Genomic DNA, 64,433 nt, shown 5'->3' on the forward strand with positions numbered 1-64,433 from the left:
TGTGCCTATGAAAGTACAATTATTGGGTAGCTAGGCCTGGATTCACAGCAAGTAAAATATTGTAGATATCAGCTTATAAGCTGGACTTGATAAAAGACTGTTTATCTTCTTGAATAAACATTAATTAGGTAGTTTCTCACAACGCAACTGTTGCCTACTAATGCATAAATAACTAATCAGCATTAAATGAAATTTTAGCTAACTTATCATATTAGAAGATAAAAAATAATAGAACCAGTTTTTATAATATAATATTATAATAGGTAACATTTTTTGGCAATGGGATTCAATTATCTTTAGCGGAAAAAGTGACTTTATAAAAAGCATTTTATAGCATTTTATATTTTTAAATAATCGGAAATCTCTCCATTCCCATATGACTAACTTTTTATCTATCTAAAATTATTTTTCATTGTGTGCATGCTTTTAGAGTTCTTCTTTCCCTGAATTTTGAACAACTTCAGATAGACTGCGAAAAGGTCATCTGAAAGGCCTACACTTGGAAGCCAAGAGTTTGCCGTCTGGTTTTGTCAAACCCTTGCAGATACATATTAATGCCAACAAATTATACTAACACATTCTATTCATAGCTGGTCCCCTTCCAGGGTAAACTTTGACCAAACATTTCCATTACATGTTCTTTCAAAGTAAGCTTCCCTCCCAAAAAAAAAAAAGGAAAAAAAGAGCGGAGAAAGAAACCAAAACCCCTTTATATTTCCCTATACCGATACATTCATACTTATGCATGTAGAAAAAAACATAAACAAGCTCTTTGATTTATTTGTTGATATTTTGTGTAACATGTTGTTGTTGCTTTGTCTTCTACCCTACTGCCCCGGAGGCTATACAAGAGGCGCCAACTTGCTGGATCGCTTATTTATGCATGCGACGAAAAGCTGCTAGCTCTTGGTTCGGACCAAGAAAACAGCAGCAGCAGCTCCAGCTTTCTAAATTTCAGTTTCAAAAGCGCCTGTGGTGTTCGACAACAAATGATCTAAATAATTACCTCATGGACAAGAGCATTTCTCCACATGAACTGATTGTCCAAATATTTTCATTTCAATTCGACAGCGCCGAGAATAAATAAATAAATAATGCGAAAGGCAAACGCAAAGGCTGGCTTCTATAGTACTTATGTACAAATGTATTGCTGTGCTTGTTTTTATTGTAGTGACTGATTGACTAGATAATTGCTTGGCACTTGGCATCCAATTGCCCTAACAAGTGAGCAGCTTGTTCTCTAAATAAGTTGTGCAATTGAAAAACTGGTATTCCTGCAGCTGTCATGGCAATCAATGCACTTACCAATTAAGTACCAACCAAGTATGTGCAGGCATTCAAGAAACACTCAATTTAAATACTACGTATGGATTTACAATTGCTTTCTACCGTCTACATTGTTCAGATACGGACAAGCGAGTCGGCGAAATTTATTGACATGAGATGTGAATTTCAAAAAAGCTTGTACAAAAAATGAAAACAAATATCCAAACACTAGAGGCAAGAGACAGCGAAAAGAACTCGGGCGCAGCATGTTGACGCCCACTTTAAGTGGCACAATTATGAGGCGACAACACGCGGGCGAACATCACTCGAAGAACTCGAGATGGAGAAGAAGATGGAGATGGGCCATGTAGCTAGTTAATTATAGAATACATCATGCGAGAAATTTGTTGCATGCACCATTAGCAACAAAATGTCCATCAGCGATGAGCAGCATAAACGTTGTTTCCATAGTTTTTCATTTCCTTTCACTGCAGAGTCTGGGGAGTCTGACAATTTCGTCAAAATATTGCCGCCAATAAAAATAAGCCGCTCGGTGGGCCAACACTGAAATGCGCTTTTTGTCACAATCAGTCAGTCAATCTGTCAGTCAGTCAGTCAGTCAGTCATTCAGTCACTTCACCAATACAATTCGGAGCGTGTGACAAATAAATCGTTAGCTGGCGACTAATTTCCGTTTCGAATCAAAGTCAAATCGATGGTGCGCGAATGCAAAAAAGTCGCCAAAGTCGCGCCAAAGCCGCACAAACGAATCATTTCATTTGAATTCGAATTCGAATGGAATGGCAGCGAAACCATTTCTGTGTCGAGCTCATCGTTGCGCTTTGTAATTAGACCAAAAAAAGTACATACTATATGTATGTGTTTGCGCTTTTCTTTCATTTGTTGAATGGCCGCAATTAGCAATTGAACTCGAACTCTGTGTGGCCTGCCGGATCTCTGGCATTTGTTGGCATCCCTTTCATACATAAATAAACGGGTATGTTCATACTATATACACTTTATATATATCGGAGTGCGTATTTATTTCTGTTCTAACTCATTTTGGGCCAACATTTTTATCGCCTTTGATCTTGTGACCCAATTTCCACTACAAATTGCATTTGGCTTCAATGAATTATAACGTCCATGCCCCATTGGAATTGCCTCAGTGTTTGGCGCCTCCGAACATTTGTTAAGTGGCCGGCCCTGCACTGGATTCGGTTCGAGTTGTTCTTCCGATTTGACACCAGCCCTCTAATACTTGTAGGGCCTGCTTCATCATTTCTCATGTGATTATTAATGGCTCGATTAGGCTTTTCGTTTAATTGCTTTCCGCATTATTAGTCCAACCGAATGAATAAGCAGCAAGAAAAACTGATCTGACGACGCAAATACTATCTATACTAGTATATATTAAATGAAATTTGGACAAATGGTAATGAAATTGAAAACTAAAGTATACTAACAAGGCATTTGTCGATAGAAGAAAATCTCACTTTCATAAAATGATTAAACAAATAAAAAATGTAAAAAGCAAAACTATTAATTTGTTCACCTTTCAATGCTATAGCTTTTTTTAGTGCTGTGTCATTAAACTGAAGACTTGCAAGAAAAGATTTAAATAAAATTCAATAGCATTAGTATCCAACAATTTACTGAACACAGCTTATTTGCAATTTTTTACAGTTGCCTAATCTAAAAAGTCCTATACCAAATCCATATTGGAGAACCTTTTTAAGACACACTGTTGCCAAAGCTTAACTGCTGAGTTCACGCCCTTTTGATGCAAATAAACCGCCTATTGTGAAGACTCATGTTGATAATCATAATCCACTAATGCGGCAATTACATAAAAGCTTCAAATTCCACTGGCCTAAAGCGTTCGAAATCCGAGATCACTTTACATGCAAAGCACGAGGAGCCCATTACAGCAATTAATCGAGTAAAACATACAGCAACAGCGTTTTGCGTAATGTTTTGGAATTTAACAATAATTTACAATATTCGGCACGCATGGCGGCTCCTCATAGGCAGAAGTGCATTTAATTAATTAAATTGCAGTAAACATTAATGCCACTACACACAGCAGACACAGAAAGTATTCATAATCTAGATAAACGCTAACAAATATTTTCCAAATGACCAGAGCCGAACAAACAAGAAAATACAACAACAACAAAAAGCAACAAAAAACAAAACAAAATGCAAAGCCCGAAAAGCTGTTTGCACAACTGAGGCCTCGAAAAATAAGCCGTCAACGGGTGGCAGACATTCATGGAGGCATGTTGGGGCAGAGGCGCTGGCACGTTCGACACGCCCATCTGTACTAGCTGTTGGTGTTGTTGTTGTCGATATGGTGTTGCAATACAAATATGGAAAAAATAATTTGTATAATTACAATGCTTTGATAAAGCGAGACAGCCCAAAAATAATGAAAAAGACATCGCGGCAAAGGCGTCGATGGTGATGCTCCACCCAGACCCACGACCCACTCCCACTCCCCATTCCCACTCCCACTCCCACTTAATTGCCACCAGCCGCGCTTGCCACTGCGGGCGGCACGCACAGTGCGACGCCGACCAACATCGGGTGAAACGTCGACGTCGCCACGTCGCGTACTGAGGCGCCACTCGCCGCTGTGAGTTGACATTCCGGTGATGAGTCTCTCCATGTTGGAATCCGCACAATGCCCGGCGCGCACTTACGCCGATTACCCTTTCCACGGTCGCTGTGGCCGTCAGCATTATGGCTTATCATCAAAGGAAATCAAACTGTCAGCCAATTTATAGTATAGTTGTGCGCATCGTTCGTATATTCGTGCATACACATACTACTGCGCTGCGCTCGTACAGTTACTATATATCGAGATATGTACGGAGATAGACACGCATATGGTTGAGAAGCGAACACAGCAGCAGCAGCAGCAATACCAAGAACAGCCAGGCTGTCAGTCAAAGTTCACTCAAATACATACATACTTGTATTTCAATTAATTGAAGCCCTTGGCGCTCCAGCGCTCAGTTCTACGAGTATTTGCCATTTGCATTGTGTGTGATCCAATGGCTTCAATTGGAGCAGTAGATGTGGCATGTTAAAGGTCCAACACACCCACACAGCCAACACGACATCTGAAAACTTAATATACTTGTACTCCATTGAGGTACTAATGTTGGCATACACGAACTTATCCTTGCGTGCTTTATTCTCTTGCAGGTCCACTCTCGGAGGTTCTAACAGCCGTAGGCTCTGAAGTATCTCTGCCCTGTGACCTCGTCTCCGGCACAGGACTACTCGACAAGGTGCAGTTGGTCATCTGGTATCGCCAAGGCAACGTAAAGCCCATATATACGTAAGTTTTTTCAAATTTTGGAAAAAAAACTTTATAAGTGAAGCCAACATAAGAGACCAAGTTTTGTTTCAAAATACTTATTACAATAGAAACTATACTATTTTGTTAGTTTCTATTTTGGCTTATGATACATACAAGTATTTGTTGATTAAAACCCAAAAACGTAATATCAAAAGAGCACCATTTATAAATGTTGAAAATTTAAGTAATTTGGTATTTCGATTGAAGCGTTTTGAAATACATATTATGGACTTTTGGGGATAACAATGTTTCAAGATATATATACACTATATAACGGCTTATACTTTATAGGGTCTGCCACAAACCCTTCTACCTGTTACATTTTTCACTTTTCCCGAACCATGGTATAAAAAAATATGAAAAGCGCTTTTTAGGTTGGGATGCACCTAATATACTTGTATTAAACTCGCAGGCAACACGCTGCCAAAATTTTAAACTTGTTATACTCGTAAATATACTACTAGACCAAGTTGGAAAATATTTGTCAACTTCTGTTGTCAATATTATTTATGTACTTAGAGCTGGAAATAAACGATGTATAAATACTTTATTCAACCCAAAAATCAAAACCCACTTTTGACCCCGGAATAGTTGGAAAGTAATAATAAATTCAAGTGTGTTAATTCTGTACTCTACAAGTAGAACTAGTTCATTAAGCTGATGGTTTTGAGGCTCATTGCAAGTGGTAGCTGAAAGCCTGAAAGCCAACGCAACTGAAGCCCCTTCTATGCCGCTGTTGCCTTCATCCGGATTCTCCGAGCTAAACGCCAATTATGAAGACCTGACAACATACGCATCGCTGACAATGTCGACAAAATACGTAGTCGTAGATGCCGAGTAGGTCTAGGTGTGTGTGTGTGTGCTCATTATAAATTCTATTAACGTAAGGCATTTATGTTGAATTTGACGATATCAACATTACTTACAAACGCTCACGGACGGAGAAGGTAGAGAATACATGCATGTATTTGCTGGAAAAGGTGAGGAGTACAATATTTTCGAAAAGTAAAAAATAAAAATTGTGCCAAGACCCAAACAAATTTTAACAAGCTTCGAAGCAAGAAATACACAGGCACAGTAAGTAAGTAAGTCAGTATGCCAAAGTACAGGAAATATGAAAAGATGGGGGCACAATGTGTGTGTGTGTGTGAGTGTGGATGCATTCATGTGTGAGTGTGTACGAGCATGTTGTTAGCGAAAATATTCGAATACACAGGGCACAGGCAACTGATTGGCAAGGTGTGTAGCAAGTTGCAGAGCGACTGAGATACTCGTACAAGCACAAATTCTCGATTGAAGTTCCCTCAATGGGGAAAGTCACATCAAACGAGTGGGAATTTCCATGGAATGGTGACAGACATGCAGTAGACCAGAAATTGATTTTCCAATTGGTTTAGTCAAGTGCCAAACTTGTCAATCCCTTCTCAGCTTTCCTTGCCAGCTCTTATTTTGAACGTGTGCGTGCAATGCTGCCAGTTGTTGTTGTTGTTGTTGCTGCTGCTGCTGCTACCGTGACATAAGCCTTAAAATCGATTATGCCAAGTCAAAATGTCAATGTTTAATGTGCTGCTATTGATTTACAATATGGCCTGCGGCTGCCCTGCAATTGCAGTTCGGGAATGTGATCGACGCGACGCCCTCATGCCTCATGCCATTTACGAGTACGGGGATGTACAATGAGCGTGCGCACGGCCGTGGTTTTTATGGACGCATAAACTTTACGGGCACAACTCCGTTTGCCACCTACACCTCCTGCTCGACAATTTAACCCACAACAGAACACATTCCCCGCTATCAGCCGTGGCATGAAAATCGTTTTGTTGGCATCGTTTTTCAGCCCGCACATTTTATTGTTTTCCATCAATTTTAATTTGCTTTTTCTACACTTCATAAATTTTGTTGGTGCTGTTGTGGGTTTTCGATGCTATTCTAGGGCGCTTTTACGGCTGCGTGCTGGAAATTTCAATATGCTAGATGCACAGACAACTCCTCGGTTCAAGCCCCAGGCCAAGAGATTAATTGCATGAGAAATTTGTTTCACAATTGGGCGACGCTGCATTTTCGGGGATCAGGTATGCAGCTCCAACAAACCAACATTCAAAATATTCTCAATTGCCACTTTGACGGCCTTTCCAAATTTGCTGCCTACTGTGCGCATTTATTTCTGGTATTGTTTCGAGCGCATTTCTGGCTTCTGAGCATAATTTAATTATTTGAAAATCCATTAACAAATATCCATCCATCATACCCCACTTCTACTTACTATACTTGTTCTTCATCTGCAGTCTCCATCGTTGGCGGCTCCAGAGTGCATTTGAATGTGTTCCCGGTCAAATGCTGTGATAAATCACCAGAGAGAGTGCCGGGCACAAAAAGCTGCCTTTTGTGATGTGTGATAATCGATGGATATGGCCTTGCATGGCATTGATATTAATATGGATGGCTTCAGTTCGTCCAAACTCAGCTTTCTGCTCATAACGTTATTATTGTCCTGCCTGCTGGCAATTCGGCCTCACTTGCACTTCCCATGAATACAGTACTGCAGCAGAGATATGCCTTAGTGTTGCTTTCTTATAATTAGAAAGTAAATAAAGTTCAAGTTTCAGAGCTCCAGACAAAACCGTCGCATTAATTGCAGTATCACAGCTTTGTCAATGTTTTGTTCAGGTAAGGGCGTAAGGACATCCTGCTCAATAATTTGATAAATTGCCTTTTCTTAACCTTGTTATCATGACAACTAGACGACGTTTGTAAAACCCAAATAAACAGAGTGTCCAAACATTTTGACTCATGAGTTAGTCGGACAGTGTATCAAATGGTATTCGAATCAATTTCAAAGAATCTGCATAAATAAAATATGAATTGTGTATTATATATTATATCTCGATTTCTAAAACTAATACTGAGTTTTACTTTAAAAATATTGAAAAAATTATTTATTTACCAATTAGTTCAAGTTTTGTGAAATTACCAAATATAAGAACATATATATACTTGTGTATATGTTGTCTCGAATTAATCAGCCTTAGATTGCTTATCTCTGAAAAACAAATGTCTTTGCTTTAAATATGCCCTTTCATCTTCATCCATATTCAAATGCCATCCATTCACATTGAAACGGCCCTGGGTGTTGGCGGTTTTAACCATAAATATGGCTGTGGTCTTCGTAAAATCTCCGAGTCACATAAAAAACGACAACCACACCACACCGATAAAAAGCGCACAGATTTAACAACTTTATTGAAAAACGTAAAATGCCGCCGTCTGGTTTTTAATTTTATTTTAATTCTTTGCGCTTTAAACCTACTTAACTGTGGTTTGGCTAACAGCAACAAAGAGGAAATTTAATGCACTCAGGAAATAAAGTAAAGTAAAATGAAAATACACATACACAGATGCATAATGGTGTAATGTGCATGGACGAAATGAAATCGGCTTAAAAAGGAAACAACGAGCGCTAAATTGATCAATTAATTAATTGAAGCGAACTATAAAATGGGAAACGCTACCGCCTCTTCGCCCCACCACCCCCAAATCCCCAACGCTTCAACGCCCCAACGCCCCAACGCCCGACCAGCGAACGAATTAACATAAACAGCAAACTTTATTTTTCGTTGGCGCTGGAAAAACAAAATAGCAACTACAACAGCAACAACCACAGAAACAAAGCGGAATGGGAGCGCGGCTGAACACAAAAAGGGCCACGCGAATTTGGAAAAACAAATTTAAAATGTACAAGAGTCATCAAATTAAATGTCACAGAAGCACACACACACACACACACACATAGTCGAACAGGCACAAAGGTATTAAAATAAAAAATCAAACCCATGTGCAGCTTGACAAAGGAATGAAAGAAAAAATGCAGATTAAAGAAGCAAGAGAAAAGCTGTAAATTAAATGAAAACATTTAAGATACAAAAAAGTGAAAGAAGAAAACAAAAGCGCCCGGGAAAATAAAAACTGAAATGTATCTAAAAAGAAGAGCCAAACGTTCTGACTTGTGAGGGGTGAGTGGGGAGGAAAATTTCATTTTCAACTTGCTGATGAAACGAACGTTTATGTTGTTCATCAATTTTCTATAAGAAACTTATGAAGGAACTTATCCGAACAACCACAATCTAACACTTTATCCAAAGTATATCAATATTGGATAATTACTTATATAATTACAGGGTCAGTAGTAATGAGAAGTCTATATTCAAAGGCATCAATAAATCATTTAGATTTTGCGGAATACATTTTTTTTTTTTTTTTAATTTTTAAACAAATAAAGCAACAATATATTTTCACGGAAATGTTAATCTTGTCACGGGCCCATCTCTAGCTCTTCCCGAGCGCAGCCACCAACTGCAATTTGATTATTTACGATTTGTTGTTGTTGAGGTTGTTGTTGTTGGTATGGCTATGGGCGTTAACATTTAATGCTGCATTTTGTCAAAATGCATAGAAAATGCTATAAACAAAAAACGTTTGGTAATAACAATAAAAAGTTGCGTGTATTTTTTCTATGTCCTCCATTATGTGATTCTATGAATATGTATGTAGTTTGCTGTTCTTTGTTTGTTTTATTTAGATGTTGGTGGTGGAAAAAGTTAATTAGACATTCTATTTGTATGACAATTGAGTGAAATTTGAGTGAATTTTGCTGGAAACATTTCAGCTTTCAGCTTTTCAATCGCGTTTTATACGCGATTTGACACAAATTTTACTTTTTGTTTCTGTTGACTTGATGGCTACAAAATGAAATTGATCGATAAGGGAGAAAAAATCTATTCTTGTGAAAAAGTGGATGCCGTGATTGTTGAAACGTGAAAAAAAAAAAAATTCATGAGCTCAACTGAACATTTCAACATTTCAAGCATTAACAAACCAAAGTAATAGTTTTTTTCATATTTTTTTTTTGAAATTATTATATTTTCGCGGACAATAATCGAATACAATTCCTACAGTCCTCCAGTTATAAAAGGACTTGGCAGTTTCAGATATAAAGTATATATTAAGCAATTAAGCTCCAAGCACAATTACAAGTAAATGGGGCCACACTCAACTAATCGATTCAGCAGGCCAACGAGGACTAAATTAGGCACTTACTCCTATTAATAATGCCAACAACAAAAGAAATGAAAGTCAATTACCAAATTAACATGAAGGCACTTGTGTCTGTCGAAATTTGTTTATTATGAAACCATTTGTGTATCTAGATAGTCGTACAACAAATTGATTTGGGGCTGCGCGACAAAGTGGCTTGTCCCAGCAGTGTGAGGTTATCCTTGCACTTGCTATGTAGTAGAGTATATCCCACATCTCTGATGGATAAGTGTGTACTTACAATTTAAATAAATTGAATTTCTCCTGTCTGCCCCTCCTGCAGATTCGATGCGCGCAATCGTCCAATGCATCAGGCCATACCCTGGGCCGATGAGAGCGTCTTTAACAAGAAGGCACACTTCTACTACGACACAAAGCCGCCGGCTTTGCGCATCAAGAACATACAAACCTCAGATGCTGGCCTCTACAAATGTCGCGTTGATTTCCATAAATCACCGACCCGGAATTGGCGAATTAATGTGACAGTTTTGGGTGAGTATAATGCTCAGCTAGCTAGAGCAAACAAAACAATGTCCTATAACCGTCCTCATCGTCTCTCTCTCTCTCTTTCTATTGTTCAGTGCCGCCCACCATGCTCACAATCTTGGATCACAACGGGGCGGCCATACGCGACCAAACCGCCGGCCCCTATCTCGAGGGTGACAGCATTAACTTGACCTGCCTGTCCAGTGGTGGTATTCCCCCTCCTCGTGTTTCTTGGTGGCGCGAGCACGCTCTTGTGGATGACTCGTTCCAGGTGCTGCCCGACGGTTCGGTGCGCAATGTACTCCATCTAAAGAATATCCAGCGCAAGGACTTGCTAACGGTGAGTGTCCTGAACCGTTGCTATTGCCTAACTTTTCAGAGGCCCTTACTCAAATAATGCATCCATCCACTTGGTGCGCATATCCAGAATGAGAAGATACTATATGAAGTTCTTAAGCCCTATTTACGACTGCAGTGCATTCAACAAAGTTTTCGGGTCGCACAATACTCCGCTGAGTGGGCCAGATAAGGTGGTGGGGGCCTGCACAGGCATTTAAAGGCCGCTTTACGTTGCCCATTTATTTCTGTTAGCCACAAAAGCATCGCCATTAATGACAGCGCGCGGTGTGGCCCGAAATGGTCCACAATGGCTAATAGAAATCAAAGTGGCCGGACAGCAAATGTGCTCTGAATGAAGCTTCATGGGGGCTACCGCAAGCTACATTTTCCACTGGCATGGCCCGCATCGAGAATTGTTCAATGGCCATTTGAGCCGGTTAGCAGAGCTCTGCAGTGCTCTGCTCTCCCCTTTGAGCTGGGGCCGGGGAGCGGGCGATTCTAAGCCGATTGCGCGCGGTTTGTGTAATGAACAATATTGTTAGACCGCTAATCCAGGCATTCACTCTGGAACCTGCATCTGCGAGCCCTTTCAACCGCTGCCCGCTCGGTGTACAAATTGTCTCCCATTGTGCCACGTGGAAGTCGCATTGTATTTGTGCGATGCTGAGCTCAAATCATCTGCTTTGTGAATGCTCCTCAGCACGCCACCATATTGAGGCACACACACACACACACACATCCACAAAAGGGGGCACGTGTAATACCAAAAATTATTACTTCAGAACAGAAGCTCTGTATGTGTCACATTGAATTTGTTTGGTTTATTCAGTGTTTCACCTTTGACATTTCATATCCGTAAAAGGCGAACAAATAAGAAGAGGTATTCTCAAATGAAGTGCCCCATCTGGGGGTCTTGTAAGACTGTAATATTCTATAGAACACCAACAGAAACACAAATGCCACTTACTATAGTCTAAAATGTTCTTGAACGGGTGGGAATAAATAAATAATTGGTTAGCAGCACAAAATCTTGGCCCCTACAATGCTGTATATTCGCTGATTGATGATGAAGCATAACTCTATAATTCACATTTAATTCTTCGCCACCATTGTACACATTATCGGCAAATCCAAGGAATAGCTTTAAGTGAAACTACTTTGAATCAAGCTCGTCAAATGCTGTTTTCAAGAGTGCTTTGCATAAGTTGAAGTTATAGACAATTCTCTTGGAATTATATAATAAAGCTGCCCAGGGATGTCCACATTTGTGCAAAGTCATTAATTTCCATTATATTGCATAGTATTAATTCCCAGTAATTAACTAACTAACAGCAAATATGTACTTCAATTAATCGAGATATCTATAATAATTCAGTCGTAGATTTCAGTCCTTACGATTGACCCCGGCGGGTGAGCTGCCACCATTTACAAGTCTACTCGTTTGTCAAAAAAAAAAAGAGGCAGCTATAATTATATGATTAACAGCTGCACACAACGAACTCAATTTGAATTTGAAAGCCCCTAATGCGTAAACAAAGTAGAGTAGACAACTAAAAACCGTTATGCTTCGACTAATAAAAACAAAGAGACAAGAAAAAACGTTGTTGCACTATCCATAAACACCTCTGGACAGCCCGCTGGGAGAACACGCGCCTAGGCGGGCGGTCGCTTGGTCGGTCGGTCGGTCGGAACAAGCGAATGTATCCATAACAAATATTGTGTAACCGAATGAAATTTATGACCTAATTTCCCAGCCAAACGACACTTTGACACACTGTCGTGAGCATAGATGTGAACGCGTTGCTTGTCGCTGCCGTCGCGGGCCGTTTTAAATTCCCCCGAGTTATGCAAATATTTTTATTAGCCATCGTTACAATTTTCGTGCCCCAATAAAATGTCAAATTCGAACCAAATATGGCCAAAAGTATCGCATTACCTCCAGACCCGGCTGCCACAGCTAGAGTTCGAGAATTTATGATATACTCGTACATGCATCGTCGGCACTCGAGGTGGCCATCGTCATTAAAATCGTCGCCGCTTTTTTTTTCTGCTATTATTATTTGTCGGCTTTGACCTCTGAACTGTTCGTCTATTGAATGCTCATAGAAATAACGGACCTTTGCACATAATTGATTAGCTTTTGTTTGGCAATGTGCGTGCCCGTTTGCGTATCTCCACTTGTGTGTTTTTCTGTGTATCTGTGTGTGTGTGTGTGTGTGTGTGTGTATGCGTGCGTGTTATGCGAACATTTCTAACGATTAAAATTAAATGTTCACCTTTGAGCATACCCGTATTTGTCCATGTTGATTTATGATCGGGCGCATACTCGTATGTATAGTATGTATGGGAGTGCCTCCCACAATTCCTGTGCTCATTATCGATAATATTTATTCTAGAGAAATTAGTTGGCCAATTAATACAATGCAAATAAATCATCTTGTTCTTCCTTCTACAGCTGTACACCTGCCAGGCCACCAATGGGCATGTTGTGGCCGCCCTGACTAAGAAAGTTGTGCTGGATCTGAACCGTAAGTGTGCGACCTAATCTTTCTAATCTTTCTATGCATGCGACGTTCTGTTGCAACTACTTATTTTCCAAAAGAAGTACATACTATACAAAAAACTGAGCTAGCTTAATATCAGAACAGAAAATCAGAACAATGTCTTTTTATCTGAGTAGATATATTGCAAGTGAATAGTGAAACTTACAGGTTTATTTCCATTTTCACTTTTAAACATGTTTCTGGGAAAGAAAATGACTGAGAACAGTTCAAGGACGCGTAGGTGCCCACCTACGAAAAGTTAAAACTCTGCCTAAAAGTTAATGTAATTAAAGTTTTGTCTCTCAAAACAAACATATGTACATATGTATAGTATGTGCTCATGCATTTATGGCAAGGGAGCCGCTTTGCTGCTGATATGCTAATCGTATTGCCCGTTGGGCGAGGTCAGCGTATAATAAAAATACTGCGAGCGTCGTAAAAATTCAGAAAACGTTGACAGCCGCCATTTAATGTTGATACAATTTAATTCCATTTCAATTTATTCTACTGCTAGCAACAAGCACAATTTAAACCTTAATTGTTCATATAAACAGCGTAGTTTAAAATAAAACATCGTATATACGAGTTTGTATAATGCCATAGCAAAGTGGAATACGTTAAATACCGGACATATACAATGAAATATCTATTAATAAATAGAAAATACCATCGTTACTTCCAATCCAATTCTATAGTGCCGCCGCTAAGTCTGCTGCTGCAGGGACTTAATCATGCCGTGGTCGCGGGCACTCGAACTCATGTGACGTGCACAGCAATTGGGGCACGACCACCGCCGCACATAGTTTGGTCTAAGGCTGGCCAAGTGCTGAAGGGAGCCTCTCAGTCGGTAAGTCAGCATCGCACAATCTAAAAGCAACAGCGTCCAAACCAGCACCTTTCACTGCAGACCTCGTCCGATGGCAATACCACAATTTCCGAGCTGATGCTCATTCCAGTTCCCGAGGACAACGAACGTCAAGTGGTCTGCTCGATCTCGCTGAATGCGGGCATCACGTCGCAGCAACTGCAAGAGGGCCACACAACTGTCATGACAACGCTGGGCAACGGCAACACTGGCCTGTATCTCAAGGATTCGCGAGTGCTGAATGTGACGCGTAAGTAGAAGCAGCAGCCGGCTAGGCGCTGGCGATGTTGACGAAAGAGCCAACTCGATAATGGACTGTCATTTGCAGACGCGCCCATTGTCAATCTGAATCTGGGCGCTCCACTGGATCCCAACAATTTGCTGAAGGGCTCCGATGTTTATCTCGAGTGCGATGTGCGCGCCAATCCGGCCATCACGCGTGTCGAGTGGTACCACAATGTGAGTAGCAGTCACCACTTGCCAGTTGTTCATTTCTCTCAACCGTCACATCCTTCCTTTCCTCCCATCCAGGACAAGCAGCTGCACTCATCGCGCGGCATCATCATATCCAACCAGACGCTGGTCCTGCAAGGCATCTCGAAATCGTCGCATGGTCAGTACTTCTGTCGAGCCAGCAATCTGCAGGGTAGCGTGTCCAGCAACGAAGTCTACCTGGATGTTAAATGTAAGTGCAAACTCAAACAAATTAAACAAATTGTTCTACTATAGCAACAATAATAAAGTCAACTAGGAAGAGGAGGGAGACTTCAGCTAATAGAAAGCCTTAGCTTTAATAGTAAGCTTCTGAATTATTCTTATCTTTAAATAAGATATTTTCAATTTTCCGGGCTGTGATGTCAATCTGTGCAGCATAATTGTTGAGCAAGAATTTAAATTATTATTTTGAATAATCTATCTACACTAATTACATTTAGTTTATATCAGACAGTTGAATATAAGTAGAAGCATATACAAATTTGTTTATGTTGTTGTTATGGATATTTCACTGTAATTACTTTAACCGTATTTTCTCACTGGTCTCAACTGCTTCACTCATCCTCACAGATCCGCCTGTTTGCAAATCGGACTCGACAATTATACGCGCCGCCCTCAAACAGACCATCAACATCACGTGCGAGGTGGATGCGAATCCTTTGGACAATCTAAATTACAAGTGGCACTTCAACAACTCGCTCGAGAGCCTCATCGAGCTACCGGCAGTGGTGCAGGGCGTGGCGCCCGTCACACTGCCTCTAGCATCCGCCGGATATTACCAGCGCAGCAAGCGGAAGCACACACATGGCGCTGGTGTGGGTGTCCAACGCCTGCTACATGGCCGCCATGGACGCATTGCCAGCATCGACATGGACACTGTGCGCTTCGAGGACGAAGAGGACGATGCATTCGACGAAGGCTTGGACTACCACGGATCCGACTATGGACTGCTATCGGAAGTACCGTACACACAAATGGTCTACTCGAACATGGTGCATAAGAACCACGTGGAGAATAAGCAACCAGCCCGCAAGCAGCAGCAGCCGAACGACAGTGGAGCCAGCGCTCATCACACCGTTGGCGGCACGCAGTACCAGCAGCAGGCAGACCGGAAGCGGCTTGCAGCGTTGCATAAGCAACAACATCATCGCGTTGCCGTGCCCACGACTACGGCGGCGCCACCGCTATACAACGTCTACAGCTACCACGTGGAAAGCTACGAGAGCTTCGGGGCTATTTCCTGCATCGCAAACAGTCCGATGGGCCAGAGCCAGCCTTGCTGGTATCACATACAGCCTGCAGGTAAGCAACGCACTTCGCAGTAAGAACTGCGCGCTGGAGCTCCACTTTAAACCAGTTCGATATTAAGTTCGAATGCATTTGCAAACAAATACTCCGCCTATAGGAGATAATCGTACTACCAGAAAAGGCATCAGCACAGCTTGGGCCCCGCCACATTTAAAAATCCAATAGAGACCTGTAAGATCTCACAAATGTGGTAATATTTTGAGCAAGTTAAGAAACAAATAATAACTGATAAGTAGTGAACAACTTGTAAATCAAAAGAACGCAAGAATTGCAAGCTCTGCAAAAATATTAGAAATTCATAAATCAAGTTCAATCAAATTAAAATATATATATATGTAGGATTGCAAACCTTCAGTCTCATTATAGAAATATTTCAGTATAAAAAATAAAAAAGGGCTAACAAATTTAAATATATTATATTACAAGTATAAAATTATAATTTCAACATTTTTGTATACCCTACAAATACTTCGAACTATAAATGTTCAATCGGAAACAACGGAATGATATCAGTTCTAATTGCCAAAATTTAACGATTGATTTGCTCTGCAGTGTTACTTAGAGGAAGTCTACATAAAGTTACATAGGCCAATCCTAAATATTGTAATGCCTTTAGTTAAGTTACGGAAATTCACATTTTCTAAATATTTGTCGCGACTAGAGCTATTGTTATCCTGTGACTGTTGCTTGTCCATTTCTAAGCATGTTGTGATGTTGAATTTTGTTGTGTTACAACAGATGAGGCCGCTAAGAAGACTAGCCATTTGTGATATATATTTATATTTACATATTTTCAATTAACAAGCATTCTTAATTAATTTGATGAACAATTTGACTATGGTAGATCATTATGGAATAAGCCAAAAGTAAAAGAACAGAAGACAAGCCTTGCAGATCGACACACCTTAGCTGGCAGGACGAAATTGTCGAGCTAGATCGTACTAATCGCTTATCACTGAATTGTTTCAGTTCTCCGACTGGTTGTTTGCATAGTCGGCCAGCGCACAAGTCAGTTAGTTAACGATAAAAAAATTTAATTAATTTTCCATCGAGTGGAGAAAATTCCAACGCACACAGCAGCAACATGTTTACTCGATTCGGGTTGAAGCTGCCGCGGGCGGGCGGTTGGCAGGAGACGGGTTCACAGGTTGGCCGGTTGGCCGGTTGGCATACAAGGTGGTCTTTTCGGTCAGTGGGCAGTAGATAATTATTGGCAAACGATGCGCCAGCGCCCGACGCACGTGACGACCACGAAGCGCGGTTCGAGATGCGTTCTGTGTAAAATGGCAAACATTTCGCAATCGTGTGAGTGGGTCTGTGTACACTTATTTACATTTGGCCATGGATATTGCAGCGCTGTGGCAATTTTACGCGTCATGATTGTTTGTTTCAGCAAACGCAGCAGCCAAGCTGCCCGCTTTCATGTCCATTTCCATGTCCATGTCCATTACTGCAAGCCACTCGCGACGCTATCGCTCTAGGGACAATAAAAGCTGCGTCTACCATGTCACCGTGTAGTTGTTGCAGTTGTCGTGTCGTTGTTGTTGTAAACTACTGTGTTGCCGATAATCTGATAATCAAACGCAATAAATTGCAACAGACATCGCGCATAAGTATTTGCCCAACGTAATGCATTTTCCGTTAAATACCTCACAGCTGTGCGGCAACCAAACGGACCGTGAATGTTGCAGCCAGCCGGGATATTGCCAGGATGAGCATTTCGAGTGTTCTTGCCAAAGCAAATTATCCAGCGATGGGTGGGAAATTTAAATGTTCTGCACTGATCCCACCAGCGGAGTTTTTGCTTAGGTTGCATTTTTAGATAAAGCATATATGTACTATTATATAAATATTTTGAATTAAAGAACATTTAACTTCAATGCCCTTATAAAAGACTAGAGTATACCCCTGTTTTCAATTCTTATTATTTGACATAGATTTTATCCAACTCTTACGTAAATTTTTAAAAATACCCTCTCTTCGGAACTCAAAGTTTTAAATATTTGATCAATATTAGATAAGTGTCCTTAGAATACATAATTAACAAGCAATTACAATTATCTACGTTATAAATAGTTTTTGATTTTTTACGACTAATGAAAAATAATGACAATTATTTAAAAAAAATTTAAAAAGGTATTTGTTTAAATTGGGTTATAATATTGGCCTTGATTTGCATGATTTCATTACAGATTTGCCAGAGCCAGTGAAAAATTGCTCGGCCTATAATGCGACCGCCAACTCGCTGCAGATACAATGCATTCCTGGCTATGATGGCGGCATACCACAGCATTTTCACGTCCAAGTCTACGATGAACTGAACCGTCAGATATTGTACAATGCATCCTATAAATATGCCGAATTTACCGTGAAGCGCCTGCCCAGTGACTCGGTATTCGTCATACGCGTGACTGCCGTCAATGCTCAAGGTCCGAGCAAAGTGGCTTATCGGTTGCGTGGTCGAACGCTTTCGGCACCGCTGCTGCGAACAGGTAGGTGGCAAACAATTTGAATTGTTTGCGTAAATAAAAATGGGAACACCATGGGCAGCATTGAATCTGAGGCCTTGGTTATTGTTTCTCTCTGCCCTTTTGTGTAGTTGTTGCTTTTTGCACCGATTTTGTATTCAATTATTCACAATTTCCATTCTTTCTCTCTCCCTTCCTCAATCCGCTGGCATTTTTCCAATTCCACAGCCTCCTCGACGGCCGTACTAGTGCAATTGACGCCGCTGCTGGGCGCCCTTGTCGGAGTCATTGCCACCCTCTTTTTGGTGGCCATTTGCGTTGTGATCTTTATCAAATTCCGAACGAAGCGCAGTCGGCGTCATGCCAGTGGCGAGGCTACGACCACAGAGGCGGACAAGGGGAGTGCGGAACCGCTATCGCGCAACATGGGCAGCCATTCAAGCCTGGAGGACAAAAACCCGGATGTGGTGCCGCAGGAAACAAACAGCGAGGATGAATTCCACCTGGAGGAGAAGGCTTTTGACCGCTTGAATATGGAATCGCAGAGGATTTTATATACACCGCCGTCACGCATTAGCACCGCATCACCGCCTCCGGCCTCCCTCTCGCCCACATTTGGCAAGCAGGTGAGCATTGGTTGTTGCTGTTGTTGTTCTGGTTTTTGGGGCTTTTCATATGGCCATCGAGTTTTTATAACAGCTCGCTTGTAGCTTGTAGATTAGAGCACACAATAGTGTGGCAATCGACAAAAAACTGTTGCATACTTTCGAGTGCCCACACATAAAATTTAATTCGTGCAATCGAATCAAAATACAATAATAAATGGTAATTGTACTTATTTGCTTTATATTCCTTATGCTGTGCATGCCTTGTGCATACACTTCTAAGTTATTCTGAACAAAATCCTGAATTGACCCCCCTTTGTGTTAGGGTGCTTCTAATATCTTGAAAACAAAGCGGCTCGAATCAAGTAAATATACACGAAGATATTAGAAGTTGTGAGTAATTCAACCTTAATCAATCAAATAATTTACACACGTGCATATTGAAACAACTTAGTGAAATGAAGCCTTCAATCGAAAGCGTCAAAAAGCCTACCTTATTCACCAATTATTATATTGAATAAATGATTGCCATTTGAAGATAAATGCTCATAGCTTGTCTATTGCTAATAAACATGACGCCGTCGCCAGCTATGGAACGCACCTTGACAATTTATTCATAAAATAGCGCACATTTGCGAATCGTCAAGGGCTCAAAGGCAAAAGTGCCAAGTGATGTTTGAAGTCACATTACTGGCGCGTACAATTTGCGCTAAAGACGAGTCAGCATTTCTAGGCACCGATTTATGCATATCTGCCAAATATGTTGTTGTGTCTGCGTTGACGCTGTCAAGCCAGACGAAGGCGCTAAGTAGGATAAGAATGGTGAGGGTTACGAGGTTCGATGAGGGCGATGACAACTTGCACAATGGCACATCGATCGCTTTGATGAGATGTGCGCCAGACATGCACACGTAACGCTGTTTCGTGTAGCTGCTAATGGCAATTTAAAAGGCAACTGATTGCCGAAGTTAAGATACCTGCATGCACCCTGACAAGTCAAATGAACTAAAACGCAGAAATTTTTGTCGTTAAGCTATTCCATCTACTCTTATTCATAAAAGTTGTGAGCTTAAACGATGGTTAAATCAAGCATGAAGCATTACTACTCAAGGTTTTCGGGCTTAAAGCAACCTAACTGTTGGTATATGGGTTAAACATTAAGTTGTTTAAGGGCTTCAGATTCCATATTAGACTTTAAGCAACAACTCAACTACGCACTTATATGGAGACTCTTCCGAAACTCACATAACCTAGAAACATATAAAGAACGAAAAAGGAACATAAAAAGTTCGCATTTTTTCAATCGACCATTCAGGCTTTTCTGTGAATCTTCTTAAATTGTTAGAAGACTGTAAACATTATGTTTAGAAACAAAACAGGCCAATTAGTGTTAGTTTTGAGTACATTTAAATGAGACATATAGTGGACCGAGAAATTCAACAGAATAATTATTGTTTGGGGCTTCAACATTCGAACATAGTTACCATTGGACAACACTGCGTATGATGAATACGCTTAAATGAGCCTGTACGTCATTTTTTGGGCTTATTCGGGTGGTCAAAAGGCCAAATATGTAATAAATAGTTAAACCAATGTATTTTGGCTAATGAGCCGTGCTTACTTGCCAGCAAGGCATAATATATTGACACTTTCACAAATTGATTTCGGCATTCTTGTGGCCCGCAAGGCTGTTGTGGCTATGCTGTGGCTGCATATCATTGACTATATGATATGGGCCTAACAAATTAACAGAATGTGCTTGTGTGGTTGCGTATCTGTATCTGCTGTCGGTGCCACAATTTAGTCGAATGACCGACGGCCTGCAGGCCAACAGGACACATGCTGCGTCAAAGTCAAGTGGCCATGTTAAATAATATAATGGCTGCAAGCAAAAACCAAAGCATACTTTTGGGCGGCACATAAAAAAGTTATGGGCAAGTGAAAAAAGCAGTTCCACTTACCTTGCAAAATTTTAGGCCAATTAGCCATACTCTTGAGTGAGCGTAAATAAATTACACAAATTAGTTAGTTTTCTCGACCATTTTTTCAGCTTCTTCTTCTACTGCTGCTGCCTTGTCGAAAAGTTAACATTTTACGCTTGGACACACAGAATCGCAATTTGGCAGCAAGGCGAAATTTGTTTTCATGTTTGTTGTTTGTCGGATCGTCCTACCGTCCGCCCGTTCAACTATCCATCTGACCCCTGCGCTTTAGTTTGCCTTGCTCCAAGGTTGTAGTTGTTTGTTGGAGGAGAGGCGGCCTATGCAAATGTTAGTGTTCGACAATGTTAAAAAATTTATAGTTGTTCTCCGGTCATAAAATTGTTCAAACAAAGAGCACCACAACATTTTGATGAGTTAAATTTTGTTAAATTTGCTTTTGTTATTTAGTTGGTCAACATCAACTGGATCTGAGTCTGAATCTGTTTCCAGCTCCACTTATGGCCTGTCCAGCCCTGCATTGCCCGGACGTCCTCAACTGTACAGCATCTAACAAGCTCATTAAGCTGAAATGTTTTTGTTGGTGTTGTTATTGTTGATGTTTTTGGCACAGCAAATATGCCGCAATTGTTTGCTTAACAAGTTAAAAATACTGGACTAAAGTTTTGAGCAGTAAATATAGCAACAATAATAGAGCAGCAGCCACAACAATACCCGTACAGTGATCCATCCTAGTAATATGTTGCACACAACCACTATTTGTTAGTTGAGCACATTTTTTTCCCAATTTTAATTGAGTGTAAGAAGTTCTTTGTGTAATTGCATCTTAAATAAACGACGCACAGAAATATTTGGTCTAGCTAACAATAAGAGACTGAAGTGTATGTGTTCCGCCTTCTTGGTACAACACCTATTTAGGAATGCTCTTTAAAGCACTTGATGTTTTTTGAGGCTGCATTTTGTCTGTTTCTGCTTGGATTTCTAAACTTCTTTTTTTTACATACAAGTATATACAATTAAACTAGTTTTCTACTACCAATATAGCAGCTTAAGCTAGTTGAAAGTTAGGGAATACAAAAGTTGTCTATAGTAAGCATCTATAGGACGCACTTACATCTATGTATATACAATATGTACAATGTTTTTCATGAAAAATGAAATTATATTTTATGATATATATTTTATACAAGGGATCTTGTGGGGAGATCCTTTGGATGGCACTTCTTCAGTCTTCTCTTCTTAGGTTCGGACAGGAGCCGCCTCGTTAGTGCCCGCTGTGCTCTAAGAGGGTGCAAAAAAAGTTTAACGAATTTAAATATGCAGGAAAATTAATGGAAGTTGCACTTTGCATTTTAATTATTCATATTATTCATCCATGCCCCCTCCCTACCCTTCTCTCTTTGCAGTATGGCGAGCTGTCGCTGACCACAAACCCAGCTTTTAGCCTGTACAACACGCCACAGCGCGCTCCCGCTGCCCAACGACCCGTGTACACGGCACCACCCCCGCTGCTGTCAACGAGGACGCCACCCAACATTTACACACGCATACCGGGCCGAGGCAGCATTAACGGTGGTGGCGGCGTCACCACCGCCGCTGCCTACTTGCCCGCCTACGAGACTCGCACGTCGCCCACCTCGCCGTACGGCTCGACTACGACCTGCACTATGCCACTTCTGGGTGGCCAATCAAACGGATCGCTGCAAACTAACAGCAGCGCCGGTGGTAGTTGTGGTATCGGTGGTTTGGCCGGTGCTAGCCACACATTGCCGCATCCAGGTAGCCTGCACTTGGGCGGCATATCGGCGGCTTTAACCAGTTCAGTGACATCGGGGAACATTACGATTGGGGCTGCACAGTCGCTGCTGACCTCGCCACGCGCCCAAACCGCCTACAGCACCATGAGCGGTATGGGTAATGCCACCTCGACCGCCCTAACATCGCAGTCGCCCTTGCTGGCCGTGGGCAGCGCACTGCTCGGCGCTGGAGGCGGCGGTAATTACGAAACGGTGAGCTCCTGAGAGTTACCCAAAGAGGACATTAAATGTCAGATCGTTTGCATTGGCGGGAGTAGTACGTGCACCACATCGGGCGCGGAGCGCACTACAATCGTTTAGGCGCTCGAAGCGTCGAGCCACAGTCCCATCCTGTATAATAGTAGTTAAGCTTTCGCTGCGTTTCGTCCTCCCCTGTTTTGTGTAGCCTTCAGGACTAAGCCCAACATTTCGGAATTCCCATTTGATTTGCACGAAGCGAAGCGAACAAATTTATAAGACTTCCAATTGCAGAACGGATATTATATCCAGTAGATATTTAGTTGAATCAGAGAGATATAGAAAAAATATAGAGGGGGAGTTGCGCATGTCTGTTTAGCGACTAACCAAACCACAAAGATCAAAGCATTTATAGTTTACCAAACTGAACTAGATGACGGATAAATCGACGTAGACTGCTTAAAGGTTGGACAACGCCTGTCTGTCACGGGCAACCTGGAGCCCAAGACCTGCAAGTACAGTGGTGCAAAAGTTGCTGGAAGATGTGAATGTGAAAAATGTGAAGCAAATTGACTTTTTCATTGCGAAGTCCAGCTTAGCCCCGCGAATCTACAAAAAAATATACATACTTTAAAATAAAAATATATATAGATATATAGTATACTATATACACTACTTGAAATACTTTGTGCGAAAATATTTCAGTGAAATTAATGAGCTACGCTTGTGAGATCATAAATACAGTTAGTTTAAATAATACAATACCTACAATAATTAAACGAATGAAGTTTACGGCAACTAAAACACACAAATCTAGCTTAAGCTAAACTTGTAAATATTATGTAGGCTAAGCTAATGGAATTTAAAAACAAGTACGTTTAATTTAAGCCACTAAACTAATATAGCATTAATAACTGAATTAGTTAGTCACATTGAATCTACGAAAAGACTATCCCTCGATAAAAAACAAATCCTGAGTATATTACAGCCCAAATATATGGTATAAATATACATATATGTATACATATACAACATATAGCACAATATTAACTGAAAATACATAAATCATAATGAAATGCGCAAATCAACATAAACGATACATGTATGTACATATATAAGTATACTATTTGATATATAGAGAAAAGGTATTTTGTTAAATGTGAAGAATTTTATGTGCATCTGTTGTCAAACTTTATCGAATTATATCTACATACTCATACATACATATGTGTAACTAAAGCGCGTTCAAAAATTGCCACCTGCCCAGTTTGAAATTCAACTCTTGGACACGCCCATACAAAGACACGTCTCCTTCTACACAACCCCCTTTACAAGCTCTAACTAATTGATTGGAAATTGTTGAAATTGTTTATTTTGGAAATGAACCGTTCAGAACAAAAATTCATGCAAGTGCTTCTTCAAAAACTAAATCAAATTAAATTGTGACTAAAATTGTAAATTAACCTTCAATTTTGTTTTGTATAATTAGACTATTTATTTGCGTTTAATTATTAACATTAATGTTTCTTGAATTTTAGTAATACTATTTCATGCAATTAAAACGGCATTTAAACTTTCAAATTTCTGTCAATTATATTAATTTGTAAGTACGAAAACATTCGTATTTATTTGAAAATAATTTAGGGGAATAATAAACAAAATAATATTACAAGTTTCTTACGTGTAATAAGAACTAAAGCTTAAAAAATAATATTGAAAAAGTAAAAAAAAAAAACGAAAGTATGTGCAAAAAATAAATAAACGGAAAATATACAAAAAATTCGTTGTTTTATAAATTTCTCATTTATACGTAAATCACTAAATCACCTTTCAACTAATGACTTTGACATTGGCCATGCAGTTTCAAGTTAATTAAAAGTTGTGTCCGATAACAAATTCTTCGACTAATTTGCTTCGACTCTGCGACAAAACTCTCCGACTTGAAAAACTCCCACAATGCAAACGATTTTATTACTGGACAGACGAGTTGTTGGTTGTTGACCATCAAATTTAATGCCGGGCCAAGGCTGATCAGAAAACATATTTATACTTTTCACACTTAGCTGTAAAGAACTAGTCAATCGTTTATCAAATTACTCATCAACGTAATGAGATGACGAATACTGGTTAATGTCCTCAAAATTCGATAAAAAGTTGTTCAGAAATTTACAATTTTGATGAAAAATGTCTTAAAAACCAAACGAGCCCTTTTAAATTATAAATTATTTTTAGCAAAGTGCTTTGTGTTTGATGTCATTTGGGGTCATCAAGGATAATTACAAAAGCAAAGAAGTTTCTTCGTTTATTTCGATGTTCTTTCCCCATGTGATTTATCAAGCATAGTTTTTCATTATAATTATTTTTTGTTCATAACCTAAAATTGTGTTCATGGCATTTGAACAGTTGTCGATAATACTTAGTTGGCTCGGACTTGAACAACGGCTGAGAAAGCATAATTGCTTTCTAGTGCGAGTATATACATAGTTACTCGTGTATGGGCTTACAAGGCGGAAGAGTGTTTAAGGATTGGGGCCGCGCTTTGTTCATTGCTCACACGACTGTTGTGGGGTCGGCGCTAATGACAATCTCCACCCAACTACAAACACATATTTGCGACATGAGTTTGACTACACACACTCGTATTTGTCCTTTTTGGCAGGACACGCAATACACTTTTGGAATTAATTAACGAAACACAAGCTTCGCTGTCCGCACAAATCTAAAAACAACGCATTTATGTCTGCGTAAGTGCTTGTGTTTGTGAGTGGGTTCGACTTGGGGTGTAGGGGTGAGGGTGGGCGTGGGCGTGGGTGCGGGTGAGTGGGGGAGTGAGTTTGTTTGTCAGTGACGCCTGTCTCGACGAATCCTGTGGCGAAACTTGTCACAGACTAATTTCGTGTCTCAGCTCATAAATTGATATTAATGAGCAGGCATATTTTTCGCGTTTCAAATTTGCTTTGCCATGCTCGCTTCATGATTGTTGTATTTGTATTTGTTGTCGTTGTTGCTGTTGTTGTTGTTTCTGGTGCTGTTGTGGTTCGTTCTACTGTTGTTGTAGGTCTGCCGAGTGTTTGACTCTGACAGTTACAAAGTGCCCCGAAGTATTCGTAATTTGAGCATGCAGATGGAAAGCATGCGTCCTGCGGTTATTTAACATGAACATGAGTCGCCATTCCCATTGCAAACAAATCTATATACTCGTACATACACACATATGCATGAGTATGTGGGTCCTGCCAGGAGACTAGCCCCACCACCGCTGGGAGCTCAATCACATTTCGTTCTCGTGTACAGCAAATTGAATGAGAAACTCGTGTTTTCATATTTTATTTGCTTGCAGTGGGCATGGCATGTCTAAAAGGTAAGACCATATGAACGCATACAAATATTAAATATGAATAAAGGAGCCTACGCTCACATACTAAGCTCGCAGCCTCAGCTCCTCCTACTGTTAAATGGTATTGTGTGGATTTCAGTTTCCCGGAATTGTTCGTCTATTTTCAGCATTTCATATGAAAATGGTAAACGAATTGAAGTACTACTATGTAGTACTAAAGAAATATTTAACAAAATGCTATAAAATTTTTTAAAGTAAATTACCGAGCAATAAGAAAACAATTCTAAGCCAACGAAAAGTGTAAGTGAATTTCAACTGATAGTGAAAAGTATTATTGACAAAACAAATAAAACAAGAACGGAATGCTAAAGTCGAGCAGGCTCAACTCTTAAATACCCTGTACCACCCCACCAAAAAAATATTATTTAAAAAATTTAGTTAATTAATTAAATTAAGTATAAAATATTCCATACATGCATACATACATTTACATTTACATCAGAATCGTGTCTATTCGTGTTGGTGTACTTGTACATACAGGGTGCGCCATCTTTTGTGTCGGTATGTAAACATTGAATATCTTTGAAAATAAACAACCGATTTTCAAGTATGAGATATTTTTATTTAATTTGGTTCTGTACAATTTCTTGAACTGAGGTTTTCAACACTGGTCTACTCAAGTCAATCGGTTCACTAATGACAAAGTTATTCAATATTTACATACCGACATAAAAGATGACGCACCCTGTATGTATGAATGTGTCCATTGATTATATGGCTATAACTCTTGGGTGTGGATCAGAAAAAATGAACAAACTCGTCCTTTCTCGGGCTCAGAAGAATCTAGATACCAAGTTTGGTTATTCTAGCTCTTATACTTTCTGAGATCCTTGCGTTCATACAGACAGACAGACAGACAAACAGACGGACAGACGGACATGGCTATATCGACTAGGCTTGTCATGCTGATCAAGAATATATATACTTTGTGGGGTCTGCCACGCCTCCTTCTGTGTGTTCCATGTACACTCGCACAAAACTTATATACCCTTGTACCCTTTGGCGTAGAGGGTATAAAAACCAATAAACCAAAATGGTAAATAACACTATCTCTTATGCACACACAATTTATTAGAACGATAAATATAAAGTATAAACTTATGCGATCAAAGAAAACTCGTTTGAAATGAAAACAAATAGTATGCAAACAGGAACTATCATCATATTTAGGTATACGTATAAAAAACAGAAACTCTGATAATAATTTTATTGATTTATGCTCAGCAAGGTCGGACTGAAGCTTTCAATCTAATAGTCACTGTCATCTGTAGGCTCTTCGATATTCATTTCAAATTCGTCCTTACCAGTTGATTTCGATTTTTGCTGCTCCACAGAAATGTCTTTCTGTTTAGTGGGTTGTTCATCGTCTGGCTCTTCAAATAAATTCTCGAATCGCATTTTTTTGGCCCTCCTTTTGCGTGGCTTGGGCTGAGGTGATTTCCAATTGGCCGCCTCATAGCCATCTACTTCAATACTGGGCCTGTCGTCCAGCTTCTTCTTGCGGCCCCTGCCTCTCTTTCGTGGACGCTTTCCACCTACTTCTCCAGCAGCATCGTCCTCATTCCCTTCCTCCTCCATTTCATCAGTGTCCCCCTTTCTGCGGCCCTTTTTCTTTTTCTCCGGTGGTGGAACCACAAAGTTAATTATAGCTTTGGTGCGTTCCAACATTTCCTGGCGCAAAATATACTGCTTTTCGCGCAGTTTCTTCTCTTCCAGTTGTCGTTGCCGGTCGGCTTCCTCCTCCTGCTCCTGCTGTTCACGATATCGTTGCTCCTGCTCCTGCAAACGTATGACATCCAATTGTAGAAGATCCCGTACTCGACTCAGATGTGCTGGCACAGCCTCCAACAGTTGTCTACAGTTCTTTGCCTGGACTGCGGCCAAACGGCCCATAAGTCCTTGACTGCCCTTGATAGCGACCACATACTCAAAGAATCTTTGGATCAATTAAATGAATAACTATCAGAAAATAAATAAGCTGGATGCTTACCGCTGCGCCACCTCCACTTGATGCTCGGCACTCTCCAGTTCCTCGAGCAGTGGCCGCTTCTTTCCAAAAATAGCCACGCTCTCTAGTGAGATGACCAGCCCCAAGTTGAAGAGAATTCCTTCATCGAAGGGCGCCAAATGACGGGCTCGCAGCAGTGCCATCTTGGCCTCATTGTAGCGCTTGCCATGTAATAGCGTATATGCCAGATGTTGAAGCAGCTTAACGTTATTGGCCAGCCCCAAGTGCTCCAGACAGTGCCTGTAGGTTTGGCAAGCCTGTGGATACTGCCCGAGCTGGAGAGCCACATGCGCCAGGTTTACGGCGGCATCCGTGCAAAGATTAGAGCTTTCGACAACTTGTTTAAAAATAGTTCCACCCTCGGTGAGCATCCCGCGACTACTTAAAGCAGCGCCAATGCCATTGGCCGCCCATATATTGCACGGATTCTTCTCGAAGGCCTAGCAAGAGCTCTCAACATAACTCTCTAGAAACTATTTATGTACACAGAGCTGCTTACCCTTTTAAAGAACTCCAGAGATTTTTCCTGATTTCGCTTAGCCACCATCTGGTCTCCGCTGGCCTCCGCCTTCTGTATATTGTGTAGACAGACGTTCCCGACTGCAATCAGCGTATAAGAATCGGTAACACTATGCGAATGGCGCAGTATCGCATTGTAGTTGTGCATGCCCAGCGCCACATGACCCTGTTTCACATAATGATTGCCCAGATAAGTTCTGAAACGGGTCAATGGTTAGGCAATATAATTTCATGTTAGCGAAATAGTTGGCTCTAATCAGTTAAAAGAGGATTATCTATCATAGCGCTAGTGCATAAGTGTACTATATATGAGAAGAACCCTAATCACATTTGTGTAGGCCTCCTAGAAAATAATTGTTTTATAAATATTATTTTATAATTGCTTTAAATACTTTATATCAAGTAGGTCTGCCTATGGCCGATCTGTATTAAAGCCGCTTTTCTTTTTACTAAAAAATAGTCTAGTTGCTGGTTTGTCACAAACACTTTTCTTAACCGAATTCCAAACTCTTTTAGTTTGTTCTAATCACCTGTTATTATATTGGCAATATATTGAAATTAATAAGGAAAAGAAAAATGACTTTGTCTTGAATAAGGAACGTCTAAGAAACGTTTTACTGATTCCAATTGTTTAGTTTTGATGTTTGTAGTATCAAACTGGATTTCACACTGGAATTGTTACACTTAGCAGCAATTAGGTTTAAATTATTTTCTATTGAACTTTAAACAAATAGAGTTTTGGAAAAATTCGGACAAAAACGGGTCACGCAAGAATCTCAGAAACGATAAAAGCTAGAATAACCAAAGTTGGCATCCAGATTCTAGGTCCGAGAAAGGACGAGTTTATTTTATTTTTTGGAATTTCGCCGGACTGTTGGTTTTGAAATCAGTTTGAAAATAGAAACTAATTAAGATCGCTGTTACCTCGCTGCCAGATTCGCTTCGTCCACCTTGAGTGCGTCCTTGAAGTATTCGGTGGCGGTCACTAGTTGGTTCTGGCTGTAAGCCATGACACCAAGCCGCAGATAGCTGTCAATATAGGTAGGATATTCGACAATGAGATCCTTGTAGCTCTTCTCGGCTAGTTCAAAGTTACGGAGCTGTTCCTGGGCACGCGCCAAATTGAATCGAATCGTTAGCGCATTCGATTCGGGACCAGCACGTGCCAAGGCCTCATCCAATAGGGGGATAGCACGTTCTGCGTGATCGTCGTACATGTGCAATGCTGCCATGTTGTTCAGCCACTCCACGGGCATAACAGAAGGGTCGCCGGGCCGCGTCTCGTACACCCGCTTGGCCTGCTCAAAGGCATGCAACGCTGGCTCCCAAAGGGCCTTACGCTCATAGAGGAAGGCCAGACTCAACCAGCTTTCGTAGTCGTCGTCTGAGCACAGTACCACCTGCTTAAATAAATCAATGGCCGTGTCCAGCTTGGACCGCGCCTTGTCATTGCGATACAGTGTGCCCAGGATGCGCATGGCTAGCAAGTAATTTGGCAGGACCTTCAGCACAGCTTGGAGACACGGTTCGGCCTAAGCAAAAAAATGTCAAACGTAGGAATAGTGGGAATTTGCATTTACCTTGTCGAGCTGCTTGCGATGCAAATACATTTGGGCCAGACCCAGTTGTGGGAGCACGAAAGTGGGCGAAGCTATCCTGACAGCTTGCAAGTAAAATTCAAAGGCCTGATCATAATTGCCCTCAGCATGATAGCTGCGCGCGATCTGGAAGGAGGCACGCGTCTGGATCTCCTTGTTGTCGCTGTTCTGGAATGCGTTGCCCGCCAGGATCCGCAGCTTTTCGAAGTTCCGCGTGTAGAAGAAATGATGGGCCAGATGAACGAGCACTTGTGGGTTCCGTGTGTTAAGCTCATAGGCGACACTCAACATGCTTATGCCCTCGCGATTGGACTCAACGGTTCCCTCATTGAGCTTCAGCAGCGCGAGTCCCAACAGAGCGTTGGCACATCGGCTATTGTACTCCAGGGCCAGCTCAAAGCAGCGACGGGCACGCTGCACATCGTGCAATCGCAGAAAGCAATGGGCCATTCCGACGCGCACATCGCCAGGACCTCGGGGCTGGAAGCGCAACACGCTCTTGAAGTAACCCAAGGCGGCACGATAGTCCCGACGGTTGAAGGCCACGCAGGCGCGGCCAATCAGCGAGGGCACATTGTAGGCACATTGCTGAAGTACCCCAATAAAGATGTTGTCCGCCTCCTGAGCCCGTCCGGCTGTCAGAAGCAATGCGAAGCCATGACTAACCAGATGATGCCGGTCAGTCGACCGCATGTCATCAACTACGTTAAATAGATTGGTTGCCTTGGCCTGCAGAACGGCGCGTCGATTGGAAACCTCATGGTAGGCGAGGCGCGTGTAGTAAGCGGCCAGTAGGCTATACGTGCGTATGAGGTCCTCCTGGTAGCCAGGATAACTCTTGTTGCAGCGCGAAATCGCATGCTCCAGCACTCTTACAAAGTTCTCGTACTGCTGCAGGTTATAGTAAGCCAACTGCGAAGGGAAGAGAGGCGCTGACTGTAAGAGAGAGAAGCTGCCGTGTTTTAATCGAGCCTACCGCCTTCTGTATCCATATGCGCAAATACATGCGATTAACGCTCAGCATAGAGAGCGTTTCGTCCACATCGCCAATAATATCGCTGGCCTCGCACAGCTAAGCAAATTGGTGAATAAATAACAAACTCGAAACATTGCTTTCTTTACTTACGTTATTTGAGGACTTCGACGACGTCATGACCTCGAATGCAAAAATAGCTTCCTGTCCAATTTATTTTGACAGTAATACCCGTATGTCTATTCAAACAGCAGTGCTGGAAAACAACCTACAGACCGTTCGATAAGCATATATCGTTATAATTTAAAAGCCTCTATAAGCCTTTGGCATATGCGAAACAGAGGTTTTATTCTAAAAACACATATGAACTCTGCCTATTTATCTGAACGCCGGAATGTTTGCAAAATATTGTATTTGCGGTCAGAACGCATACTGATTTTAACCAACAATGAAAAATGCAATTATTTGAAGGAAACACTTTTCCAATGGAGTTGGCTCCCAAAATTTACATTTCCGTTCCTCGATTACTGGGCTTCCAACATGATATCGGATGTTATTTTATTGGGCGACAATAAAAAGCAAATTAAGGTATTCAAAAATGAAAAGGTTGCTATATACATGAGTTATTTTGTTTTTATCATTTTAGGATAAAATCGTCTTTATACATGTATATTAAATATTGTTTAAAGCGATCTGAAAACTATTATTATATGCATGTAACGCCTCCAAATCAAATTATATGTGTTTGTGAACATAAGCACTATAATCGTGTGACGAATGATTTTTGTAAATACATACATACATATCTTCGCATGTATATTATGTATATGAATATTACATATTGATGACGCAAATTACAATGATTTCTATTAACGTAATTATACTCCGTGCTTCCACTTTGTGGTTGGTTTTCGTGATGATTGAAGCATTTTGCTGGTCACCATTGCAGGCGCACGTGAACATATGGCCGTGAAGCCGAAAACAACAACAAAATGCGATACAATGCCATGATATAGAAAACGAAAATGAAATTCATTTATAATGAAACCTCGTCACATTACCTTTGGGACCCCATACCCAAGCACCCATGGTTATTGTCGAGTTTTCTTTGGCATCGTCAAACATAAACAAGCATTATTATTATTTATTTTATTGTTATTATTATATGTTGCGCTCAAATTACGCTCAAACCAAACAGAAAGGGCATTAAAAATAAACATTGAAGAAGTAAACACATAAACAAGTACATATGTGCATACGTATGTATATATGTAGATAGGTACGCACATATGTATGTACAGAACAATGCTAATCCATTTGATATGGCAGATTACTGTCCACAATAACAAGTACTCCAGCAGCAGTGAATACATCCGCATTCAAACCAAGACAACTCCACAACAGAATTCAGAACTTGTTTTGACAATAATTCGACTATAAATGCGTTCGACTGTCCATGGACCAGCATCAGTCAACGCACTCCCATCTTTGAGAACGTTCGTCGCAAAGTAAAACCAAAACCACCAAAATCAAAATGAAAGTAAGTCAGTCCGTCGTCAAATTGTGATAATAATCGTTGAAACTATCCCCAACCTAGTTCCTCGTCTGCATCTGCTTGGCTCTTTGCGTGGCCGCTGCCCAGGCTCATGTTGTGGCTCCTGTTGCCTATGCCGCTGCCCCGGCCCTGACCTACGCAGCCGCTGCACCTGTTGCGACATACGCCGCTGCCTTGCCACGTGCCTATTCCGCATACTCAACCTACGCCGCTCCCTCCGTCTACTCTGCCTCATATGTGGCACCATCGGTTTACTCCGCATACGCTGCCCCCGTTGCCACCTATGCCGCTGCACCCGCTGTTGTGTCCACACTATTGAAGAAGTAAATCGAACTGGATGTATCCACCTGAAACTGTAAATATTGCGACATAGTGACAATGTTATAATATTTGTGATTTGTGATTTGATTGGCAAGAAAAAAAAACTGGGGCCTTGAAACCGTTTAAATAAACTAAGCGAACACTCAACAAAATTTCAGAATTTTATTCAACTCGACTTTCTGGTTAAATGAATTATAGAAACCCGCTTCGAAATCATACATTGATACATATGTATGATAGCGACCGATTTCGGTGCCAAAAAAATCAATTTCTTCTACGAATGGGAGCCCCCAGCAATCTTTAGCACCTTCCATCTACCTGATATATACTTTCAATATACCATAACAGAAGGGTGCTTATCAGCATGCCTTCGTTTGCCCGTTCGCATGAACATCAAGAAATTTCAAGCCATAGTAAATGCAAGGAATTTTCTTACGATATTGTAACAAAAGTGTGTGTTTATTGGTTGCTAATGATAGCTTGCTTATAAAGTGATTTCAAGTTGAAATTAAAATAATCCCTATTGGGAACACCTTACATATTTCGCTAGTAAGCTTGCCTGACACTTCTTAAAGTGTGCTTAAGTGAAGAAATTCAAATCAAGATACATGTAGATGCTGCTGAGTATAAAGACAAGGTTGGTCGACCTGAGCAAAAGAAAGAGTTTGCTGATCCGCCAGTTTAATTAAAAGCATTATAATGTTTCTTAGAATTTTGTAAAACAGTAGTAACCACTAAAAGCAAAACGAGCATGCAGTCTAGCTTAATTCAATTCACTATATGTACAGTCTTTGGACTTTTGTTTGCTTCTCCAACAAGCCGTTAATAACATGCAAATGAATTATCACAGGACCCGGGCACAACACGAGCACGTGTTTGTGCCGCACACATAAGCCGAACCAGCAGTCACATAATCCCCCATAAATGCTCCGTAAACTTTGCATATGTTTATGCACACGCACAGATACGCACTTTCTGGATAACAGCGCTTTACTCGAGTGTCACGCCAGCCAACTAATCACCTAAGTAAATTTATTGATTTTATTTACCTCGCCCAAACTTTCTTAAATATGTATTTATCGAATCGCTATTACGGTCGATCGAGCAAGGAGAAGCCTCTTTAGAATACATTGTTCCTTTTTTTATACCCTGCAGCCGTAGGGTAAAAAGGGTATATTAGGTTTGTGCAAAGTATGTAACATGCAGAAGGAAGCATCTCCGTCCCCATAAAGTATATATATTCTGAATCAGCAATCGATCTAGACATGTCCGTCCGTCTGTCTGTCCGTCTGTCCGTCTGTCTGGATGATGAACGCAAGGATCTCAGAAACTATAAAAGCTAGAATAACCAAAGTTAATATCCAGACTCTTCTATGAAAGGACGAGTTTATTTTATTTTTCTTGAATTTTGCTTTGCACAAAATCTTCTCAAAACTCAAAAGCTATGAGACTAAACATCATATCAGTGCTGTGGGTCTATAGGGGGCCATATTAGTGTTACTTTTACATTGTTGCGCCAAAATATGTCGAATAAAGAAGTGGAGGTGGGGAGGGCGATAATATCCATTTGTGGCAGGCACATTTATTTCCCATTTTGTATGCCACTAAAAGATTAAATAAAATATAAATTGATTAAAGGAACAATTGGGGATTAAGGTCAACCGACACTATTCTTTTTGTCAAATCGCCTACAATGACATACATATTTTATTCACATATTTAACTAATTTAACCTTAATTTCTTTAGCATTAGTAATGGATGCATAATCATTTATTTAGTTCATTCGTCATAACACGCCACGAAGGTGGCATAAATATTTAATTAAACAATTTCCAACAACATTCCAAATATGTTGCCATGCAAAACAAATAAATTATTTAGCAGCTTATCTAAAATATCACAAGACAATATGCCGCAATTTACAATGAATTATATTTCAGTGAGGTACTGCGTGCCTTTAAAATTTATGCAACAATAAACTTAAATTATTTCAAAAATGCATTGCATTCAAAATTGTGGTGAACTCGGCCTAATTTCTCAGTAAATGAAATATTCAAATATTTTTGCTCTATTCTATATTTTGGAAATAACAAAATAGTAGTAACTAGTACTAGTAATAGAAGTACATTTAATTGTTAGATAGAAAACAAAATCTGTTAAAGATACTGTAGTGCGCTTGCCTCGCGCAGCATAACCGCTTTTCAATTCTTTTTTTTTTTGAGCCCAGAAGTAGGCAAAGGAGTTATTTTGGTTCTCTTCTGTTTGGTTGTTCCTATTTCGTAGGATTTATCGCCCTCTGGTGGATAGTGAAAGTGGTAACGTCATCAAGAATTTCTTTTGGTATGACACTCGTTGTCAAAGGACGGAAGAAAGGAGGAATTCCCGCAAACAAAGGTTTCCTTTCTTCGATGTTGGTCAAGCTCTTCCTTTTTGGTTTCGACCCCTGAAGTGAACAGTTGTGCGCGCTTAGCTCGATTATAAGTGGAAAAGTTTAACTTATATCAGATTATTTAAAAGTAATATTGTGGTGAACGTGGCCCAGAGATATAATTATTTATTCGGTCACTGTCCAAGCGCCGTATTTACCAGTAAGTGGTCTGTGTCTTGCCTGCAAATTTTACAAGAGCGAGCGAATGAAGCAATAGAAGCCCACCCGGAACCGAGGGAATTAGTTCACATAATTTGTGGTGCTGTTCCAGTTAGGAATTGGCACCACAAGTGCAAAATCAAGCACAAGTGCAGTTTCAAGCACAATTGCTATTTTGTTCGAGGTATTAGAACAAGTGCAGCCTACCCCCCGAAAAGCTCTGCACCGACTCCGTCCCCCTGATGAAATAGGCGACAGTTCACCGTCGGCCTTTATATACGACAGTCGCCGCGTGCCGTTCAATTTTTAGTTTCGGTCGTAGTGTGCCGAGTCAGCTGCTTATGAGATTTCACCCAGTGGAGTCATTGACCTCGGGCCACCGAAAAGGGAATTAATAACTTGCGTCAAACGGGCCAGCCACGGGTCTACGTGGAAGATTCGGCTTGAAGCTGAAGCTGCGACAAAATTTGGCTAAGGGTCCGTCCCCTAACCTTAAAAAGGGCGCAGACGACACCCATTTCATATATAGTTATATATTCTTTTATTTTATGGTTTGGATTTTTTTTTCTGTGAAGTCATTATTCTTTTTTTTTGTTATAGTGCATATATTGCGATACAAATTAGTGAAATATTACATATGTATATGCAGAAGCCAAAATATGAGCTAGCGCAAGGCAAAAGTGAAAAGAAGTTTTAACACCACCAATATAGTGGAAAAAAAAAAAAAAAATGTACAGCAATTTGCTTTGACGCCGCCGCCTCTCTCGCGAATTATTGTTCTGCTTTTCAGCTGGCCGCCGCTCACAAAAGATCTTTTGGACGTGGATCCACCAGCTGTGAATGTGAGTACTCGCTTTACTTATTTACTCCGCCTCTCTGAGAGAGCTTTTTTTTTCCTTTTTGTTGTTTGTGTTTGAGGGCGAATGCGCGGGTGCTGCAAACCGGCAAACAATATATATATATGAATTATTATTACGATAAATATATTGTTTGTCATATGTTCGCTGCATACGGCAGGCCACTTGCTGTCTATAGTAATTACAAAAAAATTTTTAATTAAAAGAATTTAATTTTGAATATGGAAAAGTTCCTTTAAATTAGTTAAAGTTGCCAGTCATATTATTTTGCCCTGATGCTGCACCTATACCTTTGAATTTTTAAATTGTTAACCATAATTTTTATTATTTTATAAATTTTATTATTTGCCTTTACATTATATACATCTTTATATGAATTTGTACAATTGATAAGCAAGGTTGAAATTGTTTTTATTGTATGGTTAACCACCACGAATAGTTATCTAAATGAATTTTATTCAAAATTTAAATTAAATGAATAGTTACACCATGATGTTTTAACGTGTCGTAATTTGTTAGAAGCCATGACGAGAGGTGGGTTTTTGACGTAGGTTCTGGTAATATTAGGGATCACCGGTTTCGGCCTGCGGCCAAAGGTGATCATGGTAGGGTGGGCACCGAACCTGCTGACGCAACACCAGCAGCACAGCAGAGACCAGAGGTAGAACCCTTTACAACGACAATTTAGTTTTTCCGTACTCGCTTTCTTTTCCGTTCTAATACTTTCCTCCAGACATACCAAAAAACAAAATATCAGTAAAAAAAAAAAAAAAAAGTAAATAAAAGCACGCGAATTTTAATGGCATTAAATATTAGCGATCGAGCAGGTAGCACTGCGGCCATAAAGAAGAACCACCCCCATATTGCCGACGACCGCCGTAGCCGGAACAAGCGCGTGCTCCGCTTAGCCGCTACACCCACCATCAGCTCGGCCCAGAGTAGTAGCGATATACGTTGCATGCTACAGTAATTAATAATATATTAATGTTATTTTGGCGCCCAACTCAAGGGCCAATTTTGGTCACGATTTTGGCCAAATCGTTACCTCGTTGGTTCCATTCTCTTAAGTGATAGGTCAGTAACATCAGACCACCTTTTTTGGTTATCTTGGTTGAATATTTTAGTCCTTCCCTTGTCCTAGTGATTGAAGAAATTAGCATATTGTTCACAATTGTTGAAATAGCTAAAAATATATCAATTATCTTATGTGTTTAGACAAGACTCGCTGGATATGTCATAGCTTCAGATAGCAATGACTCCGCTGTCTAATACTGCTTAAGCCATTTAATCCTTGTGCTGCTGCAAAACTGGGGAGCCAATGTTGTCTATTGGTTTTACGTGGAGTACTGAGCTACGGCCATTCCATTGGCGCAAGCAGTTGAACAGCTTCACCCTTCGGTTGCATGATGGAAGTTACTTCACTTTCAATATTAAGTGCGTCGCCTAGGCAACCAATCCCCTCCCAACTTTTTCTTTTAATTTCATTTCTGAGCTTCAGTTTGGAATCGCAACGGTCAGGTGATCGAATTGTTGTCTTTTGCCTTTTCAATCCAAAGACGTGCTTAAACAAACTAGCTTTCTACCAGGATCCGGCTAAGCTAAAGTATACATTGCTAGGCGTGTGTAGGATAGGGTGGAAAACTACCCCACATAGGCAGCATAGTGTTACTGTTTAGTTGACCCTCCTCCTTTATTTTTCCTTTTATTTACCTTTCATAAATTGTCGTTCAAAGAAAACACATAAAGGTTCTAACATACCTAATAAATGCAAACCAATCGCATGGCTTCAAATATCTTCTGTGCAAATTTTGGAATATTTTTATTTTGAATCGATTTGAATAGCTATTAATTAGTATCGTATATTTTATTCGTTATATAGAACAAATTAAAAAGAAAATGCCTTTAGCGCGCAGTCCAGAAAGTTTGCTTTTGGTTGACAATATTAACCAAAACTGCTTCATTTGTTCTGAAGTAATTGCTCATCAGACTCAGCTTCTGAATACAAATTGTGGCCATACTTTTCATAAGGCTTGTTTTAATACAGAAGTAGGCTCAGCAGGAATTTGTCCCGTGTGTAGGCAGTCTCTGAATCCAACCGAGGCCAGTTCGCTAAGTAACCTTACTACGGACCGTAATACACCTTCTTGTTCAAAGCAACATCAAACTAGGTCTCAAACTAGAAAACAACAACACACGTCCCAAAACATGGCTAATCCAGCTCTTCACCCAAATTTGAATATAGAAGTGTCAGGAAATCAGTCCGAAAATGTTTCCGTTGATCGTCGTGTATTATCAGAAACAATTGCTGAAGCTGTTACGGCTGCGATGGCACAACACTCTCAACAGTTAACCCAGGCTATTGTTTCTGGCTTTCAAAGCTTGTCCGCTGCCACGGCTAACTCCAGCCCTCATGTACAAATGACGACATTGCCAGCGGTAGAACAGCGACCATTTCAACCACTGTTGGGTCTGTCTCAATCACAAGAGCATGGACAGACACGACCCGCACTTGGGAGTGAACGAACAGCAACTCATAGTGCAGTAAACTTTGATTTACGTCCAGATCGTATCAGTCAGATCATGGCAAATTGGAAGATTCGGTTTTCAAATAAAGCATCAATGACGATAGACGATTTTATATACCGAGTTGAAGCCTTGACGAATCAGACATTAGATGGTAACCTTGAATTGACTGCTCGATACGCAAGTAATCTCTTTGAAGGCAACGCTAGCGAATGGTTTTGGCGTTACCATAAAAGTGTTTCGCTAGTTCGTTGGCATGATTTGTGCATCGCCTTACGTGGCCAGTTTAGGGATAATAGAACTGACCGCGATATACGTGCTGAGATTGAGCAACGCAAGCAGCGTCATAATGAGTCATTTGATGATTTTTATAATGTTATTGCTGCGTTGGCAGACAAACTGTCACATCCAATTGAAGAGTTTACACTGTTAGAAATAATTCGTGCAAATTTACTCCCCGAAATTCAGCACGAGATTCTGTATGAATCTGCCTCGACAATAGCAGCTTTGAGACAACTTGTACGCAAGCGCGAAATTTTTATAAAAACTCTTCCCAAGGCTCAAACGGTCACGCAACGATTTTTGCCTCGTCGGCAAGTGAGTGCTTTAGATGTAGAAGCAGATTCGCAAATAGCTTCAGATATGTCGGAGGTAGAAGATTATGAAGTGTTGGCACTAGAAGCGTCCTGCTGGAATTGTGGTAGCCAGGGACACAGGTATCAAGAATGCGTGGCTGAACGGCGTGTATTTTGTTACGGTTGTGGCAAAGCCGATACTTACAAGCCCAGTTGTCGAAAGTGCAATTCGCACCTATCAAAAAACCAGCGGTCGCGTGCACCATTGACAAGTGCACGCAAACAATTTGCTTCGATAGCAACCAACACCGAGTAGAACAAATAGTTGATTTGAAGCACCAATCTATTCACAGGAATTCAGATTTTGATGCTTCCCGTTTCGATACAAATTACCCGAATATGTATATTTCTCGTTCTCGTCAAAGAAGAATCGCCTTTAATAAACGTCGAAAATCAGAAATGAAGTTAATTTTAGCCACTATCATCGGCAAGAACCACGACATCCGTCCTTATGCACAGGTAACCATTTTCAACAAAAACGTAGTTGGACTTATGGATACAGGTGCATCCATTAGTTGTATAGGCGGAAAGTTCGCGGTAGAGTTACAAGAAACAGATGCAGACATAAAGCCATTTTCTTCCGCGGTCAAAACTGCTGATGGCCAAAGTCAAGCCATTATGGGGCGAATTAACACGGACGTATGTTATAAAGGCATTACAAAACAACTTACGTTTTATATTGTTCCCTCTTTATCGGAAGATGTATATTTAGGCATAGACTTTTGGACCATATTCCAACTGCTACCATTACATCTAATGACCACAAACTTTAATGTCTCCTCTTTAGAGGATTCCTCTATGAAACCACTTTCTGCTTCGCAAAAACAATCTTTAGCAATGGCAATCAGTTTATTTCCCTCATTTGCTAAAAAAGGGCTAGGTAGAACTCATTTGGTTACTCATACAATTGATGTGGCCGATGCGAAGCCTCTAAAGCAGCGTCACTACCCAGTTTCGCCAGCCACAGAGAAGTTGATGTATGCCGAATTGGATCGCATGCTCAAGCTTGGTGTTATAAAGGAGTCAAATAGTGCTTGGTCATCTCCGGTAGTTTTAGTTTGCAAGCCAGGTAAAGTTCGGCTATGCCTTGATAGCAGAAAAGTGAATGAAGTCACGGTAAAAGATGCATACCCGATGCCAATAATTGATGGAATATTAAGCCGTCTGCCTAAGGCAGAATATATAACCAGCTTGGATTTAAAGGACGCCTTTTGGCAAATTCCTTTGGATGCGAAATCTCGCGACAAAACAGCCTTTACAGTTCCCGGTAGACCCCTGTATGAATTTATAGTAATGCCATTTGGATTAACCAATTCACCACACACAATGTCTCGATTGATGGACAAAGTAGTCCCAGCGAATTTACGAAACGAAGTCTTTGTTTATCTCGACGATCTTCTCATAGTGTCCGAGTCCTTTGAACGGCATATTGCAGTTTTGGAAATTATTGCCGCGCAACTAGAACGCGCCAAGTTGACCATCAATGTAGAGAAAAGTAAATTCTGTAGAAAAGAAGTAGTGTACTTGGGACATGTGATTGGCAATGGCACTATTCACACAGATCCAGAAAAAATATCGGCTGTAGTCGATTTTCCCGTACCTAGATCGTTAAAACAGGTTCGACGTTTTCTTGGTATGACAGGGTGGTATCACAAATTTATTCGAAATTATGCAGCCATAGCTTCCCCCTTAACTGACACTTTGAAGCAGAAGCGTAAATTTTTGTGGACCCCGGAAGCACAGCAAGCATTTGAGTCGTTGAAATCCCAACTGTGCAACGCTCCAGTTTTGCATAGCCCAAATTGTTCTGCTCCTTTCTTTTTGCATTGTGACGCCAGCCATACTGGTATAGGCGCAGTTCTTATGCAGGAGAACGCTGAGGGAGATGAGATCCCTATTGCATTTATGTCACGGAAGCTCAATCAGAGCCAAAGAAATTATACAGTGACGGAAAAAGAGTGTCTTGCGGCTGTGATGGCAGTAAAAAAGTTTAGAGCTTACATAGAAGGCCAAGAATTCACAATTATAACCGACCACGCTTCACTTAAATGGTTGATGACTCAAGCAGATTTAAGTTGTCGATTGGCTAGATGGGCACTTAAGCTGCAGGGTTTTAAATTCAAAATACAACACCGGAAAGGCAGTAAAAATGTCGTACCTGATGCGCTGTCACGAACGCATACTGAAAATTTATCCGCTCTATCTTTAAGCAGTCTCATAGTGGATATGAATTCCAAAGAGTTTGAATCGGAAGAATATGTTGAACTGCGAACAAAAATTCTGTATAACCAGGCTAAAATGCCAGACCTCAAAGTGGTTGACAATTTCATTTATAGGCGCGCTGAGCACGCTATTGGCGAAAAAGTATCCGATGATGCCTGTTGGAAGCTTTGGGTTCCAAAGTCGCTCGTGCACGAAGCACTTAAAGTTGCGCATGAACACCCTATTTTTGCACACTGTGGCATAAACAAAATGTTAGACAACCTTAGGCGTTTATACTATTGGCCAAATATGGTGAATAGCGTCAAAGAGTTTGTAAACAATTGCGATATCTGTAAAGGATCAAAGCATCCCAACCGTACGCTAAAACCTCCATTGGGTAGGTCGGTTCAATCGGAAAGGTTCTTTCAAAAATTATATGTTGACTTTTTAGGCCCCTATCCGCGTAGTAGGTCCGGCAATATAGGTATCTTTGTAGTATTAGACCACCTATCGAAGTTTCCGTTTTTAAAGCCAGTCAAAAAGTTAACGGCTGACGCAATAACATCGTTCATGGAAAATTACCTTTTCCACTGTTTTGGCATTCCAGAAACAGTAGTATCGGATAACGGAGTGCAGTTCAAATCCTTAGCATTCAATGCAGTATTAAAGAAGTATAACGTTAGCCATGTTTATACTGCTTACTATGCACCGCAAGCCAATGCGTCGGAAAGGGTTAATCGATCTGTTTTGGCGGCTATTAAAGCTTATATACGTCCGGATCAGAGGAACTGGGACGAGCAATTAAGCAGCATTTGCTGTGCCCTGCGCTCTAGCGTTCATTCCGCCATCAACACAAGCCCTTATCGGGTAGCATTTGGCCAGCATATGGTAACCAATGCTACTACATATAAGCTGTTGCGAAAACTAGACATGCTAGATGATCGCTCAATTCAATTTGAACGGGATGATGCCTTTGAAATTATTCGACATCAGGCTAAGAACTCTATGATCGCTCAACGCAATCGTAATGAGCGAACTTATAATTTACGCACTCGAGAAGTCACTTTTAAAGTAGGCCAGGAAATATTTAGGCGCAATTTTCAACAGAGTAATCTGACGCAAGGATTTAGTGCAAAATTGGCTCCAGCCTTTGTCAAAGCCCGTGTCAGTAAAAGGCTAGGAAATTGTTATTACGAGCTTGTAGATTTACAAGGCCGTCCGATAGGTAAATATCACGCCAAGGATTTAAAACAGTAATGGTTTGAAGTATTCCTGTCTGCTCGGTTCAAGCGTGTATCCCTCTTGTGCAGTGTTCCACCGCCAAGTGTGATTTCAGTGGGGGGGAAATTGTAGTGCGCTTGCCTCGCGCAGCATAACCGCTTTTCAATTCTTTTTTTTTTTGAGCCCAGAAGTAGGCAAAGGAGTTATTTTGGTTCTCTTCTGTTTGGTTGTTCCTATTTCGTAGGATTTATCGCCCTCTGGTGGATAGTGAAAGTGGTAACGTCATCAAGAATTTCTTTTGGTATGACACTCGTTGTCAAAGGACGGAAGAAAGGAGGAATTCCCGCAAACAAAGGTTTCCTTTCTTCGATGTTGGTCAAGCTCTTCCTTTTTGGTTTCGACCCCTGAAGTGAACAGTTGTGCGCGCTTAGCTCGATTATAAGTGGAAAAGTTTAACTTATATCAGATTATTTAAAAGTAATATTGTGGTGAACGTGGCCCAGAGATATAATTATTTATTCGGTCACTGTCCAAGCGCCGTATTTACCAGTAAGTGGTCTGTGTCTTGCCTGCAAATTTTACAAGAGCGAGCGAATGAAGCAATAGAAGCCCACCCGGAACCGAGGGAATTAGTTCACATAATTTGTGGTGCTGTTCCAGTTAGGAATTGGCACCACAAGTGCAAAATCAAGCACAAGTGCAGTTTCAAGCACAATTGCTATTTTGTTCGAGGTATTAGAACAAGTGCAGCCTACCCCCCGAAAAGCTCTGCACCGACTCCGTCCCCCTGATGAAATAGGCGACAGTTCACCGTCGGCCTTTATATACGACAGTCGCCGCGTGCCGTTCAATTTTTAGTTTCGGTCGTAGTGTGCCGAGTCAGCTGCTTATGAGATTTCACCCAGTGGAGTCATTGACCTCGGGCCACCGAAAAGGGAATTAATAACTTGCGTCAAACGGGCCAGCCACGGGTCTACGTGGAAGATTCGGCTTGAAGCTGAAGCTGCGACAAAATTTGGCTAAGGGTCCGTCCCCTAACCTTAAAAAGGGCGCAGACGACACCCATTTCATATATAGTTATATATTCTTTTATTTTATGGTTTGGATTTTTTTTTCTGTGAAGTCATTATTCTTTTTTTTTGTTATAGTGCATATATTGCGATACAAATTAGTGAAATATTACATATGTATATGCAGAAGCCAAAATATGAGCTAGCGCAAGGCAAAAGTGAAAAGAAGTTTTAACACCACCAATATAGTGGAAAAAAAAAAAAAAAAATGTACAGCAATTTGCTTTGACGCCGCCGCCTCTCTCGCGAATTATTGTTCTGCTTTTCAGCTGGCCGCCGCTCACAAAAGATCTTTTGGACGTGGATCCACCAGCTGTGAATGTGAGTACTCGCTTTACTTATTTACTCCGCCTCTCTGAGAGAGCTTTTTTTTTCCTTTTTGTTGTTTGTGTTTGAGGGCGAATGCGCGGGTGCTGCAAACCGGCAAACAATATATATATATGAATTATTATTACGATAAATATATTGTTTGTCATATGTTCGCTGCATACGGCAGGCCACTTGCTGTCTATAGTAATTACAAAAAAATTTTTAATTAAAAGAATTTAATTTTGAATATGGAAAAGTTCCTTTAAATTAGTTAAAGTTGCCAGTCATATTATTTTGCCCTGATGCTGCACCTATACCTTTGAATTTTTAAATTGTTAACCATAATTTTTATTATTTTATAAATTTTATTATTTGCCTTTACATTATATACATCTTTATATGAATTTGTACAATTGATAAGCAAGGTTGAAATTGTTTTTATTGTATGGTTAACCACCACGAATAGTTATCTAAATGAATTTTATTCAAAATTTAAATTAAATGAATAGTTACACCATGATGTTTTAACGTGTCGTAATTTGTTAGAAGCCATGACGAGAGGTGGGTTTTTGACGTAGGTTCTGGTAATATTAGGGATCACCGGTTTCGGCCTGCGGCCAAAGGTGATCATGGTAGGGTGGGCACCGAACCTGCTGACGCAACACCAGCAGCACAGCAGAGACCAGAGGTAGAACCCTTTACAACGACAATTTAGTTTTTCCGTACTCGCTTTCTTTTCCGTTCTAATACTTTCCTCCAGACATACCAAAAAACAAAATATCAGTAAAAAAAAAAAAAAAAAAAGTAAATAAAAGCACGCGAATTTTAATGGCATTAAATATTAGCGATCGAGCAGGTAGCACTGCGGCCATAAAGAAGAACCACCCCCATATTGCCGACGACCGCCGTAGCCGGAACAAGCGCGTGCTCCGCTTAGCCGCTACACCCACCATCAGCTCGGCCCAGAGTAGTAGCGATATACGTTGCATGCTACAATACTCTTTCTACAGATACATTAGTTATACTTGTTATACTTGGAAATAAATCCAACACCGACACCATATAACAATGATTGATCAAAACATGCATGCATTTTTTCGTTGTTACACTGAATTTCGTTTTCATTTTCTTCTCAAATAAAACAATAAACGAAATAAGGATACTCTTTAATTGACCCTAGTATTCAGCATTTCCCTTCTGCATATAACATTTGCATTTATTCTTTAGGTCTCGCGAAGCCTCTACTCCCCCCTTGTATGGCCTTAAGCTCAGCCCATGACTTTCAAAAGTATGCTTACCTGAGGAGCGCATATTTGTCAGCACACAGCACGTACCGACAGTATAAAATACATAAGTGTGTCCTTGAGACACCAAACGGATTACGTCTTGTTTGATATGCACTCCAATTGATGCAAGAATTATTTCCATTACTGCATTCCCAGTGGTAGCAATAATGCAAAATATAAATTCTTTATAATTTTAAGGAGCAATGACTAAACGTGAGTAGATTAGGTATGTATAGTATGCTACTTGCCTTTAAGTTTTCAAAGAATGTGTTGTCTGTTTATCGCCATCGACAGCAATCCATGCATAGCGATGCTGATTATGTTTTCTATTAAACAACATATCTAGCAAATACGATTTGCGAAAATTTTGGCACTTTTCGGAAATGGCATTGCTTCTAGACAAAAACCTTTCATTAAGCAAAACACTTTTGTGCATTAAAATACTAATTACAATTTGTATGCTTCATCAATTATAGAAAACTTAATTGCCTAATTGTATTGAACCGTAATATCTTTGTCAGTGGAACTGAAGTGTAGGATAATTAGATTATTAGAATCAAAATATAAACTTTCTAATAAAAAAACGAGTACAGAGCTCATTCAAATTTAAAATTTCGTTCGCACATTTATTTGAAAAGGTAATAAGTTTTCAGTGCCTTATGTATAAGAATAATCCGCTCTTGTTTTGCTTCCGCACTATTGCAACTCGAATAAAATTTCTGCCACACCGAATTAAACGCCGATTATCGCCTAGTTAGTTGCACTCACACTGGCAACTTGGACCCGCGTCGAACGCCATTAGCACCAGCAAACGCCGCATGGTGTCTGTCGCTGAAGGGACCCTTCCGGTTGCGATGTCATATTGGCCGAAAGCGTCTACAACTGGGGCTGTCGCTCATTATCGGTGTGTTTGTTTTATGAAGGTCGTTTGAAACACAAAAGGATTCGGGGCACGCACAAGCATCCACCACGAAGCGTCTTTCTTCATTTCTGGCTTGCCTCTGCTTTATGGCACTTTTGTCTTTTGGTGTTGCTGTTGTTGATGCTGTTGTTGTTGCTGCTGATGTCGCTCACTGTCTGTCGTTGTCGTTCATCTCAAAGATATCTTTCAAAAATCTACACTCTATTTCACATCGTCCATTTGTGAGTTGTGCTATGGAAGGATGCGGGACATGGCACGCTACAGATTTGTTCTACTTTACGAAGTGCTAATATGAAACGCAGGCTTCAACATAATTGCGTGCGACAAGAGAGGAGTTGGGGGAGACATACTATATAGCCCCAGCACCAGCCTTGTTCAGTTCTCTCACGCATCCCTTCCCAGTAGGAGGAACTGCTGATGGTTGCCACATTAAATTATGGCCCATTATTGACAGTTTATCAAATTGATTTAACAAAAGCGAACTGTTCTTGTGATTGCTGTCGCTGGAACTGCTGCTGCTGTTGTTGTTGTTGCTGTTGCCCATTGCCCATTGCCAACTGTTTGTGGACTGTTTCCTACACAGTTGCTTTAAGTGGACATGATAAATGTTACGGTTGTTCTCTATCTTTTCGTGCCAGCGTCCTCATGCCGTTCCTCTTTCCCTCGTATCTTGCAGTGTTGCTTTTGTTGCTGTTGCTTCTGCTTCTACTGTTGTTTCTGCTGCTGTTGCTGTTCCTGCTGAGTCTGTGCGACATGTGCGTTGCGTACGCATGTGCTTGTGCTTGTGCTTGTGCTTGTGCTTGTGCGAGCGTGTTTGCGGCTCTGTGTGAATTTATGTAATGCGCAAAGTTAAAGCATACTTTCGGGCTGTTTGCTTAATTCTGCTGCCGTTGCAAATTTTAGTTCATTTTAGTTGTGTTTGTCTACGAAAGTGTGTTAAATTGGCTTTTGTTTTTATTCATATAAGTAAAAAAGCTGCTAAAAAGTTGCAAGCTTTATATAAATTATTCAGAACACTTTAGGCATTTTTAAATATATGTATAGTACATATAGTATCTACTTAACGATTACGCATGAAGACACATTATTTTAATAGTATTAAACTGCTAATTGTTACTTTTCATTCATTTTTCAGCATACAATGCTTTGGTTTTGACCTATATTCCATATTTGTTAAGTGACTTCGTAATCTATCGGCGTCCTTTGGAAACACATTTGGCAATTGCGTGACTGTTGGGAGTTCAACCATAACGCAAAACTAACTGGATCAATTTTAAAATGCTTCTAAGATTTAAAATGAAATCTTAAAATAACTAAACCTTAATACCATATGTTTGGTATATAGCTATATTGACCAGTTCCTCAACAAAAACTTCGTAATGGATACCTTAGTAATTATTGTAAAAACACTCTCGATTATAGCTTTGCCAGTACTTTGTCGCTTTGGAAGTAATATTTTAAGATCTCTGTCAAATTCTCTTAGCAGTTTGCTCAAAAATATAAATTATTTTCGCTCTCGAAAAACTATTTGCAACTATAGTCAAAATAGAATAAAAACGCTTTTGAGTGAAACTGCGAAACCACACCCTACATGCCTAATAAAATATTTCCACGAAACCTTGCTATAAAAAAAAGCTACAAAAAACGAAAGAGCGAGCTAAACAAACAGAAAAAACTGAAAGCGAACAGCGACAGAAATGCGCAAAGGGAAATGGCAGCACATGGCGTTTTTGTGGAATTAAGTTAACGGAACCGGAAGCTGCACACCATATTGCAGTCACGCTGATCGTTTGCAGCTGTTGCTGCATAATCGGGCCAAATTGTTGCCTTTAAATATATTGTAGCTTCTTCCTTGCAAATTTATTCGTTTATTTCACTAGAATTTTTGGAATGTGTGGCATAAAACATGGTCAATATTTTTATTAGGCAGTCGAGATGCTGATACTAGGACCATCCGCTGTTCGTTGGGTTAAAAGAGCGCGCTGCTGCTGGTGCTGTTGTTCCCGCTCGGCTGCTTGTGGTTTTAACAATTGACAGTAATTGAAACAGTAAATGAACAGAGCTGAGGGGAAGAAACTGCTAAGTATGCTTAATGGAAGTGATATACATACGTGCAACCTACTTATGCAGCACAGAGTCAGCCAAGTGAGCGTTGCCACAACCAATAGGATAATAAAGGAGAAGCCGTTATCGTCATTCCCATTTTGCTTAGAAACTTTTAAGAGTAGATATCCAATAAGTGTTTGATTTATTTTATACAAGTATAATTACCTCCATTGCCTGAAAGGTCCGAGATCGTGTAATTGTTTAACATAGAGACAAATCACTGGCTTAGACCTCGACTTAACGCCGAACAGTAGAAGACTGAAAATGGTTTTATTTCTACAGAGATGTAGAGTGATTTCTCAGTCTCATACCAGACACATAAACAGCTGTTGAATTAAAAAATACTTAAGCATTACTCCAATCCAAACAGTTGTTATTATGAATGCTTGCCGATTGCATTAGCAAAAAACAAGTGAATAATTTGTTCAATTAAATTCAGTTAAATGTGGTGCTTTATTAACTTAGTTGCTTGAATGCGTTGTTCAAAGCCGTAGAGCAATAATTTTCGCTACAGAACCAATTACATACATAACTAAGAATATCATGGACGCCTTTATAGAAAAATGTTCAGTGCGGAATACAAACTTATTTACTTGTACAAGTACGTATGTGTACTTTTTAAAAGGGAAGAGCACAAACTGCAGCCCAATTCCACATGTGCAGATTCTTTGATTTACAAAATGCGCGAGTTTTGAAAAGATAGCACTTCAATGGCAGACTGGCATAAATGCTTTCCATATCTACTCGTATTTTTTCCAGCGAGCCCTTAAAAGTTCCTTCATTCTTTGCCTCCAGCTGATGCCAGTCTTTCGCTTTTCAACCGTTTATTCTGAATGGCCTAATGTAATTTAATATTTATGTTGGCTTTTGCTTCAATAGGCCACTCCAATGTGGCGGATGGCATACGTAAAGCAAAGGTAGTACGTGGGGTTTGGTAGAGATATATTTTATCTACAGAGGCAAACAAACAAAAATTGGGTAGACGCAGCATAACTTTTCGCCATGTTTAAAGTTTTTTTGTACTTAGTATCTGTTCCGCAGTAATAAGTTAGCTCGTATGCGCATTAGGATTAGGGCTTAGGGATGTGTTCATTTTCCGTCCTGCGCTGGACAATACACACAACTTTTTCAACGGCCATCAGTTCAAGGCAGAACCTTGTACATTGCAGCTACTGGGGCTGTTAACCTAAAAAAACAATGAAGAAATCAATAATGCTTAGTAGTCATGGCTATACGATTTTGCGAACGCTGTAAAATTCATAACGAAGTATGAGGATTCCAAGCCAATGAGTGCAACTGAAACATGTATGCTGACGCCTGCCAATGTCACCAAAAATTGCTGTCCCGGCTAAAATTATTTGGCAATGCATTCGATTTGCCAATTCAACGGAGAATACTATAGTACGTTTGACGAAAATGCTTGTCACGTGAGCTCAATTGCTCTGCTCACTATCCCTCTCTCTATTACTCTTCATTTAATTTTAGCTTAGTAAAAATTCGGAAGTGATTCTTTAAGGACATGGGAGCCGCAAAAAATAAATCTTTATGAGGTGAGCTAAATATTGGTTAAAAGCCACCGCATTTCATTTGATTGATAATAGAAATAGACTTGTTGTGACAGTTTCTTGTCAATAATTCGAATGTTAATTATATATAATTGGTTAATAAAAATGTTATAAAAATCTAAAACACCTCTAATAATATTTTGTAGAGAGTTTCATTTTATAAATTTTATAAATTTAATAAAAAGCAATCAAGTACATAATTGGAAGATATTGTAAATATATGATTTATGTTTTCTAAGTTCAGTGCTAATCTCCTTTATAAATAACAGTTAAAACGAAAACTTAATAAATATGTAGATTTATGTTTTTAAAAAAAAGTTCTATTAAATTACAACAAAATGCTGTAAATAAAAGTAGCTCAACCCAAGTAAACAAGCAAACAAGTATTATTAAAATTTCTACATCTGATCTGTGAAAATTCCCAGAGTTTAAAAATTAAAAGGAAAGTCGAAAAATGCCAAACTATGTACTTAAATGGGATGCCTACGCAATCAAGCGGCAATGCAACAATTTTTAATTACCATTTAGGCGCTCGAATGAGCAGAAAAATAAAATAGCTGGCAGCGCTTTTAGGCCTCGACTTTTTTATGTCATTTGTGCCATGTGGCGGCGAGCTTGCGCCCCATTTTTCTGACTGTGTTTTTAAAGCATTAAAAAATTAAAAAAGCATACAAAAGAAGAGCAACGAACAAAATGGGGAAAAAAATGCTGAACGCAAAAGGAACTTACAGAAAAAGTAGGACAAAAACAACACTGGGGAAATTAAGTCAATGTCCTGCGGGGTCAGTTGGTTTTGGATAAATGTAATTAACCTTTGGATAAGCATTGAGTTGGGTCTTTGGCAATGAAAACAGTGGGCGCCGTAGATGCTGGAAAAACGCAAACGTAAACAGCTATTTAAATTTATAGCATAACCAAATATGTTTTAAATAGTTTTTAAAGAGGCTTTAACGGCAGACTGAGTAGAGCAATTTGCGTGATTCGGCAATTAGTACTACGCTTCAAAGACATTGGATACTTAGAATGAGCTACTGGATTAGAATTCACCGATATTCGTCACCTTTAATAGACCGAGCCACATAATTAAGGTAGTCGTCTCGCGAATTAATTACAGATGGGCGAGTGTAAAACCCAATCATTGACAAGCGACCAAATCCGAAACTGTTTTGCCGACACTGGAGCACAGTTGTAATTACCTTTGGTCGCACACACTCCCTCCACACATACACACACATATATATACACATAATTAACTCGATAATGAGGGCAAGACCAGCAAAGTTGTATGATGGGCAAGTGTGTGTATGTAATGGTGTGTGAGTGTTGCTGTTGAAACTGTTGCTGTTTCTGCTGCCGATTCTGTTTCTGTTGGTATTGGGGTGTGGTAAGCCGCCTGCTCAATCCCTTGCACTGTTTCTGTTGCTCTTTGTGTGCCATGTTTGCGATAATGACTTCCGTTTCCCCACAAAGTGACAGCAGGAATTCGTAATTGCTTTTAAGCGACTGGGCCGCTTTCAGCTCGGATCCCTTTGACTGAATTTTTTTTGTATTCCGTACAAAGCCCCGTAGTGGAAAATAGTTCTGAATAAAAGTTCGCGATTCCTCTCAGGTTGTAGTTTGTGGTCGTTTAGTTGCGGCTTAAAAACTTTACAGTAGCACGCATGTTGACCCAATTGCTTCTGCCCAATGGAAGGCAGGCGTGAAAAGAGCAAACTTTGCTGCAAATTGCATTTTAATGCGACACCGCGTAGTTATGCAAATTTATAACAGGTAATAGCACTGTACAATACCAGATAGTGCACACTTAATGGTTCTTACCTAGTCAGCTGTTACAATAGAAACTACAGTTAAAAACTCAAAGCACCATAGTCCACAGGGTGACTAATACATACATAAATACATACAGTCCATACATAAGTACTACTCAGCCTAGAAATAATATCATTTCCTTTTGTGTATAACAAATCATTCCATCCCTATTACAAGGAAGAAACACCACTTACACTTAGAAAAAAGAAAATTAAATATTTTAGATCTTTTTCGTACTTAACATTACGATGATTCACTGGCTATTGCCTTTTTATAAATATGTGAGTATGGATTTCATATTAATACTAAAACATAATATATTTAACGGATCCATGAATTGGTCAAACCGTTGCCATGGAACGGATTTTTTTTTTTGTGCATTAGAGAAATAAATATAAATATTTACCTAAATATATTAATAGCATAGAATACCACGATTTATTTATCTTTGCGACTAAAATAACTTGAAGAATAATTATAAATGCATGCAAAAAAGAAAGAACTGTTAGCAAAAAGTAGTTTACCGATGATAATAATAAATGCTTTTAATGAATAGTACGTTAATAGACGATTGGATTTTGCTGATTTCCCGATTTCCATTTAATATTGATGGCAATACTAAGATAATTAATTATATTAATAAATATATATTCGTATATACGAGGAATTGATCTGCAAATATTACATTTGATGTTTTCCAATTGTTTTCAAAAACTAAATTTAAACAACTACAGGAAATTGGTGCTATAGGCTTATCTTGGAGTTGGGCTATAGCCTTTAAGTGTCTTGGAGAAGCTACTTACGACTCAGCTACATTGTTAAAGGCAATCCCACAAAAAGAAACCCTCAGAGAATTGGGTCCGTGGACAATTTCCTCATCCCAAATGTCCTGGCAGTGAACCCTTTGTGCGGAACATTTAGCTGCATATTTAAATGTGGCTAAGGACACCAGCACACGCACTAAAATCGGAGAGAGATGGAGTTCCTCTGGGGTCGGTATGGAACAAAATGCTTTGCGGTTATCGCATTTGATATTCCAATTGCCATTCACAAAATAAATATTTCAGTGCGGGCAAGCAGCGCGTTAGATTGCGGTGAAATGCTAATTAATAGCGGTTGCTCGTTTCGCGTGGAACCGAAGCTCTAGTACGAGTAGCGGTTGCCCCACTCTGTCCTCCTTTTCAAAGAGATGGGCGGAACGAGTGACCCGCGTCAAGCGTTGAAAAATTGCTGTGGCACAGTCAATTTAAAGCATCGTCTCCATGCGCCCGATCGCTTTAACGTGGCTTAAATATTAATAGCACATTGCGTATACGCCCCGCTGCCAAATTGTATGCTTCAAGGCAGACCGCACCGCAGCAACAGGGGATTCAACGAACTTAAATTTATCCTAAATCCTCATATTAAATATTCTTTAGTACTACGCGGCTTCAACATAACTTCAAATATATAACAAATCTCTGGGGTCAATGGCTTTTGTGTCTAGATATTTGGCAATTTACGCAAGAAAAGGGTCTGCATACTAAATGGCTTGTTTAACATTAACCTAAAAATTGTAATTTATATTACGGCTTAGTTGCAAGTTGGCATTTTAATGATGTACCGCACACTAATGCAATATAAACAAAACTATTTAAGTCGATATTTATGGAAAAAGGCACAAATGTGTCTGTAGTATTTTCATTGGAAATCACTCAATGCGAGGCAATGTCTGCCAATGTCTGCACTTTTCTTAATTGCAACTACAACAAGCCACACACTGGCTTGTTGGCTGTGTAAGTGATGAAGTGGTGGGCTGGTTGGGTCGCTCATAGCTTTGCATATTTCATAGCACACACGCATAAGTGACACTTGTCAAAACATATATCCACACCTCCAGCTAAACCAACCGCCAATGCGACACTCGCGCTCCTACGCGTACCACGGTCCTCCCCAGTCAGTGAGCTGCTATTACCCGAAGGCAAAAAAGGAAATTTCAAGTGCGGCCCTTCATATGCGGCAAACATTGAGCTCAGGTGAATGTGTGGGAGTTGGGGAAGATGGTCGGTGAACCACATATCCGAGCAGACCGATGCCAAACAGAAAAAGTGCTCAAATTGAAAGCCCTCCAGTTGTTTAGCAACATTTGAACACGTCATGTTTTTAAGGTCATCTTGCATTGCCCATCACTACCTTCAAAAAAATTACAAAAAAAAAAAAAACTAAAATGGTTTATCTGAGCTCTTTTCTATTATCACTGCATTTCTTTTTTGGCTCACATTGGTGCTGCTTTTGGTTGCATTTCAATTTCGAAAAGTGTAACATAAAGCTGCAGATATCTTGGTTAACGGCTTTAACGAGTCTGTAATTTATTACGCCGTGCATTTTGGGTAGCAAGTGCATTTCAAGTGCAAGCTTAGGGCTCTTGGCAAATCCCACAAGACTTGCCGCCTTAGATCAATAACTTTAAGCCCATTGCCAGCGACTTGCTTAATGTCGTTGCTTATTGTTGTTGCTGTTGCCTTGCTTAAATGGGCTGCTCGGTAAAAGTCTGTGTTGCTGTGAGTTATTGTGTGTGTGTGTGTGTGTGTGTGTGTGCGTATTTTCTTGAGGCAAACACTTTTTCAAAAAATGTTCTCAAAAGAATGTTAGACAAACCGCTTTGTTGGCAACAATTTGGGTTAAAACTTAAGTGTTTTGCTTCAAGTTGCCTCGGCTGCCTCGACACCCGCGTTTGCCCCTCTAAATGCTCTTAAATTCTGTGCTGCACTGCAGCTTCAGCTCCAGTTTGCTAAACCTAACCAACCGGAGTGAAAGACGAGCCGCTCTTTTGGCAGAAGGCAAGTGAAAGGGCGAACTGAAAGCAACCCAACCAACCAACAACCAACACAAAAAAGGGAAAAAAACAACAAAGCTTACGTGAAAATGCGTTGTGAACCCAATGCTACTTGTATGTGGGTGGATGGGTGAATAAGTTTTTTTTTAAGTTCTTTTTTTTTCCATCATCATCATAATAGTCATCCGCAACAACATCATCATCATGGTTGCTTGCATTCAGAGCTAAAAGCCAGGCCAGAACACGAAGAAGATTGTCCCCTGGTTCTTGTGGCTGTTTTGGTTTTTTGTGTTGCGTTAAATTGGTAAAATGTACTTTCACTTTTTTTAGTAACAGCATCCGGTACCCGGGGGTGACCGAACGGGACCCAATAAGTAAAATGAAAAGAGTTTAAAGCTCTTGAGCGGCAGTGCATCAACCGAATTACAAATAATTAACATTTATTTCATTTCAGAATTGATAACAAAGAATGTTTTTCTTATCAGCCCGAATCTCCACATGTCTGCTAATTTGATTGAAAGTTTGATGAAGTTTTTACGTCAACTTTGGCTCCAAAAAAAGCGCACATCCACATGTACGAGTATTTGTAATACAAACACCACATCAAAGCGTGAGAAAGCAGCAAAAGTTGATGTACTCACAAGAATTCAGCCACATTCAACATCCTCAACCATATCCATTCAGCCGAGTATCCACAAATGTAAGCACGCATTCGCACACACACACACACACATACACACAGACACATACACACACGCACACAAACTCATAAGTAGATGAATTTGTTTGTTCACATAAGGGGGGCCTTATTGGCAACTGCTGAACGTAACTTAACTAATTTTAAAGTTTTTGAAATGAGATCTGGGTGTATCTGTGTGTGTGCGGGTGTGTATGTGTGCCAAGTTCTAAAAAGTTTACCAACCAACTGATTTGGTTTCGTACGAAATTAGTTGCAATTTTCGCAAGCTGTGGGAGATTCCAGTTTCGGCTTTTGCTGCCGAGTGTTAAAGGCATTAGGAAATTATCTGCAACGACTTGTGGTTTGCAATGGCAAGCTCTAGCGCTGCAATTGCATTCCTTAAGCCATATATTTAAGCCTTATATTTCTTATATAAAAGATCCATTCTAACCGAAGTGGAAGCTCGGTATAGCAGTGGTTAACAGTAGCCTATTACTTCCCTAGATACATACGAATCTTAAAAGTAAAAGAAGTACTCGTTGAAGAATATGAAATTGGAGTTACCAAACATAAGGTTGTGGAAATATATGAGCCATACAATCTGTTTTTTTTTTTTCTTCTTCTTTTTTTATTGTCTCTATTTACTTCATTTCACTTTGTCTTAAATGGCATTACTTGAGATTGAAGCTAATAACTATTTGTCCCCCAAGCGCTTACCCTTTTCATTAAAATTTTGCTGAGAACTTAGCCGCACGTTATATTAATATTTAATTATTTATCCTGACGCTTTTCCTATTGCTTACTCTTTAAAAGATTCGTACGTACAAATTATACGAACAGGTAAATGTGCATGTTTTAGTTAACGAAGAAGGATCTGTGTACATAGTAGGTATGTACAAGTATGTATGTAGTTGTGAGTTTCCTTTCTGGTTGAGTAACCTGTTTTCACACAATTCGACTAGGAAAAAGTTGTAGTTGCTCAACCTCCAGAGCCGTCGTAAAATGTTCTTCTAGTTGATTTGGCCAAGTTTTTGCTTCAACACTACCTCTGACCTGTTACACTGCTTTAATGCTGACAAGCAAAGACAAACAGCACTAAATGTTGCCGGTTCTTCTTCTTGATTACATTTTGGAACGCAGGTCTGGACCGGTCTGGCACAGGCACTGGTAGCGGCACCAGCACCAGCACAGTCATAAATTTGTATCAGTGTAGTATGAAGTTGGGCAAACTTTTCGTTTAATAGCTGCCTTGAGCTATTGCGTTCCCACAGCATCAATAAAACTAACTTCCTTCACAAATAAGCAACAACACGGTTGCCTCCGCCCGTTTTCATTTCTTGTTAGTGACTACTCGATAAAGAAGCAACAGTTTCCAATTCTCATCAACGGCATTTATTAAATTAAATTTTGCCTTACGCTGTGCCGAAAACAAAATAGTAATACAGTAATATAGAAAATAAATAAAAGATTGTTCGGTAAAACTGGATCTAGAATTCCGTGGTTGTTGCATTTAGATATGAGCATCCAACACCAAGGAGTTATCGGTATCGATAGTGTTTGTTTCGTTATCGTCATCGCTGTTCTTGGCCTTGCCGCTTCCGTTGCCATTCCCATTCAACAGATTCTCCATTACGCGCTGTGCATTATATGTAACCACTAAGTCTCGCGTAACATTGGCAATGGTCTTCAGTTCATGGAAATTCTGATCAGCATCATGCAAATATTTGAGGAAATTGGGATTATTCTCCAGCGTCTGGGTTTCTAGCTCATTAAAATTCTTGAGGAACTGCTCGAGAAACTTGTTAAACTGTTTGTGTTGCTCAATTACATCGCACAAATTGATTCGCTCCCCTGGATTCGAGCCAGTCAGTACATAGGGGCTGGTATAGCTTTCACTAATGTCCAGATTACTGCTCCGCTTAAACAAAGAAACTTCGCTCTGCTGCTGTTCTGTCATATTCTCCACCGAGTTAAATTCCGAGGTGGGGCTCAGTTCAAAGTACTGCACTTGTGGGCTCATCTCCCCTGCCCTACTGCTGCACCGTTGCGGGCCGCTCAGCTCTTCGTGTGAGGCGCCATCGCCAATTGCAAATTGGGAGTATGACGAGTTCGTATTCATTTCAAGATCTGGCTCAGACTCATTTGCCAGATTCTCCATTTCATCATCGAGCTCAACGTCCTCATCAAGCTTTTCGACCGGCTCTTGCACTTGTGTGACTTCTTCTTGCTCTTCGTCCTCTGTGCCATCGTCGTTTTTGGCGACCAGTTCCTTAACACGGTCCGCATAGCGTAGAGTGTTTAGCGTGTGTTCCACTGACGTCAGACCAGGAGATATCATGGCTATCATGCAGGTCTTGTTATGTTCGCCCCCAATGAAGGAGTCACGAAGTACTTGGGTCAACTTGGAGCCGCGGAAGGGCAGATGACTTGACTGGCGGCTAAGGGCGCGTATGCACTCCTTGAGAGCCAAAAGTGATTTGTTGATCTCAGCACCTTCAATACGCGTCTGGCGATCGGCCGAATTTGTGTCCGCTCCACGCTCATTTCCCGCCAGATCCACAAAAGAGCACTTGCCGAAGGTGCCCCACATGTCAGGCTTGTGGAGACCAATTTGAAAGACGGCATGCGAACGAGAAGATTTGGCATTTGCCGAGGTCTGACCAGAGGTACGCTCCCGGTTACCCAACTCAATAAGATGCAGCACATCTTGCACATCGCTAACGGGCATCTCGGTTAGGCCAACCACCTGCACCTGTTGGCGTCCATCTTCTAATACGCGCAGAAGAGGCTTTCCAGGTGCCAACAAGTCATATACCTTCGACCCATAAATCTCAAAGTAGCTGCAGGTAATCTTAGCTCCCAACTCGCGATAGGACGGGGAAGCTAGCTCTGCAAAGACATCCCTGGTGGCCATCGCATATATACCAGTGCTGCAGTCCTGTTGTTTGCCATAAAACTCGCCACCCATTGTGTGTGTTTTTCCCGCTCCCGTCTGCCCATACGCGAAACATGTGGCATTGCCGCCCTCGAACATGGTTTGAATGAGCGGACGAGCTGTGCATTCGTAGACCAGCGTGTTCGAGCAGTCTTCATCGAAGGTGTAGTCAAAGCGGAACTTGTGATGCTCTAAGAACTTGGTCAGGTCCACCTTGTGACGTAGCTCGTGCACAATAAGTGAGTCCCGGTTGGGTATTGATATGATGTCTACATTTTTGGCATTCATTTCGCGTCGGTTAAGTGGGCGCTTGCGCACGCACACGGTTATCTGTTGAACACACAAAGGACGTGGACTGAGACTGCGCAGTGGCTTCATGACCAGCTGTTCGCGATACTGTCGCACCATTAGAGCCACCTCCCAATTGGGATTTCCGGGATCGCGATTCATAAGGGCACTCTTCTCCTTCCGCTGCTCACTTTGCCACGCACGCCGTCGCTCGCGATTCTCCTTCATGCGTTCCACCTCACGCACGACGCTAGAGCAGCGCATGCTGGGGAATTGCTGAGGGGGCGTACCCATCGAAATATTTGCCGACGACAAGCGGGATGTGGTTGCTCCTGGACCAAACGGGCTGATATTTCGGACGCTGGATGGGCCAGGTGTGATCATGTGGCCTCCAGTCCCTGCAATCCCTGTGGATGTTAATGTGGATGCTTTGGGAGCAGGCAATTTTTTGCTGGCACTTGCGTTCGATGCTATCAAATTCTTAGCAACAACTTTGTCGGCGGCAGCTCGAAAATCGGCTATACGGACATGATCCGTATAGGAGGTGCTGGCGCCCGGCTTGCGATAAGTGATAGCCGACTTGTTGGCCTCCAGCTGCTTGGGCGTACCCTGGTTCGTCACACGGGTGTATGGCATCGGTGCTGCTTTTATTACTTTTGGTGCTGCTGTCAGCTTTTTACTTGATGGCAATGACTTCACCGGCTGCACTTCGGATTGTACTATGTTCGTTTTCTCCAAAAGATGCACGTTTACGGACAATATGGTAGATACTGACACTTCCTTGCCTTTCACGTGGGGGCCTTCAGTCCATTCGGCAGTAACCGTATTGAGTTCCCGATTCTTCGCGGTGATTACGACGGGGTGTATGCGTCCGTCAGAGCGTTTAATATTTACCTCCTGTCCAATCGTAAATAGTTCCATATAGCACAGTTAGGTTCGAGGATTGTTCGCTTCTGCAAAGAGTCGAGGCTCAAATTATTCCCGTATTTATAAAATATTATCAATACCAAACCTCTAGAAATCACCGATGAAGACGGTTGAAGTTCTAGATCTTCACTTTCACAGCTTAAATTCGTTTCCAACATACAAGTACATTCAGGTCTTAGAAAATATGTTTTTGGTAATTTACTTGAAATTTTGCAGCTTCAATGAGTGAGCAAAAAAAGAAACTATTTTTCATCTGGCAATGAATGCCAAGACAGAGATATGGATCAAAATATTTAGTTATGTAAAAGCTAAGCTGAATTATTCAAGAGAGATCATTGTCCACCGTCTTTATAAAAATAAAACCCACCACACTGCATCAACAACACTCTTGTATTCGTGGCTATCAATTATAGATTTTTGTGACTTACGGAAAAAATTGTAATGTCCTCGGAATGAATGTGCAGCGCCTTATAAGTACGTCTCGTTGCAGATGGTCAAATTTATCGCAATTTTACTTATGTTGCCAAAATATGCACTAACTAGGGTTTGTCGCAAACATAGGCATGTAGATAAATTTTCGTTTTGTGTAAATGCCAAGTCACGACAAAAAGTCAATGCCTACCGTGATTGAAAAACATACTTGACGAATCGAAACCGTTTGTAGCCTAGAAATGGATAATGATGAGAACGCTTTAATACTTATTTTTCCCACCAGTGCTGTATAGTACTATCGGGTTTTATTTATAGATGCGCCAAACTTGTTGTCTTGTCTCTTTCAGCCTCTATGCAACTAATGGCTTTAGTATTTGCATTGATATCGATATTCATATCAATATAAGAAACATCTAAACGAGGTGGAGAAAGATATACAACGTTGATAGTTAAATGTGGGTTCCTGAACAATTTGTTAATTTACTTTCAGTGGCTTTTTATAATTGGTTATAGCTTTTGAACGGATAATGCAACTTTGACCTATTCTGTCTCTTTGGAAGTAAAGGGGAAATTCTAAAGCTTAACCTTCGACTACAAGAACTAAGAATTCAGCCTTTCACGAATTAATTCAAACCTCTACGGTCAAAGGTAAAGTCCACATTATTTGCGAACAATATTGAAACAAGCCAGCAGCCGTAATATTTGAAGACTTATTTTGAGTTTTTCAGCTTTTACAAATTACAAAATTGTTTAAAAACCGTTTGCTAAACAGTTCTTCAATAATCGGATTTCGTTGTTTGCCGTTAGGGTTTGGAGAAATCATTTCAAATAGAGGTGGTGTTGCAATCGTTATAGTATTTTTGGTGATCATAACAAGAAGAGGCCCTAGCCCATAGCTTCAAAAATATAGCAAATACAAATGATTAGCTTCCGCGAAGTTCAAACTGAGCTCTCTGCACTTAGTTGACATGTTTGCATGTACTCGTAATATAATTTAGTTCTGTAGGCAAACATTCCTTATGCCTTTTATTGTCAATAACATTGAGATTAGCATCTTGTATATGCTAGCCTCTAATAATTTATGGGCACACGATTATTTCTGCATAAATCTTCTGTTGCTCTGCAAAAACCCACAACGAAGTGTGGCTAGAGATGGAGCCTCTACTTGTCTGTGTGTGTTTATGTGTTTGCGCGTCTTCCGCAAGCTCCATTTAGGGGACATATTTTATTTGTTTGCTGTATCAACATGTGTCGCGTTTATCGCGCCACGACAGCGGCATATTACAAAAATTTACGAGCGATTTTGCTGAGTACAAATGTCTGCATTAGTGTTGTACAAGTACATTGTAGTTCAGTTGAACTTTTCCGTATTGGACATTTTGTTTATAAACCATTCAATTTATTCAACGTTCTGTTCCTTCATAGGCATTTCTTGAAATTGTTAAATTGTTCTATTATTTTCTTAATTGATGCCTTCTGATGATGACAAATGATTGAAATGTGATCCTTTGATAAAATGCAAAGAAAATACGTACATACTAAGTGTAAGTCAGCGAATTAGTTCGCAAGCTCATTAGATAAAATTGAACTTGTTCCCAGCCCTAGTTAGGATATGCATCTTTCTACTCACACATATTCAAACATACATGGCTAGAGCAGCAGTTCAAATGTCTGTATTTATATGTGGTGTCTAGCCAAAGAAGGCAAGCGAGGCCAGCTGTTGTTGGTGCCAAGGTTGTGCCTGGGGTGGTAGCAACATAAATTTTGGTCAACTGTAAGCATTTTTGTACATTTCCGAAGTTCGATCTAATTGAATTGTATAGCAGTTGCATTTAATTATGCACGCATGCACAAATAAATCCAGGCAAGCACGCGTCGAAATTATTGTGGTATCTAAGCGACTAGTTATTGAGTTTCCTTTAAATATACTATAGGCCTTGCACAAGTGCCAGCAGTTTAAATCTTAGTTATGGCCAACGCTGCTCTCAATTCCAGATATGTATATAAGTGGCCGTTGCTCGATATGAGAAATGGTTCCGGTGTACAAAAAACTATAATTTCGTATTTTTTTCGTTCCTTAACTACTTCTTAAGAACGTGCGCCTGAAGGTATGCTGCAATAAATTTCATAATAATTTCAAACCAAATGCCATTAGAAAGCATTCACACATACACACTAACGCGTATGCGCTGCAGCCGAAGGATATTCGAGCAAAGTTTGTGCTTTAAATGAAAATCAATATAACCTACATTGGGCGGCTGTGGCTGTGGCTGTGGCTGCAAACCATGTCGTTGCTTGGTCCGATTTGGCCTCATGCTCATTATTCGCCACAAATGAGCCACACAAACAACGGAAATGAGTCGGAAATTCTCATTTATGGCGCCCTTGACGCCATTTGCAGTTTTCACTATCTTTTCTGAATGGGGACAAGGTGCCGTGAGCGGGTTGGGTGCAGGCAGTTGACAAGTTGGCAGTAGCTCTGATTCTGATTGCAGCCCTGAGGTTTATGTGCTCGTCATATTGACGCTGATGATGATGCGCTTGGAACTGACATTGCGTCCGGAGCGAGCCAATCAGTTTTAATTTTAGAGCACCATTTCAAAGTTGTGACCTAGCATGTGATTACAAATGTGAGTTCCATAGCCAACATTATAGCAAACAATTTCGCATCTAAATGAAAAATTTAATAAAATTCTTAATCAAAATATTTGTATGTCATATGTTATGTTCCGATAAACAGATTTTGTGGTGCTAAGCTTCTGGGGTCGTTTTCAGACATTTTATGCCAACTTCTTGCTGTGGTCTTTTACCCGGCATGTACATCTAAGGCACAACCGTGCATTTCAAACACAAATTTTTGCTCTTCCCCCTGTCCTATAACAGGACAAAAACACTGACACGGTGGGTGTCCTGTTTTTTATGTTTTTAGTAAGACCATGTAAAGGTTTCGTTTTAAGATATTTATTTCACTTACTTAAGAAATTACAATTACTTTTAGTTTTGGACCAATTATCAAAAAAGTATTTGCATTGCTTTATCTCTTTGATTTTCAAAACATGTTTAACCAATTTTCAATTGCCTTCATCTACTTTATTATTAAGGCTTTTTTAATTAATTTATTGAAGAGCACACAATTTTGGATATATTGATTTATGGAATTGCTCAGTTGTGCCGCTTAAATAAACCCAGAAACAATGGCATACAATACACCTGAACCAAAGAGCTTGCGGTTTCATATTTGTATACGTGCATGTGCTTTAACTTTCTCATTGTTCTGTTACATAAATTGTGTAAATTAGTTTTTACACCTGACTGCATTTTGCTGTTGACCGCCTTTTGGGGACTTCGTCTCCCCAGGGTATCCTATGTGTGCACCATTCCATTGGGGCAGCATCTGTTGGTGTTGTTGCTGTTCGGACCGGTTTACGCTCTGTGGCATAAATTAAACTTCAAACATATGCCACTCAGTTGTGGGCGCTGCCGTTAGCAGAAAGTGCAGCACATATATTTCTAATAGTATTCGAATCGCATCTCTAACAGTGTCCTTTACTGATTGGACCTGTACAAAGTTGCACCTTAAACGCCTCCACTGATCGGCAATTCACCTTTAACCATGACATTAAATTGTGTTGTGTAAATATTGCCCAGCTTTTTTGGATTCGCCCCTCAAATTTTATGGCAGTGGTGTATTGCGAAAACGGAAAGGCTGTCGAAATTGAACGTTGGCTGCGGCCGTTCCTAAATCTAATTTGAAAAGTACTAACCCGTAACGGAGCTACAGCCATATATCAAAAGCGAGGCGGCAACATACTAGTACACACCCGAACAACACAAAGAGCAGCATTGCTGGCCTGGCAGAATTTACGAGCGCGTCCGAGCGACGCCCCAAAATGCTGGCTATAAAATGCACAGGAATGAGCACTAGTCTAACTTGCTATATTGGCCGTGGCGTGAGTCTCAATGTGGGAAAGTGGGTATATGTATTTTTCCGTGTACGTACTACAGGTGTGTGCTGTGTAGCTGGCTTTACTGTTTAGCTGTATTGTTTAGGTGACGTGCACATACACAACTGGTAGCTCACAATTGCCAAAATATAGCAAAACCAACAGGCACTCAAAGGACA

General features: G+C 40.4%; 4 protein-coding genes across 5 annotated transcripts; 2 read left to right on the forward strand and 2 right to left on the reverse strand.

The window, feature by feature from the left end:
* Nucleotides 1-4,157: 4,157 nt before the first annotated feature.
* Nucleotides 4,158-23,572, forward strand: LOC115634619. Its single transcript, XM_030532468.1, is given in 13 exon segments — nucleotides 4,158-4,212; nucleotides 4,480-4,615; nucleotides 10,011-10,219; nucleotides 10,309-10,553; nucleotides 13,008-13,080; nucleotides 13,791-13,942; nucleotides 14,003-14,210; nucleotides 14,289-14,419; nucleotides 14,492-14,645; nucleotides 15,026-15,757; nucleotides 17,956-18,255; nucleotides 18,460-18,857; nucleotides 22,183-23,572. Coding segments are annotated over 13 exon segments (3,504 nt in total). The 3' UTR covers nucleotides 22,894-23,572.
* A 3,737-nt stretch (nucleotides 23,573-27,309) lies between these two features.
* LOC115634620 (RNA polymerase-associated protein CTR9 homolog) lies at nucleotides 27,310-31,470 on the reverse strand. Its single transcript, XM_030532469.1, has 7 exons — nucleotides 31,419-31,470; nucleotides 31,269-31,364; nucleotides 30,275-31,204; nucleotides 29,619-30,226; nucleotides 28,675-28,891; nucleotides 28,158-28,615; nucleotides 27,310-28,103 (listed from the first exon to the last, which is right to left on the reverse strand). Exons 1-7 carry the CDS (start codon nucleotides 31,443-31,445, stop codon nucleotides 27,416-27,418), a joined length of 3,024 nt encoding a protein of 1,007 aa, XP_030388329.1. The 5' UTR covers nucleotides 31,446-31,470; the 3' UTR covers nucleotides 27,310-27,415.
* A 1,329-nt stretch (nucleotides 31,471-32,799) lies between these two features.
* On the forward strand, nucleotides 32,800-33,147 carry LOC115634621 (cuticle protein 16.5). Its single transcript, XM_030532470.1, has 2 exons — nucleotides 32,800-32,805; nucleotides 32,863-33,147. Exons 1-2 carry the CDS (start codon nucleotides 32,800-32,802, stop codon nucleotides 33,145-33,147), a joined length of 291 nt encoding a protein of 96 aa, XP_030388330.1.
* A 23,950-nt stretch (nucleotides 33,148-57,097) lies between these two features.
* LOC115627989 (kinesin-like protein Klp59C) lies at nucleotides 57,098-60,451 on the reverse strand. 2 transcript variants are annotated; one of them, XM_030523897.1, is made up of 2 exons: nucleotides 60,307-60,451; nucleotides 57,098-59,904 (listed from the first exon to the last, which is right to left on the reverse strand). In XM_030523897.1, the coding sequence occupies exon 2, from the start codon at nucleotides 59,870-59,872 to the stop codon at nucleotides 57,239-57,241; it is 2,634 nt and encodes an 877-aa protein (XP_030379757.1). In that variant the 5' UTR covers nucleotides 59,873-59,904; nucleotides 60,307-60,451; the 3' UTR covers nucleotides 57,098-57,238. The 2 variants fall into 2 exon arrangements, with proteins under 2 accessions (XP_030379757.1, XP_030379748.1); XM_030523888.1 differs by lacking the exon at nucleotides 60,307-60,451 and adding an exon at nucleotides 59,964-60,097.
* Nucleotides 60,452-64,433: the final 3,982 nt, after the last annotated feature.

The sequence above is a fragment of the Scaptodrosophila lebanonensis genome, unplaced genomic scaffold, assembly GCF_003285725.1.
Source record: "Scaptodrosophila lebanonensis strain 11010-0011.00,11010-0021.00 unplaced genomic scaffold, SlebRS2 tig00000001-arrow-pilon, whole genome shotgun sequence".
Classification (NCBI taxonomy): Eukaryota; Metazoa; Arthropoda; class Insecta; order Diptera; family Drosophilidae; genus Scaptodrosophila; species Scaptodrosophila lebanonensis.

Coding starts and splice junctions, on each gene's coding strand:
- LOC115634620 (XM_030532469.1), bottom strand. CDS start 31,445: ATGACGTCGTCGAAGTCCTCAAATAAC. Junction 31,205..31,268: donor GCATATGGATACAGAAGGCG/GTAGGCTCGATT, acceptor TTCCCTTCGCAG/TTGGCTTACTATAACCTGCA. Junction 30,227..30,274: donor ATCGCAAGCAGCTCGACAAG/GTAAATGCAAAT, acceptor TTTTTTGCTTAG/GCCGAACCGTGTCTCCAAGC.
- LOC115627989 (XM_030523897.1), bottom strand. CDS start 59,872: ATGGAACTATTTACGATTGGACAGGAGGTAAATATTAAACGCTCTGAC.